At 39.0% G+C, this 72,089-nt stretch overlaps 2 protein-coding genes and 1 pseudogene across 2 annotated transcripts; 1 reads left to right on the plus strand and 2 right to left on the minus strand.

The window, feature by feature from the left end:
* Positions 1–2,291: 2,291 nt before the first annotated feature.
* Positions 2,292–23,737, plus strand: LOC136744921 (histone deacetylase 2). The gene is made up of 14 exons (XM_066698799.1): positions 2,292–2,435; positions 4,273–4,385; positions 4,913–5,030; positions 6,657–6,731; positions 8,169–8,307; positions 8,833–8,974; positions 9,564–9,656; positions 10,069–10,177; positions 12,625–12,765; positions 13,429–13,537; positions 13,657–13,787; positions 14,056–14,211; positions 20,695–20,752; positions 21,954–23,737. The coding sequence occupies exons 1-14, from the start codon at positions 2,381–2,383 to the stop codon at positions 21,982–21,984; spliced, it is 1,470 nt and encodes a 489-aa protein (XP_066554896.1). The 5' UTR covers positions 2,292–2,380; the 3' UTR covers positions 21,985–23,737.
* On the minus strand, positions 15,678–20,041 carry LOC136769340 (zinc finger BED domain-containing protein 4-like; annotated as a pseudogene).
* Positions 23,738–38,380: 14,643 nt separating the features above from the next.
* On the minus strand, positions 38,381–42,220 carry marcksa (myristoylated alanine-rich protein kinase C substrate a). The gene is made up of 2 exons (XM_066698811.1): positions 41,798–42,220; positions 38,381–40,360 (listed from the first exon to the last, which is right to left on the minus strand). The coding sequence occupies exons 1-2, from the start codon at positions 41,894–41,896 to the stop codon at positions 39,593–39,595; spliced, it is 867 nt and encodes a 288-aa protein (XP_066554908.1). The 5' UTR covers positions 41,897–42,220; the 3' UTR covers positions 38,381–39,592.
* Between the last annotated feature and the right edge of the window lie 29,869 nt (positions 42,221–72,089).

Genomic DNA, 72,089 nt, shown 5'->3' on the forward strand with positions numbered 1-72,089 from the left:
TGATCTCTGGAGTGATGAATCACGCTTCACCATCTGGCAGTCCTACGGAGGAATCTGGATTTGGCGGATTCCAGGAGAACGCTACCTGCACGAATGCATAGTGCCAACTGTAAAGTTTTGAGGAGGAATAATGGTCTCAGGGCTCGGCCCCTTAGTCCCACTGATGGGAAATCTTAACGCTACGGCCTACAATGACATTCTAGGTGAATTTGCACATCCAAATTTGTGTCAACAGTTTGGGGAAGTCCTTTCCTGTTTCAGCATGACAACCCGTGCACAAAGTGAGGTCCATACTGAAATAGTTTGTCAAACAACTTGACTGCCCTGCACAAAGCCCTCACCTCAACCCCATCCCACCTTTGGGATGAACGGAAAAGCCGACTGTGAGCCAGGCCTGATCGCCCAACATCAGTGCCTGACGTCACTAATCCTCTTGTGGCTGAAATCCCCTCAACAATGTTCCAACATCTAGTAGAAAGCCTTACCAGAAGAGTGGAGGCTGTTATTGCATCAAAGGGGGGACCAACTCCATATTAAGACCCATGATTTTGGAATCAGATGTTTGACGAGCAGGTGTCCACATACTTTTGGCAATGTAGTGTATGTACTTTGACCCCCTGTCCAGTATTTCTGAAAGATGTCCGGTTATTTTAAGTACTGTAATCTATTGAATATGTCATTAAAAATGTTATCATTGCACAATTTGCCCAAACCCCCTCCCCTGCATCGTCGTCTAATTGCCAGTATTGACATTTTGCAAACCACCCCCCACCAGGGGTATGTATTAGGAGGCATACACATTTTGATTTTGTTTAGATTAAGGTAACGAGACCAAAATTAGTTTTTTGGTAATATTTTATTTCCATTCTTTTTTTGCACATTTATTCTGCTTGGATGAAGCTTTCAGTTACACCACATCGCACTTGGATCCTCTGAAGACAGCTAACCCCCAGTATCCTGCCAATTATCTGTCACATTAAAACTTGGTGCACTTGATTTTTTGGTGTACTAAAATAATTGAAAACTGAATTTTGCTTGATTTGGCACAGAATAAGCCAAATATATTAATAGGATCTTAAAGGATACTGAACTGAATCTAACCATGATTTCAGTCCAATGTTTGTAATATGCACAAAGCATGTAAAATATAATGTTGTGACCATACCATGTGACATATACACACCATTTTCACTCTTGGTACATGTTTTCATAAGCCTTGACCAATGTATGAAGTTTTGTGAAATTGCAAAAACAAATATTGACACTTGATTTTCATTGGTCTTATAAGAAATATCAACCATAAATGCACTACAGTTCAGGAAACTACATGAATTACATTTCACATCATTATGGCTACTTAAAAACATACATATGTGTTAGATATGGAATTTAAATTGATCATGCTAGCAATACTGTCATGTGCATCAACATTAAAGAGGGAGGGTTACCAAGGTGATGTTTAACAAAGTTTTGCTTCAATCAGCCAAATGTTTTCAGGGAAAAATATATTTCGCTATTTTTGATAAAATGGAATATGGTTGTCAAACCAAATGACCAACCAAATGAATCAATTGAATAGCTTTTAATGTACACCATCATACAATGTCACCAACACTTATAGCTGTGCAATATGCAGGAGATTTGTATAATTTGTTAAAAATCAACATGAAAACAGCATTGTGGCCAAACCACTGGACCTTCAGTGGTTTGGCCACAATGCTGTTTTCATGTTGATTTTTAACAAATGATACAAATCTCCTGCATCATAGACATTTATCTATGTATAAAGTTTCATGACATTTTCAGTAACTTTTTTGATGCTGAATTGTAATTGGCACAGTCGTTCATCTCATATATAAGACAACTCACATTTGTTTAATAAGACACTTTCCAAGTTTAAGTTGAATTAATTAATAAAGTATATTCAATTTTATTATAAAAGATATTAGCTTCATTACTAGAGTTTACTAGAGACATTCAAACATGGCAAAACAATTGTGAATCATGTTCCCAATATCTGTCATGAATGCAGATACAAATGAATACCGTAGAGTTTCATACACACTGTGGACAGATGTCCACGAATTGTAATATAATAGTAACAGAAAGGACTGACATTACGGACTCAGTTATGAATTATTAAGCATGTGTCCGTTCGATTTGCTAATGACTTAATACACGTAAATACTACTTATATAATTTTAAATCAATATATGTATGCACGCCTGTATGTATGTATACATAACAATGATTTATTCTACGAACACCCCACCCCCTTTCCTTTTGTAGTCGCGCCGCCCCTCTGCCCGCTGCTCGCCTTTCTTTTTCCTTTCTGCGCGGAAGCCCGTCCTCGGTCGCTACAAACACAGAAACAGTAACAATGGCATACACTCACCAAGGCGGCACCAAGAAGAAAGTCTGCTACTATTACGACGGTATGAAATGCGCTGATAAATGATATGTATTGCGGTTTTACATTTGTTATTGCATAGTTGATGCGAAATTGACAAAGAGCTTAGAGACCGAGAAAGACAATGAGGATGTAGAGACGGACGAATGCGTTTAGACTGAGCCGAGCATAGTGTTGGGTACATTTGATTTGATCACTCATTGTTCAAAAACGCATTTAAGATCCATTCAAGCAAGCGTCCAGTTGTGGGCATCTTTGGTTGGTGTTCTCGTAATATAGAGAAGCAAAAAGCAGATAGCCTAGTTGGCTGTATTACTGAAGCTTCAGTGTTTGTTTTTTGTACAGTATCTTTTTTGAATAATTAGTTTGTACTATGATGATATATTTTATTTTTTTAAGTTTCACAATAACAGTGATGAATCGACTATAAAACTGAATATTTTTTTATTATTATTTATTGCCGCCAAGGCCCAGCTGTGATAGGGAAAACGAAACTACGAAATGCGCATGACCGTCTTCATGCGATTGCAAAACGCATCTCTCTCTCTCTCTCTCTCTCTCTCTCTCTCTCTCTCTCTCTCTCTCTCTCTCTCTCTCTCTCTCTCTCTCTCTCTCTCTCTCTCTCTATACACACAGATGAGATTGTAGAATATATTATATTAGGAATATAATCCTGTTTCAATTATAACAATTAATTTATGTAGTTGGAATAATACAAGGTGAAGCACAAGTAGGGTTGAGCTTGCTCGTATTATCATTTGAATATGGTTCAAAACAAAAAGTTTCGTTTTGTGTGTTTGTCAAGTACCATTACAAAACTACAAAAATGCACCGGGACATATTTCTGACTGTAGCCTACAGTCCGTACATTGTTGAAATTAAAATCACTAATTATTCACACTGCGTATTAACACAGCTTCTAAAGTGATAATGGAAGTAGAGCCTAACAAAAACTGACAGCTTTGCATACAATTCTGAATTGTCATTCACGGCTTTGATCCAATGTTTTGTATCAAATGTAATATTTCAAAATGTTTTTGACGCTTTTTTACCATTTACATATTTCAGATATTTTAAAGATTTTGTTGTTTTAAAGGAAAGACTCTTGTGAAGATTTGTTTGTGCTTGTTGCATGGCTTTTGTTTAATTAAGCAACTTTTTAAAAAGTATTTATACCAAACGTGTCTTAAGTGTGTTTTAAAATCATCTGTAGCTGTTCTGTCATGTTTATCTTACAAAAAAAGGACGTTAAACAGTCAGAAATTGAGGTTTTGAAGAGCCACCGTATGTAGGCAACTAATTGTAGCAGACTTGGCAAATTTAAATCAAATTGATTTAAATGTCTTGATTTTTTTTGTAATCACGTATCTTATATAATTATTTTAAAGAAAATATTTGAATACAGTAAACCATGCTAATAGTTAGCCTATAACCTACCTCAAATTCTGCAATGCCCTATGCATTTGTAAAACAGACATTAATCTGTTATTTCGTTAAATATTGTACCAAACAATGTATTACTTCCTACAAATTGCTCATATAAAGTATATGGGAAATAATTGCTGATGCCGTCTGAGCTATCACTAATTTCCTATGTAAACTGACTGATGAATAGATTATATAGTTGGACAATAGTCAGAAGATTCCACTTATTGATGGGTGGAAGTGGGGGCTTATACAAGTAAAGATGCATCTGAAACCTGTGTTGAAAAATAAATTAGTTATATGCAATGTGTCTAATGTGAAATGCTAATCATTAAGATATTTGGATATGAAATGCCCTATATTCAATACATGTGTTTGTGTGTATTTTAGTTTTAAAGATTACCTTGGGTCTGCTGACATGAATCTTCTGTTTTCAGGTGACATTGGAAATTACTACTATGGTCAGGGACATCCAATGAAACCTCATAGGATCCGCATGACACACAACCTGCTTTTGAATTATGGACTTTACAGGAAAATGGAAATATATGTAAGTTTTAAAGTACTACAATAAAACAGTAGTGTTCATTTAGTTAATACTTTTTTCTGTTATAGAGGTATTTTTGCATTTAGTTTAGCTTTTAAAAACCTGAGGAGATAAAATGTAGAATGAAAAATAAAATGTTATTCTTGAATTTGATAACGCACTAAACATCAGCGCAGATGCAACCATCATCTGGCATCTTGGTGTTATGCATTGTTCAAAACATGGTGCAGATATTTAATGGATGCACAGGTATTTTTTAAATATATTTGTTTGGGTTCTGATTAATTAAGAATCAATTAAGTAATGAAATAACACAGGCAAGATTACATGATTGGAAATAAAATTAGTTTCAAGAAGGGACCTATCTTAGTTTTCAATCAGTTATATTTTGTATATTAAAATTACATTTTATTTAATCATCATGCCCAACAGAATGGATCTGCAAAACGATTAGGTTTGAGGTCAAATTTTTGTTTCCGTGTTATTTTCTTTTATAATTTAACATATTTCTTTCTTGTGTCATTCTTCAGAGGCCTCATAAGGCAACTGCCGAGGAGATGACAAAATATCACAGTGACGATTACATCAAATTTCTCAGGTCCATCAGAACTGAAAACATGTCTGAATTCAGCAAACAAATGCAAAGATGTAAGCATTGAACATTTTTATTGTGTGCATGAGGACCATTTATCACTTTAATTGTTGATATTAAAGGTGAGCGCGATTCCTAAAATCACGGTTTTATGCATCTCTATATGTTGCTATAGAGCATGAGTAAGATACATACCCTCTTCCCGATCAATGCTATAATATAAGCAATGTTTTTTTTAAATAAATAATTAATGGCAAATGTCACACTTCCACATGTATATGCTCTCAGTTAGTTGTAAAACTATAGAATAGGTTTGTCTTCCCCCTGGCAACTATTATCAAGTTAGTTGAGTCTTAGCATTTCATGGTCTTATTCCTTGATAGTAATTATAGTTTCCATAGACAACATGAAGCGTTACGGTTGAACAGTGAAGACGGTGTTATTCTTTTCTACTTTCCAACAGCAGAGGAGATTAATCTGAAGGGGAGATTTGTTGTGCAATAAGCAATCCCACATTCAAAAATGGAAAACAAAAACTGCAATCTGCAGCAATCACTTTGTTCAGTGCATTACAACATTTACATCACTTGATCATGACACTCGTCTTCATGTTACAGTATGTGTGCATTTACCAGTTAGGTATTATATTTTTAATATTTAAAATTATTACATTTATAAGTGTTACTATGTACCTGGATACCTGTCATACAGTGCTGTGCATTAGCCAATTCATATAAAATCGCATACGCGAGTGGCAAGATCAAATGATGTAATGGTTGGAATGCACTGTGATCAAAATGATAGCTGCAGATTGCTGTTTTTATACTTTTCGAAATGTGGGATTGCTTATTGCACAAAACAATCTCCTTTTGCGCTATCCAGTAAATTAGGCACGATGCATGCGGACGAACTGAGAGCATGTACACATCAAAGTTTGACATTTGCCATTATTGTGTACATTTTAAATTTAAACAAATGCTTATGTGATCGCATCTATCTGGAAAAGTAGAATGCATTTTATTTATACACTATAACAACATAGATGCTTAAAACTGATTTTAGGAATTGTAATTATTACCCCTTTAATTAAGCATTATATACATTTATGTCTGAATTAATTACAATTTCTAATTACAGCAAGAAAGCATAATCATTATACATGTTAAACAAAATTGCCACAGGAAAACAAAGGCTTGGCAAAAAAAATTAAAAGGAAAAAAGTAATTTTATGTTTTGTGTTAAAAACATGGACACATATGATCATGATTTGATTCATTCATTACACATGATGTCAGTAGTGGAGCTCTGTCTGTAGAGGGTTTAAACAGCTCAGGGTTCAATTGAGTTGTGCCGGGCTTCGCTTTGTACCACCCATGTAACGCTCAGGTTCTCCATTGAGAGAGGGGTATTTAAGTACAGTACCATTTTGTATAATTTACCCTTTCCTGATGTTTACTTTCATGGGTTAGTTTATATAAATATATGGTTATTTAAATGTTTACACTTGGACAAGTAGGGCCTATTGAAATAGCATTTAATACATTATTAATAATACTAACAACATTTATTGATCATGTATGCAAAATTATTCAAATGAGTAACATTATAGTTGTACATTTCATATTATAAAAATGTGAATACAATAAAGAATTAAAAAAAAAAAAAGATATATTCTCTTCTAGTCAATGTTGGGGAAGACTGTCCTGTGTTCGATGGATTATTTGAGTTTTGTCAGTTGTCAACAGGAGGCTCTGCTGGTAAGTGTATTTTATTATTATTTATTTGAGGTATCCTTACCATTTTGTTTTTACAAGAAGCATTTTCAAAGCATTAGAAAGTACAGTGAATACAATCAGTGCAAAATGCAATAAGATACTTGTACAAATGAGCTAAAACCACAATTGACTTGGAGATGGAACTTAGTATATCGGTTCTATAAAAAAGTGCATAAAAAGCAAGAGTGCCGAGATGTTTACTGTGGTAGTACAGGTACAGTCTGCACAGGTGCGTCTTGGAGCAGATGCCAGAAGGTGGTCTGGGGCTGTGTGGTTCTGATCCTTCTGTGTAGATCATACCACCTCTTAGGGGTGAGGGTGAACAAAGCACAGGCTCTGAAGGAAGGGGAGTGGGGAAGGGGTACAGTGAGTCTTCTGGCTCAGGAAGACTGGAATGGTCTGGAGGAAGTGTAAGAAGAGATGCGAGTCTGGAGGAAGCTTACTGCAGTCTGATCCAGACAATGGTAGACGGTAACGGTAGACTGGATGCGAGTTGAGATTTGGAGACAGTGGATTAGCATGGGAGAGACCAGTCACGGAGAACATCAGACAAGCAGCAGAGTTCTAGTTGAGCTGCAGTGGACGGATAGTAGATGCAGTCAGTCTAGCCAGGTGGGAGCAGTTCAAGAAGAATGTGCTGGGAATAGGACAGATTGGGGTCAAGACTCCAAGACTCTTAGCAGAAAGGGAAGACAAGACAGTGTGGTGGATTCCAGTGAAACTGAAATAGATCAGAACAGGGCAAAGAAGAGAAGATCCAATTTGGAAAGGTTAAGTTTGAGATGATGGAAGTGCATCTGGGAGAAGATAGCAGAAGCACCGGTTAGAGATATGAGAGAGGAGGAGTGGGTCATAATATGAAAGGAAAGGAAGATCTACGCATCATCTGCATTGAAGTGGTATAAGAACCCATTAAGTGCGATGGGGAGGCCCATCATTATTATTTGTTTTGAAAGGTATATATTTATCATTCCTCAATGCCTCACTTCTGATCCTTAAACAGACAGTAGTTGATGGAGTGGGGAACAAAATCAAAAAGGAAAAATATAACCAAGGAAAATACATTTAAATTGCAAAGTTAAGTTATTGATTACTGCCCAGTTTGCCCTCTAAGTAAATTCAATTGGCTGTTAAGAAATATTGTCCACAGCAAAACTCAAGTCAAGAATTACAGATGCCTTGCTTTCTTAACACCAGAACTTGTACCGATGCAAACTCATACATGTATTTATATTAAAGGGATATTAAATGTATGTCTGGGATCCACCATAGGTATAGATTAGAGATCTAATCGATTTCATTCTGCAATATATATATCTCTATTTGTATTTTAGTTTTTATTATACCAATATTTATTTATTTGTATTATAGTATATAGTTGTATTAAGAGATCTTTAAACATGTCTTTGTAACTCTCAGCTGGAGCAGTGAAGCTAAACAGACAGCAGACTGACATTGCTATCAACTGGGCCGGGGGACTCCACCATGCCAAGAAGTCGGAGGCCTCTGGGTTTTGTTATGTCAATGATATTGTCCTAGCTATCCTCGAACTACTAAAGTAAGTTTATTTCCTTTTTGTCACTGAATCTGATATAATTATATTAATAACAATCTAAAAGTCAGACTACATAAGGCTAAGAGTTTTAATTTAAGTGGACAGAATGTGTAAATAATCCATTGGGGAAAATAGAAATCCAAAATGTTATAGTTTTTAAGATGCACTGTATTTAATTCTCTTTACTCATAAATACTTATCCTATGTTATATATCTATGTTATATAGCTGGACATTCATTGCATATATCAAATATAACTCAATCAACATTAATTTAGACAGGCTTTTAATTTATTTTTAGCTGTACAGCTGTTATTGACTGTTAATGCAATATAGTAGGAAATAGATGCCTGTTTTTATACTCTTTTCTGAATGTATGTATATTAAACAGCATTTAGTTTGTCTACTTGTGCCACAAGATACTTTAAAAAGGCTTTTTGGAAATGTATCTCTTATTTTGCATTTAATTTGCTGTAATTTAATAATGGTGATGAAATTATGAAGAAAATAATTCCCATGGTTTCCTCAGATACCACCAGAGAGTTTTGTATATTGATATCGATATTCATCATGGAGATGGTGTAGAAGAGGCATTCTATACAACAGACCGGGTCATGACTGTTTCCTTCCACAAATATGGAGAGTACTTTCCAGGCACTGGAGACCTTCGTGTAAGTGATATTTTGTTGTTTATATCCAAGATCAACATGGAAAAGAAAACTAATGGCAGACTTAATTCTGTATGTTATGAATGGGGCTTTGCCTTTTGCTTTTTTGCTTTTTAACTGTATTTTAATACTCCAGCCCCAAGAGGTCAGTATAGTTCCTCATTAAGCTGCATATTGAGCAATTGGTAACAATCAGCCCATTTGTATTACTTGAATAATCTTTTAGCCTATTAAAGGTATGCTGATTAGCATGTTGAAAAACAGAGCCAATATTATTGGGAGTGTGGAGGGGGGATAAAATGGAAGTTAAATGTGATCAAATTGAACTCTAGATGTTCATAGCTTTGGAGAGCTTATTAAAATTAATTAAATTGTGAAAGGAATCAAAAGATAATTCTTCCATTTATATTTGCAGAAATGTAAGTGTTGTGTTCTACAGCTAGTTTACAGAGCTTCAGGATTAAAACCTTGACATGATTTAGAAAAGCAGTCATACTATTGGGTCTTTTGTAATGGATAGATAACATTCAGTAGCTACTTACACCCTCTTTTATTCAGTAATTTTCAGTTTATTAGCATGATTTATTTTCAGGATATTGGTGCAGGAAAAGGCAAATATTATGCTGTCAACTATCCTCTCAGAGATGGGATAGATGATGACTCATATGAACAGATCTTTAAACCGGTAAGTACATCCCTACTTATTCTCCACTGAGAAAAACACAATCTGCACTATGTTTAATAACAAAATATACATGACCAGTGCAATGTTCATCAAACATTTACCTGTTAAAAGTATTGAGATAGTTGTAACATGATATGTAACGTGAATACACCAGAAGTATGATTCAGAGATATCGAAGATTTGAGAGGCTCTTTCAGATTATTCTATTTTTTAAATAGCTCAGTAACTTAGAATTAAGGATTGGAATTTCAAATGTCTTATTCTTATATATAGGATCCCATATTTTAGAGTTATTGAGTACCCAAAAACTAGTCCCTGGTCTTATGTTTACAAAAAGAAAAGGCAAAATAATATTTGTACTAGAAACGGTAATATCTGTGGTGGTATTGTATTTTTTTTTTCCCCTTCATAGGTGATGTCCAAGGTAATGGAGATGTACCAGCCTAGTGCTGTGGTGCTGCAGTGTGGGGCGGACTCTCTCTCTGGTGATCGGCTTGGCTGCTTTAATCTCACAATCAGGGGTAAGTCTAGATAATTGGTCTTACAGAGATGTTCTTACCATAATGTTCTGTATTTACTATGAGAAACTGTGTTGTTTATACCAAAGGATGTACAGTACAGATGCAAAGAACTCTAACTTATTTTTAATAACCAAACAAGTCAAGCAAGAAATACTCTCCTTTGATTTTAAGGCTGCACTTCATGCTTCCCTGCGCAAGGTGGCTATGTAGTCTGCTTAATTAAACTGTATTGATTAATCATTTAACAATTCCTTTAGTCTTTCTGTTAAAGGGCACTGACACATTGATTAAGTAGGAGCAGCTACAGACATTTATTTAAAGGGACATGCATCCATTTATTACTCTTACATCTTATTAAATATTATTTGTTAGAATATGTAAAGACGTTAAAATATTTTAATGTACTATGAGGAACACATAGTTTGTTAAAAAATACAGCACTGATTTTAATGAACAATTTATATAAAAGCCTGAATTCATAACGCCATTGCTGTAGCATATACACTCACCTAAAGGATTATTAGGAACACCTGTTCAATTTCTCATTAATGCAATTATCTAACCAACCAATCACATGGCAGTTGCTTCAATGCATTTAGGGGTGTGGTCCTGGTCAAGACAATCTCCTGAACTCCAAACTGAATGTCTGAATGGGAAAGAAAGGTGATTTAAGCAATTTTGAGCGTGGCATGGTTGTTGGTGCCAGACGGGCCGGTCTGAGTATTTCACAATCTGCTCAGTTACTGGGATTTTCACGCACAACCATTTCTAGGGTTTACAAAGAATGGTGTGAAAAGGGAAAAACATCCAGTATGCGGCAGTCCTGTGGGCGAAAATGCCTTGTTGATGCTAGAGGTCAGAGGAGAATGGGCCGACTGATTCAAGCTGATAGAAGAGCAACTTTGACTGAAATAACCACTCGTTACAACCGAGGTATGCAGCAAAGCATTTGTGAAGCCACAACACGTACAACCTTGAGGCGGATGGGCTACAACAGCAGAAGACCCCACCGGGTACCACTCATCTCCACTACAAATAGGAAAAAGAGGCTACAATTTGCACAAGCTCACCAAAATTGGACAGTTGAAGACTGGAAAAATGTTGCCTGGTCTGATGAGTCTCGATTTCTGTTGAGACATTCAGATGGTAGAGTCAGAATTTGGCGTAAACAGAATGAGAACATGGATCCATCATGCCTTGTTACCACTGTGCAGGCTGGTGGTGGTGGTGTAATGGTGTGGGGGATGTTTTCTTGGCACACTTTAAGCCCCTTAGTGCCAATTGGGCATCGTTTAAATGCCACGGCCTACCTGAGCATTGTTTCTGACCATGTCCATCCCTTTATGACCACCATGTACCCATCCTCTGATGGCTACTTCCAGCAGGATAATGCACCATGTCACAAAGGTCAAATCATTTCAAATTGGTTTCTTGAACATGACAATGAGTTCACTGTACTAAACTGGCCCCCACAGTCACCAGATCTCAACCCAATAGAGCATCTTTGGGATGTGGTGGAACGGGAGCTTTGTGCCCTGGATGTGCATCCCACAAATCTCCATCAACTGCAAGATGCTATCCTATCAATATGGGCCAACATTTCTAAAGAATGCTTTCAGCACCTTGTTGAATCAATGCCACGTAGAATTAAGGCAGTTCTGAAGGCGAAAGGGGGTCAAACACAGTATTAGTATGGTGTTCCTAATAATCCTTTAGGTGAGTGTATATTACAAAGATAACATAATAATCATGCATGAAATAAAATCATGAAATAAAACTTTGCACATCTGTAAGCAATTTCAAGAAGTTCTTTAACACTACAGTGTTTGAAATTTGCATTGAATTTTATTTTACATGAAGGCTGTATAAAAAGGGTTATATTTGCAATGATATTCTGTAGACTTGTTAGCCGACATCAGGGGTTTTTAGCCAGGGATCTGGTGGTGTGGGATTGCCATGGATCGCTGCAGGGGTCTAAGTACTGGTCTAAATCTTTACAATGTTTGCCTTGAGCAAATCATCAAATTGGGGTAGATATTCCCTATTCAGTTGACATTAGAAATATAGAGCTATAGAAATTGCTCCCACGTTTGTTACATATTTTTTCAGAAATGCACATAGTTTAGGACTACTGGATTTACTGGAAAAGGTAGTTTAATGGTAGTCAATCTTAGCCTTTCCTTTTCTGTGGAGTATTTTTGGTGATAGAACTCGCATAAAACGCAGCCCTACACATTACCTGTTCTGTTATTGTACTCATAATACCTGACTGCTGTACCATCTCACAGAGTCACAGTTTGATTGAATGCCAGTGTAACTGCACATTCAAATATGATTCTTATAAACCGTTGCCTTGGATAAAGTTGTCAACTAAATGGATATCTAATCAATACCATCATCTCAAAAGCAGTATATTAATATGGTTTATTAATATTATTTTTTACTAGGTCATGCGAAATGTGTGGAATTCATTAAGTCTTTTAATCTGCCTCTGCTGATGCTGGGAGGAGGGGGCTACACAATCCGTAATGTTGCCCGATGTTGGACGTACGAGACGGCAGTAGCTTTAGACTCGGATATTCCTGATGGTATGTACTTTAGTTATAGTTGATTTAAATTAATCACTTTTTCTGCCCTTTTATTAGACACAAGGCTTCAGCAACTTCAGACTACATATACTGTACTTAAATTCAACATTTACATTGTCTCTTTTGTAATATCTTCAAAACGTGCATACATTTGGTTGATTTGTGTCATACATAACTTTTGGAAAATATAATTGTGAAGATTGTGTGATGAATGGGAAAAGTGTGTATTTATTATGCAAATCTATACTTCCTCAGTTTGAAAAATCTAACTTGGAGAGGTGCTAGTGTACAGTTCACCCTAGATAATGACTCCCTGTTTGGTTATGAGAAACTATTAACAGCTCTTAATAGAGAGTGAGTGCATGTTTCACAAGGTTTGTAATAGAAGACAACAGTTTTACAAACATGTATCATTTACATTTATCTCCTTTTGTTATTGATACCTTGCAATGCAATATGACTGGCTCTTTTGTATATAACACCACTATAAAATAACATAAAAGTGAGTACATAAGATTGTTGAAGCAGATGTCCCACTCTTAAACACTTCAGGATTTTGAAATATTTTAATATTTTGTCCAAAAATGGTCTGTCATGGCAGTTATTTTTTTCGGTTCATAATTCATTATTGACTTGTCCTTTTAAATACATTTTGTGTTTTAGAATTGCCATACAATGATTACTTTGAATACTTCGGACCCGACTTCAAGTTGCACATCAGTCCATCCAATATGACAAACCAGAACACTCAAGAGTATATGGACAAAATCAAGTAAGGAGGATGGATTTATTCATTCTTCATTCATGTATTTTTTGATTGATTTTAATGAGAACAAATTACATCAATGGAAATCCAGATTAAGGGATTGTGTTGCTCTTGGCTCCTTGCAGACAGCGCTTGTTTGAAAACCTGCGAATGCTGCCGCATGCGCCCGGGGTGCAGATGCAGGCTATTCCCGAGGACAGTGTGCCGGACGACACAGGAGATGATGACACTGAAGACCCAGACAAGCGCTTATCAAGTAATTACTTACTGCCATTATCAATCATTATTTCCTTGTCAAATTACTAACTGAAAGCTTTCCATACCATCTATAAAGCCATTTATTAGCAGTTTTTTTTTTATGTGAAGTCCTATATTGTATTGAATAACATGATCTACAATAAGAAACTGATCAATCTTCAAGAATTGAGAGATTTTTGGATTTTATAAGGATCTATTAAATTGTTATGTTCATATAGTTTGTGTAGAGTCTGTAACACTAACCCTCTTTTTTTTTTTAATGACAGTTCGGGCATCTGACAAAAGGATCGCCTGTGATGAGGAGTTTTCTGACTCTGAAGATGAAGGAGAGGGTGGGAGGAGGAATGTCGCAAATCACAAGAAAAATGCTAAACGAGCCAGAGTGGAGGAAGAAAAGAAAGAAGCAGAGGAAAAGAAAGCAGGTGCGTGTTTTGTTCAGGTGGAATAAATTGGGATTTAATTTTTTATTTGTATCTGTTTTAAACTTTTATTTCCCCTTTGTGTGTTATCCATAAACAGTATATTGATTGTCTCCTGTAGAATTCAAAAAGGATTCAGGTAGGAAATATGGTCATTACTGGACACTTCGCTGAGAACCCAAGTGGTACCTGCTGTGCTGCATCTTCACATTTCTCCTTATGTGTGATGCTAAAAATAATGGCTAAAATATTTGTTTTAATGAATGGACCATAAATATTTAACCATTAAGCCTTTTATTTTTTATTTTTGTAAAATTAAGGTGTGAACCCCTTGCATCCCTGTCCTGTTTGCGACAGTTTTGTGTTAGAAAACAATTAATCACGTTACTATGTGCTTTGATTGCAATTCTTCCATCTACATTTTTATACAAACTAAACATTTATTCAAGTTACATATTTAACTACATTTTTTTTTTATACACAAGTTTCTCTTATTCCTTTAACTATTGTATTGCAGTGAGGGAGTGCAGACCAAAGCTGCTCTGTCACACATAATCATAAACCCCATTCACACTGAAACAATTTCTGGCAACGGGTCTGTGTGAATGGAGCAGGAAAACGATTGCCGGCAAATTGAGCATCAAGTCCTTGCGTGTCGACGCAGTGCGTAAGCTAACTGCCATAACCAATCAGAATAGCGATCACAACACGACAAGTTTAAGCCACCTTTGAACAAGAACTTGTGACCATAATGAGAAACGGACCGGGTTGTTAGAAATGGGGGAGGTTGAAAATAATATAATCGCAGCACTTCTGACCAACCAACAGGTTGCCGTATGTAATACTAGCTATTGTCACACATTATATACCAATAAGTCATACAAAATATCTCTATACAGGCAAACATGTTACCCCCTCACACTGGGTTAGTTTCAAATGAAATAGGTTCGGCTTGTTTGCTTGCTTTGAAACAATGTATCGGTGTGCTTGCCATTCACACTTGTCTTTTGTACAAACGTGCTCAGTGCGTAACTCGGGTTTTCTCAGGACTCCGATCATATTGCACTATTGCAAGTGAGCTTGGTTCTTTTTATATTAATAAAACACCGGATATTTACATGTTACATGATTAGTGCACATAAGAAATGGCAGCATAACACGTACAATAACATGCATATGACTACATTGTATTGTTTACTTTATATTTCCTATACACGTGTAAATTTGAATTTGTAAATTGCATTATGCTTCATTTTCAGAATCTGTGACAACAGTCTGAATAGTGACCGCACCCAAGTGTCTATTTAAACGCACTGTATGCAGTTATTGAACATAACAATAGGCTACTATATTTGTGAATATTATAATCAGCGTTTGCTGCCGAATGGTGATTGTTTTGCCGATATAAAAATATACAATAACACAGTAGTGTGACGTCTCCTAAATACCCATCTCAGAGTATTTTACTGCTACTGCCATATCTTTAAATGATCACACTTGTACAGAGACTTCCAGAGTGTCGGTTCGGGTCTGTTCTCCGGATCCACAGGCTTATAGTGTCTCGTCCCTATGGCCACAGCGCTCTTGCCGGCAATCTGTTTTTTGTGTGAATGGATCCTTTCCGGCAATTTTCCGGCATCCAAACCCAGTGTGAATGGGGGGGCAACAGGAAAAAAGCAGGCAAACGCAATTTGCCAGCATTTTAGTGTGAATGGGGCTATAATTGTGCTGTGATATTTTTTAAATGGTAAGATTTACTTTGTAATACATAGTTTTTACCATGGAGAGGCAATCGTAATGGGATTCTGTCTACAGACTCTCTCTCGAGTACTCACCCATGGATCATGTATGATCTTAATAGAATGGATATTTACAGAAACTCAACAGTATCCAACCAGCATGATGTGAGAACATTAGAGCCCGACCGATACTGTTTTTTTTATGTCCAATACCGATAATTGGGGAGCAACATTATCCGATAACCAATATATCTGCCGATATTTATTTACTTATTTTGTTAGCATACAAAACATTTTCTAGCATGGATTCCTCAATTTTTGCTCTCAAAGAGACAGATATGCACGGAAGGCAGGATTTTTACATTTGAACAATAAACGGAACTTTATTAACTTAACATTAATTATCATAAATAACCACAAAATCCAACATTGCAAAATTAGAACACTTTATATGAACAATTTCACACACAAATAGAAAAAGGTTCTCCTCAGTCTTCAATACTGCCAATTCAGCAATGGCAGGTTATAGTGCAGAAAGCACTTTTCTCCCCAAACAGAGGCCTGTCTGTCCTTATAAATCTTCCCAATAGTACAGAAAACCCTCTTACTTGGGACAGAGTCGGTAGAGACAGTCCCTTGAAGCGGCCACTGTTTTGGCTCCACCACTCAATCACAGGTTCTCTGTGGTAACGCTCCATCTCTTCATTTATGCCCTCTGATACCTCTGGATGAGTCTGTGAAGTTAGCATGCTGATGTAGAGAGTATCCAGGAGACTGTGGGACTGTTCCTCCACTCTAGGCCTTTTAGGGTCACCTTCCTCAGTGTTGGTTGCTGATGGTGTTCTGTCTGGCGGTGTTGTAGTTGCCTTTGTAACCTTCTCTGCCTCTTCCCTAATCCAGTTTTTGGCTTCATGTACAGTCTCGTTTGACAGGGGGTGCTCTTTGTAACGTGGGTCGAGTATGCATGCCAGCACCACCTCTTTTGAGTCCTTCATCTTGGAAAACCTTTTCTCCAAGCACTCCAGCATGGTCTTCCTTAAAGTCTGGATCCCTCTACTGGTGGCTCCCTGAGACTCCAGCAGACACTTTAGCACTAACACACAGGGTATAATGTGTGAGGCAGAGGAGTTCACTTTGCTCATTTCCAGTGTTACCTCCTCGATTGGGGTCAGGGTGTCCACAAGGTTTGAGGTTACATCCCACTCTTCTGCACTTACACATGTAAAATGCACATGGTCACTGGAGTACACAGTGAGAGCTCTTTCTGCTCCAGCATCCTCAGGAGCATGTGCAGTGTTGAGTTCCACCTGGTTGGCACAGCTTGCATAGTGGAGTGTTTAGGGACACCAACCTCCTTCTGAATGGCAGAGAGTCGTTGCTGTGTAACAACTGAATGCTTAAAGTGTGTGGCACATCTCCTGAGTTTTGCCAGTGTGTCTCTGAGAGCTGAGGCCATCATTAATGATTTGCAGAATGTGTGCACTGCAGCTCAAGTCGGACATCTCCACCAGTCTCATCCCTTTAACCATGTTGGCGCCACTGTCTCGCAGTGCCAAGAACACGCGTTCCTTTTCAATATACCATTCTTCGAGCATGTTCATGAACATCTGCCTGATGTACTCTCCTGTTTGGGACCCAGACATGGCCTTTACATTCAGGGTGACTTGAAGTCTCTTCCAATTCTGGTAAATAAATAGGTCTTCTGTTGAGCCTGACCAACAATCAGTTGTGAATGCAACGCTGCTTCCTGCATTTTCATAAGAGACAAGTTGCTTTACCTTTGCAACAACTTTGTTGTAAAGGTGGGCTATCATCTCTGTGCGGAAAAACTTTTCACTCCTCAAAGTGTACCTGGGCTCTGCCTTTGACATGAGCCTTTTAAATCCAGTACCCTCTACCATGGCATATGATTGGATGTCTGTAGTGATCATCTCCATAATCAACTTGTCCATCTCTTTTGATCTTGGGTCAGTTGGGGACCATTTTGCTGTCCTGTCAAATACTTGAAAAAGAGTGCGCTGTGTTGACTGAGTAGCTGTCTGTGCCCCTTTCTGTTCTTTTTGAGTTTTATCGTATTCTTTTTTTCACGCTCAGGTGTGTCCACAAATTACTCGTATTTTTTAGGCTAACTTTGTTTGATCCCTGGCTGACTTTCACTGTGCAGATATTACAAAATCTTTGGTAAAAGAGTCCTACACCTTGCTCTTGCTGCTAGCCTTGGCCATCTGTAAAAATAGAAAGGAGGGAGATTAATAAAATATTTTTTAGAGCTGTATGGAAGTCAACTATGAGGATTCAGTTTGTAAATTGTAAGTTACACACAGAGAGAAATAGACAGCGTTAATAGTCAGATATATTTACATAAGAAACACCACAGTTTTTTGTCTTTTCAAATAGATTGTCTGCTTGATCCTACACTATACTATACTAATAGGAAATAAATTACCTTGCACACAGCACCAAGAACAAAAAAATACTACTCTAACCCTTTCAGATGGTGAGAATTGTGTTTTAAGTAGGAATGTGCATGACAAATATTTTGACTCTAATTCCACAGCTTCAAATTATATTTGAATATATAATATTCAAAGTTGCCCCCCCATCCTATTTAAAATGCAACACACATTAATTGCAAAATAATGCAATCTGACGAATTTTGCAATTGCAAAAAGTTCTGAACTTTATTTTAAATACTTATCTAACACAACTTTGTTAAACATGAGTCTATGTAAAAATACCTTCCTGTTAGAAGACACATAGAAATGGCATAACCGCAGCAATAAGCAGGCCTGTCAATTCTCACGTATCTCGTACTTTTTCAAATTAACTATAAAGGTTGTGATAATTTGTTTATGAAGGAATATTTTGCAATTACAGCTGTAACTGACCGACCAAAATGTTTTTTTAATTAAATAAATAAATTCAATAATAGTTTAGCAATCTGAGCTGCTATGAAAATGGCTTTACATTAGTGACATTAGGTCTCATCCCTAGTTTTTAGAGGCTGGCTGACATAATTTCCTTTCAGACCTTATATATAAAAAAATGCCAGCCTACAGTAAAGTATTATACAATTAAAAAGCGAAGTCTCTTTATGATTATAATAGTGTTGTTCCTGGCTTTTGAAATGCAATGCCTAGCTGTACAACATGCGCATGGTATTGACCAATGGCAAGGACATTACTATGGCTAGAGATTTTTATTTTTTACCCAATCACAGACTGTGACTTTACGATTATCTAGCCAATCCAAAAGTGCCCTCTGTGAGCCCAGCTACTACTGATAAGAACCCAGGAGTCCGGTTACACGCATGCATGTATAGTATTTATTTCTTAGCAGATGCCCTTATCCAGGGTGATGTATAATACTTATAAGACAGTATTTGAGTGGAAAATGTGATGGCCAGTCAACAAACATCAGTCTTCAGCAAACATTTACCTTAATTTCTTTATTTTAGTTCCTAATGAAATGTGCTTCAAAGCCATAATATACAGTAATCTTCAGTCTTGACGAGAATAAACACTAACGAAAACCATGGATACTCAAAAGCATAGCTTTCAAAAATACTTTCTATTAGTTTAGAGGTTTAGTTTAGTTCTTGTGTGCACAAGAATCACTTTAGCTACCAGTGGAAAATTTAAAAGTTTAAAATAAACGGTGGTAAATACACAAAACAGCTACTGTAAAACCACATAAACATGCATTTATTTTTTGTCTGAAGTCTGACAACGGATTTTATGGTAATTTGGAAAATAAATAAGTCTCACTGTTTGATGGGTCGAATGGCCTCTCGTTTGTAAACTTTCTTAATGTACTATTAACAATTGGACACTTCTCATTTCATTAGAATTGGAAAGGGCTCGCATGTGGGGAATTTTTTTACATTTACTCAAAGGGTTACACTACCAGTTTGCCTTGCTATCTTTCATGACTTATAATTTTATTGACAGGGAATAGTAAATTATGGCGAATATTTTATTAACTTTTCAACATTGCAATTCAAGAACTTGTAAGCAACTTACCTTAAAGTCAGCAGTCTCTTCAGCACCCTGGATCCTCTGCTCTTCTGTTCTGCTTGAATCCACATGCTGCATGATAGGGTTGCAACAAACCCAAAAAGAGTTAGACTTATAACAACCAGTCAAAGAGCTAGCACGGCTGCGGCATCAGCACTTGATGAACAAAAATATATGATGTGTCCATGAATCTTTATTGGTGCATTATAGGTGGAATATGTGCCGATACCGATATTTCTGTAAAAGACGAGGCCGATAATAATGGTGCACCGATATATCGGTTGGGCCCTAGAGAATATAGAAACATCCTTTTAGGATCCTACATAATCCTGCTAGTTCTTGCAGTATATTGACAGAATCCTAAACATGCTCTTCCAGAATAGTTTAGAATATTTTAGGATCCTCTGCATGATCCTATAAGATCTTGTACAGGGTCAAACAAGATCCTGTAGGAGCCTGGGTAAGATCTGTGGAGCATCCTATAGAATCCTTCCTGCTGCATTGCATAGTTTTTTTTTTGGGGGGGGGCGCATGACAATTGTCTTTTATGGATCCTAGAAAACGGTTCAAGCTCTTGGTAAACCACTTCAGTCCCCCTGGGTCCCAGGCACTACGTGCACTCCAGTGCAGGTTTTGAGATTAAAACAAAAATACCATCTCCTTGTGCATCTAGTTAATCAATTATCTGGAAAACATAAAAGATTAGATTTTTTTTTCTTTTTTCTTTTCAGAAATAAAAGAGGAAGATAAATCTAAGGAAAGTGGCTCTGAAAAGACAGATGCTAAAGGGTAAGTTGATTTATAATACCATGTGTGCATTTACTCAGAACAATCATATTACTGTAGAACACAATGGCACAGACCTTTTTCCAGGTGAAGGTATGCTACTATTAGTATTATTATAAATCTTTGTTTTCAGACTTTCTTTATTATGCTATACTCACCTGTGATAATAATTGCTGCAATACATTCTGGTGTCCTACGCGACTTTTGGAAATGGGTAACAAAGGATGTGGTCTAGTCAGTACATTTATACTCACGGGGGAAAGCCAGGGATTTGTCTTTAACGTCATACACAAGGTTATTGAAATCCATATATCTGGTGACAGTGGAATAAAAAAAACATAATGAAACTAAAATGTTTAGACATGGCATCAGTAGTAGTCATAATAGAAGAAGAGTGTTACCTACTCTAAGAAGCATAGAAGCAGATTAGTGATCATGGTCACCTTGTTAGAATTAGAGAGTGTATCCAGGATACTTCAGACGAAAAAAATAATTATAATGTTAGAGGCAAATGTAATTGGCAAGCACAATACCACGAAGCACACCTCCAAACTAAATGGTTAAGGATGTAGTGGATTTAAATGGTAAACAATGAATTTGGTAAATCATCTTTTAAAAATGTACAATTTTAAACTTACCAAATAACGGTGGATGTCAAACTTCAGCATGTAAGCTCTCCTGAGTCCAAATGTGTTGTGTCTTAATATCCTGGATAGCGGAAAAACTGAATCGCCAGATTTGTCTTCCCCACGCCAAAGAATATTATCAATTATATAAATTTAAATCAATTATTTTTTTACCTCTGACAACAGAGGAGATTTATCTGCAGGGGAAGTTGCAAGTAAGCAATCGCACATTCAAAAAAAAAAATAATTAAAAAGATATCTGCAGTGTCACTTTGATTGCCTATGCTGGTATCTTTCTTATTCCAGTACAATCTGCACAAAGTGATTTAATTTTTATTTTGCAATAATAAGGGTTGTTAGATAAATGCCGCTGTCCCAACACTTCAGGTGACCTATAGTGATACATTTATTTTTAGATTCAGAGATTTTCAACATTGTGGTGTAACTGAAATCTACTGGTGTGGTAAATGTATTAATATCCATCGTTATGAATTGAAGGTTTTCTCAATTTTTAAATGAGTGTTAAAATGTGTGTCCATGACTGTATAAGTAACAGTTTTTTCTTAATGTGGCCATAGAATCAAGACTGAGCAGCCTGGCAGTGCCTGAACTGAATGTAGACACGGATACAACATGGATAGAAGCACTGAAAACATTAAAGGCTGAATGAGTTGCAAGAAACTGGAATTCTATTTGGACTCCACAACATGAACCATATTTATTTTGATCTGTGTTTTAGGTGTGAGTTTATCACAAAAAATCTTATGATCAAGCTTTTTTGTATTGGTATCATTGTCTTGTATAGAATTAATTCGTATTTTCTTTTCGTACCCTTAAACAGAAACATTTGTAATGCAAAGGGACATTTTTTACATTTTATAACCATTTGTAAGTAAATATTTTAGAAAAATTATAATGTATGCATGGTTTTAAGAGAACAAAAACCTGCAAAGACATTTTACATTTGTGTATTAAAATCTTTTTTTATACACAAATTGTCATTTATTTATTATACATACATATAACAAACAATAACTTTGAAAACAAGGAAAACTGTTCAAAATGTTCAACAACGGCTGGACCTACAACAACTCTGGAAAATGTATTTTTTGTTATTCCGCAGTGTTTTAAGTGTCCACAAGGTGGTTCTGTAGATTAATTGTAGATTAACAGCTCAAAGCATATTAAGCAGTTAAAATGTCCTGACAACACACTAATGATTCCACTAACTAAATTCTGTAAGACTTTGCTTATATACTATATGGTAATTTATTTAACAGAATTCTCTCTGCAGTAGCATTCTACTATATATGACAACATTGTTTTAAACCTAACTATTAATTGAAGTTGATTCACTGGCACACTTTGTGAAACTACTGGAGGAGAGGAATCAAACTAAAAAGGTGGGCAAAAATCCTTGTCTTAATTATAAAGCCTGGTTTTCACACAGAAAAGTGATACTTGAGGCTAGGTTGGTAATTTTAATTAAATATGTACATTTTTGTAACTTACAAAACATAATAAATGATAAAAGTACTAGTGTAGTATACATTTAAACAGATTCTTATAATGTCCTTGCTCATCAGTTTAAGTGATTCCTTATGAATTTCAGTCCATATATACAAAATGTATTTGTGTTAAGGATATTCTTTCTCAGATAAACTAAAAAAAAAACAATACAGTGATCTGCAAATTTAAATCCATTTTATAAAATATTATCTAAATCACTCTCTCATTGTATTACACCTACCTGATTTAAAGTAATTTTAAATTACCAGCAAAGTAATACTCTGTATGGTAAGTGGTTTCAACGAAAGTAATAAACTGTGTGGTACATTGTTATTAATTAGGCCATGAACTGATGCTGACTTAACCTACGGGAGAGATGTCTATGCTATTGCTGGAATAAAAATTAAATAAGCACAATTTCAGCCAAGTGAAGGATTATATCAGTTGTCCAATTGTCTGCTGCCATACCTTTCTTGCTATAGGGGAATTTTGGAGAAAAAATTGTTTGTTATATTTGTTATATATTTGTTATGATTGTACAATACAATAAAACAACTTTGTCTTTTTGAATGCACAATATTGCAATATTACTGCAGTGGCATTTGGAAAATCACATGTATGACAAATCATTTGTCAGTTTGCACTTGCCATTCTTTAGAACAGAAGACTACAATGTTTGTATATTACCAAAAACAATAATCGTACATAAATATGCATAAACTTTTTATCACAGAATTCGATTAATCTGTCTCAGAAGTATTCAAATATTAATGTCCCTATTAATATTTGAATAATTGTGCCCATCCTTATGTATTTCCATGAAGAATAAAGAAAAATAAAGGAAAAGGAAATATTTTGAGGGTGTTGGGGAGGGTCCTTGTTGTGTCCTATGTCCCCTGTTCCACCCTGTGTTAACCCTTGTCTGTCCCACCCTGGCTTTCAAGGTAGGCCTTTCTCCTCTGTCAGCATCTTGGGTTCAGCCTTTAGCTTTTATAAGAGCTGTGTCAGAGCAGTTATAATAAATAATAAATAAATAATAAAATAGCAATTCCTGTTTTCTCCAGGATATATGTAACAGTCTTAACAGTGTTCAGTTCTTGAAAATGAAATACATCATGAAAGACCTCTATTTCTATATATATTTTCTATTAAGGACATTTTTATTAATCTGCCTTCCTATATTAAAAGTCATGTAGAATTAAAAGGAACACTGTTCTTTGTTATTTGCTTCTTTTTGGCAAAAGTATCATTCTTCCATTGTCTGGGTGAAAATACACCAATGAGACATGAATCACACTGTGCCATGAAGATAGATTCTGCTCTGTGGTAAACTCTACACAGCACATTCTTGTGTCTCATTATTGCCTTCATTTGTGTCTCATCCCAGTTGTCAATCCCCTACAGACTTTTCACCTCATCAATTCATTTTTTCAGGTTTGAAAGTATCATTTACAGGTAAATCAGAAGGGAAAAGGCTGGCATCTGGAAATGTCCTTTCTATCACTATATTCAGAAGAGCACAACACAACAGCCACAAACACACAACAGCCATGAAACATAGCCATAGTAAGGAAACTGATTATTATAATTTTTGTCTGCAACATATGTTACAATACAAAATTAATTCACACAGAATTAACTTACAAGTGTGTTGTGGCTCAGCAGTTAATCTTCTGTTTGGGATGATTTGTGCAACAGTTTGAGGATGGTTGTACTTCACAGGTGGTGGAGTTGATAGTTTTGGTGCTGTAGTTTTGTTTTTTAATTTATGAACAACTGTAGTTGGCTGGACTCTATCCTCATCACTGCTGCTGAGCATGGAACAAAATCCTCAAACAATTCTCCCTATTTCAACCTGGATGTAAATGTCATTCACCTGACTGTGGACATTTACAATTACTGCGTAAAGGAAGCACAAAGAAGCACTAATGGAGGACTTGTAATGTTTTCCTGAATTGTATCAGAAATAATGGCCATGATCATGTCACCTTAAATCCTGACACCCTTCATTTAAAAAAGTATTGCATCATTGCCTGAATATGATTGTATTATTTACAGTGAAATACAGTGTGACATTAATACTGTACATTACTGTAAATTGGCCTGGATTTCCTGGACATTCATTGTTTGGTAAGGAGGCAAGGATTTAGCAGCAATGTGAACATTTCTTCATTGTGTATCATCATCATTATTATTATTATTATTATTATTATTATTATTATTATTATTGCCAGATGCCCTTATCCAGGGTGACTTTCAAAATATAAGTGCAATACAGAGTTCAAACATACAGTTCGGTTACATAATACAGTGAAATTCAAAGCATAATACATTTTACAAGTTCCAATATTCACAAGTGAATACAATATGAGGACTTTCATCCTGGTAAAAGCAGAGTGCAGACAAGATGTTAGGTCACAATCAAAGGCAAAGGGAAAGGGAGCATAGGGGAAATCAAAATAATTCAAGTACTAGTAACGCAAAACAAGAAATATGACAAAACGTTGTAAAGTGCTATCTCACAGGAGAGTAAAGGACTAAATTACAAGTACTGTCTGAAAAGATGTGTCTTGAGTAAGCCCAGGAAGGAGGTCAGAGACTCTGCTGTTTTGACTTCGGTGGGAAGGTCGTTTCACCACTTAGGGTCCAGGGATGAGAAGGAGCGGCTCTGGAGGAAGGGGAGCGGAGAGGAGGCAGAGTTAGTATTCTGGCCCCGGAAGACCGCAGCGGTCTGGAGGGGATGTATGGGGAGATGAGGGTCTAAAGGTAGCTTGGTGCAGCTTGAACTGATTGCGTGCCGGTATTGGGAGCCAGTGGAGATAGAAATAGAAATCCAGTCGTTTTCTGCAAATGTATAGCTGATGGGTAATTTAACTGAATTAATTACTGAGTTTGCTGACCGGCATTTAAGGACTTTTAGCATGATTAGAGTGTATTTGTCCAGTTTAAAATTTTTGGATCTATCATTGATAGCACGATGGCCATTGTCGGAATTTGTGTACTGGTTTAAGTTTCTTTAATTTTTCAGCTTGGGTATAGTTCTGGGATTTAGATGGTTTTGTAAGCACCACTGCCAATGTAAGCATGTAGACCTGCATGTATTATGAGGTATCAAACATGGTGTTTTGACCAGAGGACTGGGAAGTTAAATTACAAAATAGTTGGTGCCAAAGGCAGTATTAAGGCTCAGTGACACTCATTTCTAATGTGGAAGATTGTAGGTGTGATTCCTGGCCAACCCAAGTTATGAATATGTTGCATTGAAATGGGAAAATGCTATATAGAGGCTGAACTGGTGCACAGCCCTTGCAGCAAAGGAGAGAAGTCAGAAATGTTTATATGACACTCTGGCCAGTGTATCTATACAGCACTAAGATTTCAGTAACTCTTACCAGATTACACATTTTGTTCCAGGAACAAAAGTAAACACATTTGTACAGAAACATTTACAGCATTACACTATAGTAACTCCTGTGTTACTGTAATATGGTTTTATAGTGACTACTGAATATTTGGTTTGTTATCTTGTTTTAAATATTTTTTTCCAGTTCCAAACTTTAAAGTGCATTTTTCTCAAGGTTGCTATGTCTTCTAGTAGTAGTGTTAGTATTAGATTTGCTGCAAAAATGTCAGCAGGGCCAGTGGTGACATTTCTTCTTGGTGAGGGTGGCAGATTTACCCACTCCATTACTGATGTTTCCACATGAATCAAAATTCCAGCAAACATCTGTGCTGAATTACTGCCCTCTAAATCTGAAAACTGATTGGCTGTTGAGACTCAATTGTTTTCTAATTCAGCATAGATGGACACTGGAACTGGCATCAAAATGCATATCTATCTTCAGCAAAAGCTGTTCTCTCCCAATGAAGCTGTCACTCAGCCTACATGGTACAAAGAAACAATAGTTCCCAAAATGCAGTATGGGATATCATCACACAACCAGGAAGTACTTGAAACCTAGGCAAAGTTGACAATAGGCCCTTGGCCCTCCCTGCCATAGCCCAAGCTTTCTGCACCTGGGCTGTAATTCCTCGTTCACAGCGCAGGAGAAATCTTTTCTATGCAAGAATCTGCTTTCGTGTTCCATTGAGCTTGTAGTAGCAATACATATTTTAAGTCTTACAAACACCACTTCTCCCGCTTGACTGAATATCGTCAACAGCCCCTTTCAAGATGTTTTGTGAGGATTTGTCTGTCCTATTTCTCTTTAGTTGCAGGGTTCCAGTTTCTGAAGACACACTGGTTGTGTTATGGATGGCGGTGAGTATTCCAGGGCTCTGGATTCTCTGTTTTTTCCTTTCCCCTTCCTTGCAAGCACCAGAGTAAAATACTTGTGAGTTTTTTCACCTTTGCAGGAAGCTTGATTTTTGTCAGCCAACATTAAACTCCTGTCCACAGCTGTGAAGCAGCGTCCCATCTATATAAGGCAACTGGTAGGGCTTGGTATAGGTAGGGTGGTCAAACAATCATTCTCAGCATTCATCAGAGCAATGGTGAAGCGCTAATCATGAAACTTTAATTATGCATACTTTTAGAAACTATTATATCTATATAATTGAATATGTAATAATTAAGCAATGGTAATATAATCTTTTAAATTGTAAATCGGCTGGGGTGTTTTATTGACACAGAAAATGGTACATTCATTCTGTTGACATTAAAGGTGGACTAGCACAGTCCTTAACATTATTTGGTTCAAATAAACTCATGTGTTAATATGAGTGTATAAGTAAAGTATGTGTGATTTTTATTTTCTATTCTATCATTTTAGTGACTTTTAAAACTTAATAGTATAACTCTCATCACATTTATGGCATCATAAATACCCCAAAGTAGAGTTCTTCTGTGTTTCAACACTTACTGGATAGTAGAAAAGACTACATCTAAGAGCATGGGATTTGTCTTCCCTGCAGCAGCTCGGGTTATAATAACTGAAGAACTGCATGTCTTTCCCTGTGTGTCTGTGTAAACAAGGTCACTGTCTCACTGTGCTACAATGATACCTAGAAGAACAGGGTCTGTTAAGAACCAGTTTTCACTCCTGAACATCTTCCATGCAGCTGCTAATATTAAATTCCTTTTGATTGACCATGCCTCTCTCTCTCTCCATTATTTGGACTCTTCAATGACATTTGGTGGCAGTATGACGGTATGGCTACCTGTTCACTGCGACACTTTAAGAAGGGACGCAATTTTAAAGTAGCCTTTAAACAGAAATACATCTACATTTTAATCAGGAATCATTTACACCATTGCCAAATTAAGTCCCATTGCACAGCAATAACTACATCTTGTTTGTCATTATTAATATGATAAAGACAGTTTATCTCCCTTGTTAACAAATTATAATTATAAATACTGCATGTAATATTGATAATTATGCATGATCTACCCACTGAAAACATAATGGATGAACCTCTGCACTGTACTTTGTTGTTAATTTTAGTTTACATTATCTATGCTGTATATTGCTGTACATTGTATTTTGCATTTATTGTAATTTACTGTATTAAATATATCTTTTGAGAAGTGTATTTTGTGACAACTATCATTTGTCCTGGGTTGGAGTGTCTGATAAAGAAAAGAAAGAAAGAGAAAGAAAGCCAAAACTTGGTTACGTCATTTCTGATCATTTCTCAAATCTGATCAAATTAATTTGCTGCAGTTAAAAAATTGGTTGCCATCATCCAATCAAAAATAGTTTTGGCCCTGCATGTACATTTTGCTTAGTTTCTGAATTAAAAAATGTGATACAGCCATCAAACATGACAAAGTACAATATATCAAGTGCAAGTACTTCAATTCAATGGAGCTCATTACTGATACTGCTTGGTCACGGACATTTCTTTTTACCTCACATTTTTACTATTAAACCTTTAAACTCTGAATACATCTAATTTATCAAAAAGGCAAATACTGTTGATATTCCACGTTTACTAATATTATAATGAAATAATTTATGTACTTAGGAATCAACCTGGGGATCCTCAGCTCCTCAGGTACTCACTTCTTATCTGATGACAATATTCTCTGCACTGTTAGATTCTTGAAATAAAATCTCTTCTACGTATTTTGCTTACAATATTGCTAATAGAGCTGCTCCAGACTTCTTTTGTGCCTTTTTATTAAATAATTGTATCTTTCAAAAACAATCCATGTTATAAAATCTATTAGATTATTCTCTTACACACTTGCTCTGAGTTCCTTGATGTTTAAAAGGTTATAACGTTTAAAGGGCTACAACAACATGTTTAGTCTCAATAAATTGCACAAAGTAAGCATCACTGATCTTGTCAATTTATAATGTTCCTGCACAAGAATACTACACAAGAAAACTCAAGTGTTGGATTGTATAGTTAAAAAAATATTTGCTGAAATTAGTTATGGTATTGATCTGAAACTCAGGGCACAAATCTTCCATTAAGTCTCAGGTCTGGAGTTAAAGTTCATTGGATGATTGAATTAGGACAATAGATTGGTTTATATGCTGACACAACCTTGGGCAGGAAGACCGGGTTCATCCTGAGAGTGACTCTGTTATTGCTTCCCAAGTAGATCAGACAGGCTTTATCCACAGACAAGGCATGAATTTCACAAATTCTCTTTGCCGACGTTATCGATACAAGAAAGGCTACCTTGAGCGAGAGGAAGCGGAGCTCTGTTTTGGAGATGGGCTCAAAGGGAGCACTGCTCAGTCCTTTCAGCACTAATCCCAAGTCCCAGGCTGGAATTGTGTACCGGTGGTCTCAAGCATCTCACACCTTTCAGACACTGGATCACCAGGAAATGGGCTCCTGGTGAGACATTGTCAGTTTTATGATGGCATGCTGAGATAAACTTTCAGTGTGGATGCAGATTTCCCATCTTCAAGCAGCTGTTGCAGGAAGAACAGGATTGTCAATATAGAGCATGACACTGGATCCAGTTCTGGAAAGCTGACCACTTGTAAGTACACTCACCTAAAGGATTATTAGGAACACCTGTTCAATTTCTCATTAATGCAATTATCTAACCAACCAATCACATGGCAGTTGCTTCAATGCATTTGGGGGTGTGGTCCTGGTCAAGACAATCTCCTGAACTCCAAACTGAATGTCTGAATGGGAAAGAAAGGTGATTTAAGCAATTTTGAGCGTGGCATGGTTGTTGGTGCCAGACGGGCCGGTCTGAGTATTTCACAATCTGCTCAGTTACTGGGATTTTCACGCACAACCATTTCTAGGGTTTACAAAGAATGGTGTGAAAAGGGAAAAACATCCAGTATGCGGCAGTCCTGTGGGCGAAAATGCCTTGTTGATGCTAGAGGTCAGAGGAGAATGGGCCGACTGATTCAAGCTGATAGAAGAGCAACTTTGACTGAAATAACCACTCGTTACAACCGAGGTATGCAGCAAAGCATTTGTGAAGCCACAACACGTACAACCTTGAGGCGGATGGGCTACAACAGCAGAAGACCCCACCGGGTACCACTCATCTCCACTACAAATAGGAAAAAGAGGCTACAATTTGCACAAGCTCACCAAAATTGGACAGTTGAAGACTGGAAAAATGTTGCCTGGTCTGATGAGCCTCGATTTCTGTTGAGACATTCAGATGGTAGAGTCAGAATTTGGTGTAAACAGAATAAGAACATGGATCCATCATGCCTTGTTACCACTGTGCAGGCTGGTGGTGGTGGTGTAATGGTGTGGGGGATGTTTTCTTGGCACACTTTAGGCCCCTTAGTGCCAATTGGGCATCGTTTAAAAGCCACGGCCTACCTGAGCATTGTTTCTGACCATGTCCATCCCTTTATGACCACCATGTACCCATCCTCTGATGGCTACTTCCAGCAGGATAATGCACCATGTCACAAAGGTCGAATCATTTCAAATTGGTTTCTTGAACATGACAATGAGTTCACTGTACTAAACTGGCCCCCACAGTCACCAGATCTCAACCCAATAGAGCATCTTTGGGATGTGGTGGAACGGGAGCTTCGTGCCCTGGATGTGCATCCCACAAATCTCCATCAACTGCAAGATGCTATCCTATCAATATGGGCCAACATTTCTAAAGAATGCTTTCAGCACCTTGTTGAATCAATGCCACGTAGAATTAAGGCAGTTCTGAAGGCGAAAGGGGGTCAAACACAGTATTAGTATGGTGTTCCTAATAATCCTTTAGGTGAGTGTATATTGGGCCCTGGTGGAGGGGGCCCTGGCCAACTGCAGCATTTCCACGATATTAAAAGGCAGCCCCAGAGACATCAGGCAGTCCTTTCAGGGGCCAAACCCACAACTGCAGCTGTGCTGGGTTGGGGTACCACAACAGTCCCTTTGCTTGGCTCAGCAAGTCCTGTTGAAGCGGAAGCTGCAATGGATCCTCGCTGATCATCTGCACCAGCGTCGCGAACCACAATTGTCTCGGCCACCAGGGGGCAATCAGGAGAACTTGAGCTCCTTCCTGGTGAATCCTCTCCAGTGTCAGTGGAAGAAGTGTCAGTGGGGGGAAGGCATGCAGCAGTTCCTGCGGCCATGGGTGAGCAAAGGTGTCCACTCCCAGGAGGCCGCCTCCCATCTCCAGGGAGAATCACAGAGGACAGTGGGTCATCACCTGTGTAATGAAGAGGTCGACTCGAGCTCGTCCCAGCCTTTTCCAGATCTGCTCCACCACCTGAGGATTCAGTCTCCACTCTGAGCTGTCCGGACCTCCCCTGGAGAGAACGTTCGCCATTGTATTGGACACATCCGGCAGGTATGGCCCGTATGCCCGTATGGAGCGGAGATTGTCTTGCGCCCACAGGAGAAGTCTGCACACCACACAATGTAGTCTGGGGGAGTGTAGGCCTCCTTGGTGGTTGATGAAGGCCACCACTGATGTGTTGTCCATCCAAACCAGGACATGTCTGTCTGCCAGACCATGGCGAAAGTGGTGCTGCGCCAGTCGGACTGCTTGCAGCTCCTGTACATTAATGTGTGTGGCTGACCAGAGGGCACTCCTTTGACTCCCATCCCATTCCAGACAGCGCCCCAGCCTATTCCTGAGGCGTCTGTGGTGATGACTTCCCGTCTGTGTGTACATCCGAGGGGGCAGCCGAGGCACAGATTGTTACGATTTCTCCACCAGGACAGTGCCTGCCAGCACATTGAGGTCACTATCAGTGGGTGGTGTTTGTGTCTTGCTGGGTGTAGCTCGTGGGTGTTTACCCAGTGTTGTAATGGGTGCATGTGCATAAGGCTTAAGGGAAGAATATTCAAGGTGGCTGCCATCAGCCCCAACAGTTTTTGGAAGCTGGAGAGTCGATGCCCTTCTGAATGACGCCAGGGATTTCTCCAACAACTCGATTCCGTCTCCGGACAGGTAGGCAAGCATTTTCTGAGAGTGCAGCTTCGTTCTCAAGAAGCCGACCATCTGTGCAGGTTCGAGGGAGCTATTCTCTATGTGAACTGCGAGACCCAGTGCAGTCACGTGAAGTATGACCTTTGCTGTATGTTCCTCCGCCTGAAGCCTGGAGTCTGCGCACACCAGCCAGTCATTCAGGTAGTTCAGGATCCTTATCCCCTTTGTCCTGAGGGGGGCCAAGGCTGTGTCCATGCACTTTGAGAATGTGCGGGGAGCCAGTGAAAGGCCAAACTGCACCTCACTGAACTCGTACACCTGGTCCTGGAAGGCGAAGCACAGGTATTTCCTGTGTGCTTGGAGGATGTGGACGTGGAAATAAGCTTCCCTGAGGTCTATTGACATGAACCAGTCAACCGGCAGGACAGACTGGAGGATATGCTGCACAGTCAACATGCGGAAGGGTCTTTTCTTCAGAAACATGTTGAGGCCCCTCAGATTGAGAATGGGCCTGAAGCCTTGATCCTTCTTTGGCACCAGGAAGTACCCCAAGTAGAAGCCTGCTCAAGAGTCTTCATTGGTTGTATCTCTCATTTCTCCCAAATCATAGCGATCTCATGAGAGAGAGCTTGAGCCCTTTCCGGACATCTGACAGTAGTGGTCAGCCTGAAGGGACGGGGAGGGCAGAGTGGAATTGGATGGCATATCCTTGGGTCATCGTTGTTCACGTCCTGGGTGCAGGCTTGCCAGTGGTTGAGTACAGTCGGTTTGTTTGGGGGTGGTGGGGTCGGTGATGGTGGTCGTGCCCCTTCAGGGACGATCCTGCGGCTTCACAGGGGGCTGTTGGGGGTCTCCCTTGCTCTTAGGCTTCCAGCCGGAGGGCCTGTTCTTCCCTCTTGCCTGCGGCTGGTTTCTGCAGTGCTGCTCAGGCTGCGGGCCACTGGTCTGTTGTGGCCTAGGTTGAGGCTTTCCCTGCCTCTGCCATGGCCTGTTGGGTTGTTGGGAGCCCCAGAGGCGCTGCTGTGGCTGCCATCTAGCCTATTGGAGATTAGCGTATTTGGACGCTGTCTCCTTCACCTACGCCGATCGTTCAATGGAGAGGTTTACCGTCTCCTCGAATGTCTAACCCGGGGTGATGGGACCATCGAGGAGGACAGACTTCTCCTTGTCCTGGAGTTTAGCCTGCGTCAACCACAGATGGCCTCTGGCTGCTACCATGGCTGCGAGGGACCTCCGCATGACCTTCACCCTTTCTTGTAGCAAGTCCATCATATAGGCATTTACCAGCTCCATCTCCTCCAAATCTGCCATAGACTGGTGCTCCCTCAGGCGTCCCGTCAGGTGACCCATATACAGGATCAGAATGACCTGTGCGTTATTAGCCAGGACCGCTGAAGTCTCCGCAGAATAAGCCTTCTTCAGCATGGCGTCCATGGTCCTGCATTGCTTATTAGGGCAAAGTGGGTCTTTGCCTAATAGTGAATTTGCCTGCACCAGCCTGGACACTGAGTCCCCTATTGGTGGGAAAGATCCCTGTCCCTTCTTTTCTGCCCCCACCATTGTGTACATGGCAGGAGCAGTCGCAGGAGCAAATGCCGGCTGGCTCCACGTGGATTGCACAATGTGTACATAATCTTTAAAGAGGGGAAGGGTCTCTGCAGGTTTTAGCGGTTCTCCCTCACAAATTGATTTTTCAGAACCTCTTCCTGGGGGCACCATGGGACATCCACTGCCATAGCCGCACATCTCATCAAGGCCTCATTTCCCCAAACTGCCTGAGCAGTGTTGCAATCCCTCCTGCGGCATGGAGGAGTCCGTGGAGTGGAGCGGGACCATTGTTTATGTCGAGGTTGTCGACGTTGAGGACCGAGAGGTCAACATGGGTGTCTAGAGGTCCAGATAGGGTCGATGCAATGACGTCAAGGTTGAGAGGTCAGTAGAGTGGCCATTTTCTACGTGTCAAGCGGTTTAAAGTCTGCCGACAGAGGACAAGACAATCTGTAGAAGATGGAGTGGACTCCATCCTCTTTCCTCTCCTTATGCCACTCGAATCTGTAAAAGAAGAATGGATGGTACAGGAGGTAAAATTGTGCAACAGATCTCAGTGGAGTGACCTAGGCCGTCTCTGAGCGAGACTCCCACCGCACACTTACCTCTGAAGAGAAGCAATAATAATTAAAAGGCCGTAGTCTGGGCTCTAAAGAGGCAAAAAAAATCTCAAAACATTGCTGTGTTAGCTGGGGATGGTTGCAGTACTACTGTATTACTAGCTACAGTTTTCAGTTGAGGTTGGCTGCAGCTCCAGTTGATTACATTCTGTACTGTATGTCTGACTCTCCACATTGTCACCATGGTAACCGTTGCATTTGTACTGTTAAAAACTTCACTCCTTCGTATTAATAAACACCATTTATCCTCCAGATTCCATACCATTCCATACCATATCCAGAGATACCCTATCTTGTCCGTCACTCTCCATTTATACGCTGAAGGAAGAGGGGAATTTACAAGGGAGAAAAAAGAAAAAAACAGCAAGAGCATAGTGCTACACAGTTTTACTTTTCTTTAGTCTAATGACCACCCTCCTTGGTTTTACAACTCTCTCTGTATTCATAGCACCACAGACACAGAGCAGTATCCAGTCCTTTTTAATAAAGGCATTGCATATCATTCATAATCCTGTATATGAAACTGAGTTGAGAACTTGGTGACCTTCTTCCCACCCCCCATGTAGGTTAAATGCTGCACTTAACAGATCATTGACACTTTAATGTTATACTAGTTCATATACGACAATATACCAAAAGAAAATACACTACATGGCCAAAAATATGTGAACATCCCTTCTAATTAGTGGATTTGGCTATTTCAGCTACACCCATTGCTGATAGGTGTATAAAATCAAGCACACAACCATGCAATCTCCATAGACAAACATTGGCAGTAGAATGGGCCATTCTGAACAACTCAGTGACTTTCAATGGGGCACCGTCATGCCACCTTTCCAACAAATCAGATTGTAAAATCTCTGCCCTGCTAGAGCTGCCCCGGTCAACTGTAAGTGCTGTTATTGTGAAGTGGAAACGTCTAGGAGCAACAACAGCTTAGCCACGAAGTGGTCGGCCACACAAACTCATAGAACATGACTGCAGAGTGCTGAAGTGCGTAGTGCGTAAAAATGTTCTGACCTCGCTTGCAACAGTTACTACCAAATTCCAAACTGCCTCTGGATGCAACGTCAGCACAAGAATTGTCCATCAGGAGCTTCATGAAATGGGTTGCCATGGCAGAGCAGCTGCACACAAGATAACTGGAGTGGTGTTAAGCTCACTGCCATTGGACTCTGGAACAGTAGAAATGTGTTCTCTGGAGTGATGAATCACTCTTCACCATCTGGCAGTCTGATGGACAAATTTGGGTTTGGGGGATGCCAGGAGAACGCTACCTGCCTGAATGCATAGTGCCAACTGTAAAGTTTTGTGGAGGGGGAATAATGTTTTTTCATGGTTCGGGCTGGGCCCCTTAGTTCCACTGCTTAACACTACAACACTACAGCATAACATTACATTCTATATGATTGTGCTATACCAGCTTTGTCGCAATGGATCGGAGAAGGCCCTTTCCTGTTTCAGCATGGCAATGCTCCCATGCACAAAGCGAGGTACATACAGAGGTGGTTTGTTGAGATGGGTTTGGAAGAACTTAACTGGCCTGCACAGAGCCCTGACCTCAACCCCATCGAACACATTTTGGATGAATTGGAATGCTGACTGCAGCCAGGCCTGATCTCCCAACATCAGTGCACAACCTCACTAACGCTCTTGTGACTGAATGGGAGAAGATCCCCGCAGCAATGTTCCAATATCTAGTGGAAAGCCTTCCCAGAAGAGTGGAAGCTGTAACAGCAGCATAGGGAGGAGCATTTCCACATTAAATCCTATGATTTTGAAATGAGATGTTCGACGAACAGGTGTCCACATACTTTGGCCATGTAATGTACTAATTGAATGCATTTATAGTTCTAAAAAAGCAACAACAACATGGATATCTCAAATAAAGCGGATCACTCCTACCAATTTTGTTTTGCAATATTTGAAGACTAACTAAAAATTACTTAAGAAAACAAACAGCAAATGTTAACATCCTATTTCTTGCTGCAGATGTTGTTTTTCATTGTTCAGTATCATTGCAAATATTATTAAATTAATTTGAGTGAATAAAAGCTAATTTATGGCTGCATAGGACAGAGTAGCAGATTACTTTGACTACTGCAAAGAGCTGTGGCCTCAGGTTAATGCCAATTGATTTAAGAGCCAAAACTAAAAGATTTACATAAGTAACAGAAATGTACAAGATAGTTTAAATGGTCTCCTCTTATTGTGACTTATGTTCTTATCTATTCAGGTAAGATATTTTGTCTTTTGGGATCCAGAAACATTTGCTGATGCTCATTTAGGTGTTCCTTAGAATTGTAAATAGCTGGACAATGATCTTAATCATCTACAAATGTGAGAGGAAACACCTAGAATACCAGCATTATCTCCAAAGCTGCTCATCCGGTTTCATTACAGGTTGTGCTTTTCACTAGCTGTAGCTGTAGCTGAAGTGTCTACTGAGGCTACTATTGGCAGGAAACTAACATGCCTCATAAGCAACTAGACTGGCTGATGCCATCCCTGCAGGGCTCTCACACCAGGGCAGCAAGAAACTGATTGGAGAGACAGGCTTAATTGCAATTGGTGGTCTATACTGGGGAAAAACATGAATGGTTTAGACTCTAAATTAGCTGTTACACCAATTAAAAAAAAAGACACCTAATTACATTCATAGTTATTTATTATTTTCACTATTTGAAGCCATTCCTGTGAAAAACATGTTCTGCAACTAATCTTTATAGATATAAAATAATGTGGCATATAAGTATTTTTCTATAACTTATTACCTGAATAGCATTGTTTGGTTCCATTGACTTATATGTAGTTCCTTTTTTAACTTTAGTCAAGCGTCCTCTGCCTAGTTCATACATCTCTCTCCCACAATCCATGCCGAGCCTGAAGCATCTAAGTAACAATAATTTTGTGAGACATACCTTTTCGAAAAGCACTTGCAACTAAAATTGTATTTCTTCACCAAATTGAATATTTTCCTTACGGACAGATTTAGGTCAGCATATTCCAACTACATAAATAAAACGAGGCTCACTTGGACATTATTTATTACATTTCCTGCTGCTAACGATGATAAACTTGAATACAATAAGGGTTCTATAAGGCTATTGATTACCATACTAAACCAAATGCATGTTCTCTAGTTTAGTTTAAAGGAAATTGTACAATGGTTTAAAGCAAATGCTTCAAATGATAAACAAATTGTGCTACAGGCAGAAAATGTTACTTCCCAGAAAAACCGGATAAGAACTTTTTGAATCACAAAGGCCGTGTAAACAAAACTAGTTCCTACAACAATGGACAGAAATAGCTGTGCCACTATGACCTACACATTTTGAATTATTCAAATCTTTGATTGTCACTACATGTTCAGAAGAATAATCCCTGAAATTAAAAAAACTTCAGATGTTCAGTGGAAACTTAGAAAGCTCTCTGAAACCTGAGAGCTTTCCTCAAATAAACCAAAATTTTAATTTTGCATTGTTCACCCTGCATCTTGTGGAAATCCTCCATCAAGATGAATGCATTCACATAACGTGATTTGTATTAAAAGCCTGGAGTCTTCTGTACATATTTTCCAATGGGTTTGTCAGCATACCAATTAAACCACAAAGGCCACCATTTAACAGTCATGTTGTTAGGGTTAAATAAAAGATATAGAATCTTTAAAACCCATCTATGGATTAAGTGTGCTGAATGTTAGTCACCAAGTACTCAAAGCATAGTTCAAGGATTGTTTCAGGTTTTACTTAAATTAGTATACAAACCTCTTCAAACCACTATACTTCAGGGTTATATACACAATTACCTAGCAATTGAGAGAATCACCTTCTATCTAGATATTTCACACCAATTCACCCAAGCTGTATGGTGAAAGTCTAAGTCAGACTACATTACTACCAGTAGCCAGAGAGGTGCTTACCAACCTCTATCCCAAAACAAAATTAACATATGGGTTGGCAGTATAGCTAGTGCCACAAGAAAGGAATTAGACAAGAAGACAAAACGCTATCGTCAAATTTTATTCACATTTATTTTTGCTTTTAGTGTGCTCACAGAAAATTAGAACACCTTAAGCAGAGGAGTTTAATAGCAATTTTGTAAGCAAAGTTACATTCCATCTCTAAGTCAAATTGGTCAAAGCTTCTCCAGTATTTACAAAAAAAAAAAAAAGACAAGATGCTACACAAACATTGCATCTGAGATTCCTCAATTGTCAAAGACCACTGAAAAAGCATTGTCTGTTGTAATCAAAACATACCACAGTATATAAACAGTAACCATTCCACTTATCACAGCTTTGAGTTTAAAATTGCTTAAAAGGTCTTCCAGGATGACTTGTTTTTTTTTATTAATTATTTTACAAAAATGAGCAGGGTGGAAAAGAGCTGCAAACTTCATGTGCTTCTTGATATCAAGATTTCATTTATACAATAATCACAGTTAAAAACACCCTGCTGGTAATACATAATTACACTTTATTAAGGTCATAAAACCAGCAATAAACAAAGGCTATACAACTTGTTTCTACTTAATCACCGACTGGTACAGCTAATGAGATAAGTGAAAAGCTCCTATGATTTCAATGATTTGCTAAATCTATTTCATCTGGATTTTTTCTCCTTGTTGAAAAAAAAAAAAAAAGTTGTAAACCTTATGGTACACTTCTCACAGACTCATTTTATTTTTGAAGACTACCCTTTACATCATATGCTGTGGCACATTTCTGGGCACAACTAGGTGCCACTTGCTTATCCTTATCATTTCATTTACATTTTTCACCCTTAACCACCCACCCATCTCCTTCATACCATGGGCATGTCCATATTCGACAAGTTTACATTTTCTATAAAAATGTAAAATGCACACAAAAAAAAAAAAAAAAAAAAAAAAACATTTAATACTGATGCAAAAAAAGTACAAGGCAGAGTGTGGCTGCATTTAGTTTTCTTTTTTCTATAAGCCGCCCACCTCACTGCCTGTTGGAATGGTAGTAACAAATGAAGACTTTTTTTTTTTTCCTTGGTGTGGTAGGGGGAGCTTTAAAATATCCCTGGTTGTACACAAGTTCTCGAAAACCAGTACCTGGCACCATTCCAACAAACAGGGAAAAGTTCTTAGATTTTTTTTTTTTTTTTTTTTTTGCTGGAGGGGGGGGGGGCTAGGGGGGTTGGGAGATGGGGTTGGGAACTGGTTGGGGGTGGTGGGGGTGGTAGCCTTACTCTGCGGATTCGGCAACTTCTGCAACTGGAGCCTCCGAACTAGATGCAGAAGTTTCTTGTGTTACAGCGGCAGGTTCTTCTGCTTTTGGAGTTTCCCGTTCAGTGGTTTTGGCTTCAGCAGCGACCGGCTCGGCTGGCTTTTCTTCTGCTGCCTTTTCCTCTTTTGGCTTGGACTCCTCAGCAGCGGGGGCAGTGGTGGCTTTTGTCTCCTCTGCCGATGGCTTTTCTGGCACGGTCTCCTCAGATTTGGCCTCTTGTGAAGAGCTCACCTCTTCCTTTGTTTCCTCTGTGCTGCTGGCAGCAGGTGTGGCCTCCTCCTGGGCTGGCTTGTCCTCCTCTGTGCCTGTAGCTGCTGGCGTTACAGCTGCATCATCTTTGGCCTCTTCTGTGGACCCTGCCGTTGCCCCTTCATTCTCTGCCCCCTCCCCGGTTTCCTTTTTATTTTTCTTGAAGGAGAAGCCACTAAGTTTAAAAGACTTCTTGAAGGAGAAACGCTTCTTTTTCTTTTTGGGGGTTTCACTGCTAGTGGAGGGTGTGGCCCCATCCTCAGCCTTTGTGGAGCCCTCCCCCTCAGCAGGGGAAGCTGCCTCAGCATTTTCCTTGTCCCCCTCTGTGCTCTCTTTCTCGGCAGACACGGTCTCCGCCTTAATTTCCTCTTTTGGACTTTCCTCCGCAGGGGCACTTCCGTTGGCCTGAACCTCTTCCTTACAAGCTTCTGCAGCAGCTGGAGAGGCATCGCCATTTACTTTCACATGACCATTTTCCTAAACAGAGAAGTAAAATGCTTAAGTGTCAATGCATGGAATAATGGATTACAGACATTGTATTAAATACCACACTCTAACACAAGGGGCAGCACCAGACCACAAGGCGACTAAACTGGCTCTTAATACATTTTCACATTCTTACAATGCCTTCATGTCCTGTCTAGGTAGCAAGCTAATCTTAAAATTGTAAACCATCAGATATTAAGTCTTACATATAAACGGTTCAGTACTGAAGTTTATATAGATTTATATAACAGAGCATCTATAATTTTTCTTAAGACGTTCAAATTTGGGGTAAAATGGAGAGCGCGCAAGGGGAAATAAATGCAGTTTTATGACACCTAGATCTACCACCAGGGGGCGATTATTAACACTACAGCCTTCAGCAGGCAGTACCGCCAAATCACAGCAGATGCTCATTAAAACACCACATCACGCAGACTACGGCTAAATCGAAGACCACGGTTATCACCATTTAGTCAATTTAGCAACACTTATTTATTTCTTAAAATTAAAACCTTAGCAAGTTCAAGCGCTTAACATTTCCAAGTTTATTGGCAAAAACGTGTTTTTTGATCGATTATAGCTTTCCACTGCTGTGTTACTAAGCATCTTAACCAGAGCATCTGGAACAAAAGGCGTGGTAGCAAGCCATTGTTGCCGCCGCATAGCACTCCGTCTATACTGCACATACTACTTCACACATTAACTATAGTTACGTATGCATTACTATAAGTCGCCATTCATAACATTTATAGATTACCCAATTTTCGTATAAAAATATATAGCACAGGTGGTAGAAAACGCAATATTAACGGCGTCAGCTGGGAATTTGCCCTAGACAAAGGCATACTAAAATGCGTCCTAATACGTTATCAATCGATCACAAATTAAATGCAATATATAAGTTTACACTAATTTCTAAAATTAAGCATACAAGCTCTCTCAACCGAAAGCGGACTGCTCGGCGTCCAGGCGCTGCATGCCTCAACTGTGGCTCCAGTCCTCGTTTCAAACAAAGCACCGTTTCGGGAGGCGTTCATAGATCCCATCACACGATGCCAGTACAGATGAAGAATTGTACAGGGACGGAAAGCAAGCCTAAAACACTTCTGCTTTCAAGAACACAAACCAAAAGTGAAACATTTGAGTATAGAAAGAATAGCCAAACTCTAAATAAGTATCCAGATACTAGTCCACCACAAAGGATATTGGATAGATCATTGCATTTTCCCCCGCACATAGACTAAATGCCGAAAATCACTTTTCTTTAAAACACATACGTTTCAATAGATCAGTTTGGATGGTTCTCTTTTTCCCTGAACACCAGCATGTCTGGATAAGGTCCCCGTTAAACGCGCACAGTGCGCACCATTGCGCAAAACACTAAATATACACCTAATTATCTCAAATCAATTTTAAAATGTAACTTACCTGTCCATTTGTTTTAGAAGGTGAGGCAGCAGCAGCTTCTCCTGGTTTTTCAGCGGCGGTTTCGCCCTTTGCAGCGGTCTTGGAAAATTGCGCTCCCATGCTTTCGCTCCAACAAAGAAACACTACCGATCCAAAAAACGAACAAAGACCACAAGCCTCTTTCGAAAATGCAAGATCTACACGAAGATCCCCGCTTGGAAAAGTTTATTCTAGAGGTATTCAAAGTCCAGTCGCAGCGGAAAAAAATGCGCAAATAGCAAAAAAAAAAAGAGCCTGCCAAGTTAAGAGAAGTAATAAAAAAAAATCCCAGATTTGTGACTGTGTAGCTGTAGACAGGGTGGAAAATGGAGAAATTTCCCTTGTTGCTAATAAGATGCGGAGTCCAACGCCCAAGTGCACAGATGAATGGGCATTCCGAGCGATGACGACATGCATACTGAGATCCAGCCAATAAGAAAGCGGACAGGGGAAGGGGGCGCGGCTTCCAAAGCAAACGAACAATGGAGCCAAGCTGAATGTTACAAACCTGAAAAAAATCTACTTGTCCCAGTTACATTTGTCTTTAATTAAATGTGTATATATCAAACTACGTTTTGTAGTGTGTAATTTCCATGTTACAGATGCATTTCTTGTAATTTTCCAACCATTCATCAATCTTCATCATGATCCCATAATGTCTCATGACAATTTTGGTTTTAACAATGTAATTGAAAAAAACGAGCTGGATATTGAAATCAGCTACATTTAATACATCTAATGAAATGCACTGTTCTATCGTGAATGGTTACCGGGAAATACGTGCATACTAAACAACGACGTGTTTAAGGTTATTTTAAAAAGGAATAATACAAAATTAACAATTGTGTAGTACAATTTTATAGATAGGATTTAAACCGAAGTGGGGGGCGGGGCTATCTCACCATTATTAATATGTTTTTAAATCACCCATGTTGATTAGGGTATTAATAAGATTTCTTTATTGTGCTTCTAAAATGTATCTATTAAACTACTGTCACCAAAATTGGAAACCTGTTTTATTCATTGTTTGCTTACTTTTTCCATACAGTAGGGATAAGTCGTTTGAGCAGCTTTAAAAGTAAGATATTAATGAATTTAAAATGACGTTACAAAGATGGAAAATAAACATCAGATAATTGTTTCTGGCTCGGATGGTAAATCTTATGTAGGCTATACGTAATCAATAGATTGAGCGAATAACGTGTAAGTAACCTGCTATTCCTACCAAAGGAAACGATGGAGGGAGGGGCAACAGCGTTAAAGCATAGCTATATAAAATGGTATACTGTGTAAAAAGTTTCATTCAAGGCGAATGACCGGCGGATTTGTATGTATGTTATCAAGCATGCATAGTCTCCAGGAAATACACGATACATTATAATTCATTATATTGTTTTAAAAAGATCAAAGGACACTTCAGCTTCTCTCTTGGAATGTTTTCAGATGAGAGCGATTGTCATTTAGAATGGCTTCTCAGTCGAAGAATCCTCGCGTTCTCTTTGTGTTCTACTATCGATGGGAATCTAGTTTCCATGGTGATTTCACTCGTAGAAGTGAAGCCAAAGCTGGATCAAGAGAAAGAGGAGGAGGAGGACGGGCAGCGCTTAAAGCCGCTTCACTCACACCGACAGAGCGCAAAAAGCGCTAAGAGAAGGCAAGAGAAAACAAAGGATTGACGAGAATGTGAAGGGAGATAACAGGATGGGGAAACAGATGAGTCTACAGGGAAAAGAAGCAGCTTTTGGAAAGTGCGTGTACGTGTATCTTTTGGACTGCGAGTGAGCGATTTGGAGAGTAGGGTGCCGCAGCGCAAGGAAAAAGGAAATCAGCGGAGTCGAGAGAAAAGGGATATGATTCCGGATGGAAATAGGGGAAAGTACAGGAAACTTGTAAACTACCCTCAAGACGCTCGATGCAGTAAATTTAGCTAAAACTAACAGGAGAAAGCATTACAATTGTGAAGTAGAGTATTCAACAATAAAACTGCATTATAGATTTGTGAGATGTTTTTGTTGATTGTCTATTTTTGTTATGGATTGAAAAACACAATATAAAAGCAAGTTCAATGTTCATAATTCATCGGTCCCGAGTTATTTACGTTTCCTTTTTTGTTTTCTGTTACATTACTTTCACTTTATTTTTTAAGATATAAAAGTACCAGACATCTGTTGACGTATGTTATATTGTATTTAAGAGAGCAGGGTTATTTAATGTTTTTACCCTAGAGCTCAATCGATTTGGCAAATGCCCAATTACATGTGTAGGGCCCTGAGTTTTGCATGACTTTTTAAACTGTATTTCAGTTATGCAAAACATACTACTTCCAGAAAGGGCGTTATAATATTTGTATTAGAACTTTGTTAGATTTTATTGTATTACTTATGTAACCTCTGAATTTATTTATTTAAAAAAAGCATATTGCTTGTTAATATTTTAAGTACTTCGTAAACAGTTGCCACAAATTTGTTGAATATACTCCTCCTAAAACAGCCCAGGACATTGATAATGAACAAAAATATTATTTAATTTGAATAGGAGAATTATAAAACGGTTTTCAGTATAGAATTTAGTCTACAGAGAAGCAAAGATAACCTGTATACAACCCGACCTACTTTTAAATTAAACCCTTTCCCCACCACTCTCTAACCCATAACAAAACAAAAAAATATATATAAATAATTAAACATACCCTGCCAATTGCAAAATTAAAGACCCTGATCTTTGGACCCTAAAGTCCAAATCTGCTTAAAATATTGTATTCAGAGCCAATTTTTGTATTCTTTACTATAACTTGAACAATATCCACACAGAAACATGGACTTCGTGACTATTACTATATGTACACGTCTAAACAGTTATAGTTAGCAAAAGTGTCTCCTTCCCCACTGTTTATGTCAATTAGAAATGAAAGGTCAATGTACACTTAAAATGACTGCATTTTTTTTTTTATATGGTGGGTTGCTTATCTGTTGCTTGTGATTGGTTGAGTGAATCCAATATGGTAGAGCATATAAAAATCAGCCAGCAGTAGGACAATAATTCTCAATTACTCAAACTCCGGTAAGGTTCACACTCCTTTTCCAATTCCGGACTAAAGTTTTCCACTTGAGTTTCATGCAATTGTCCATCACCCTCAGTGTAGCTAGATACACCAATGCATATTTCAGTTGTCATTAAGCCTTTTCAGCTTGAGCGAATCCTTTGTATTATAAAGTTCAGTGCTGATATCTGAAAAAAATAAAAAGATAATAATAATCTGCCTTTGTAGTAAAGTTCATGTCACAGGTTAAACATTGAACCACGCCAATTGTTGGAGATGCCTCTTCGCCACCCTTACTTCAGTGCAGCCACATCACATACATCAGTAAGTTTATACAGAACCACAGAAGAACAATTCAACAGGGCAGGGCTACTTTCAATATAGAGATGGGGAATAAACCAAAATCGCCTTTAACATAACCCAGGGCGAATGAAGTGGTTTTTTTTTTTTTTTTTAAAAAGCAAAAGAACATGCCCTAAACTAATAGTGAAAACCGCAAAAATACCATGCTCTAATTCTAGAACTATGACGAAGCCCCTTTTAGAAAAGCACGCAGCTCACAACAGCACCAAAAACAAGCAGCCTCTGGTGTCCATCTCCCCGAGCCTCTCCCGGGCTTTAGAGCACCTCTCTCCTGGGACACACCGCCTAGAAAAGCAACGAAAAAAACAGTTAGGCTACCATATAATTACACGCTCCTCTCCTGCGCCAGTCCTCAAAGGAGAGGGGCAACAGGGACCAGCACAAGCAGGGGCTGAATTCAATGCAACGAAATACAGTTCCTTGGGAAGCACGCTTTCCTTTCCCTTTTTACTTCAGTCGGTCAGCTTACTAATATTGAAATGAAACCGGCTACTTTGCTTATCGGTCCGAAGCTGCACTCCCAGCCTCTCCCAGCCATTGTCTGCACACTACTTCAGTCGCAGTCTCTATGAGTGGCGACTCTTCCGACCCCCTGCCCAGCACAAACTCCATCCTTTGTTTACCCCATTGGTAAGACTCACCCCCCCTGTGCCTTATTTTAACAACGAGCCTGCGATTAGAGGTGGAGCAGGTGTGCGGCTCTCAGTGCAAAGCAGCGGCTGACATCCAGTTGAGCTCATGTGCGTCTCTGGTCCATTCAAAAGTGACAAACGTGCAATAATCGAATAATAATTAAGTGCAAACAGCAATCTATAATCAGTGAAACAAATAATTAAAGACAATAAAATATTACTTTTATATCATAAGAAATTATTTATGTATTTATTTATGTGCTGACCACGGCGAAAATAACTGAAATGCATATGTGATAATAAGTGAAAAGATAAGATTAAAATTTAAACACAAACGATAATATCAGTGACACAAACACAAAATATAACTTGGACTCAGGCAAAAAGCAATTACATTTTCAAGTAGCTCACGACGTTTTGAAGACTAGGGTTCGCATTACGGGGGGATTGGGGGGGGGGTTGAACCCCCCTAATTAAGACTTGGACCCCCCCGAAAGAGGCAAACATAGAAGGGTGGGGGGGTCGCAACATGAATATATCGTAACGTAAAATGTTATTTTTTACAGTTCACAGTTTGTGACCGTCACAACCCCCCCCCTCACAGTGTTTGAACGTCACAAACCCCGCCGCCCCCGCTCTCACAATTTTTGCTGACCCCTCTTTGTCATTGTATAATTCACACTCTTTTGAAGACTATAAGGATATTTAACAGTTTGCATCTGGAAGCCCTCACAATTTTCTGATTTCAGTATTTCTCATTTCTTTTTTAATGTATCTGTACCACTATTGAAGATAAGAGATCCATGATTGAATATGTATCAGTAACTATATACATCATTATTTTTCCTTATGTGCTAATGTGCGTAATTTGTTGTAATAAAATGACTAATACTAGAGATGATTAAGCAACCGCAATGGGATGATTGTTACTGATCGGGAAATTAGTGTATTTAAACGGGACTATATCATGAAGACTGAAATGCAGGTTACCAAACCAGGTCCTGACAAATACAAGAACCTAGTCATGGGAGTCATAAGAGACATTTTGGCATGTAGGTGTAAGTTGAGTTTGATCAGGTGAGGCCACTGTACTGGAGCTAGTGCCTAGTTCATGGTACCAGCAAGTAGTTGTTTCCCCAGTAGGTGCTATCATCCAGCTGTAAACCTACTCTGCAGGGCAGAGCTATATGCTATCTGCTACATGGGCAGGAAAGTCAAGCACTGCATGTGCTGCCATACTTAAGGGATCAAACATCAATTACTGCTGCCTGCTAAACATTACATTATTTGTATTCCAAGTTTGCAATGAATTGCAGAAGTTAGAGATACCCAATATGCTAGTACAGCTTCACTAAGGCTTGGAAGAATGGCAGGAGTGACAGTTCTCGTAGTGGGTGAGGCTCTCGCTGTGGACTGCAGTTGTCTCCACCGAGAACAGCTCTCCTTAGCTTCTCATTACCATGGAAACACGAAGGAAGCTCTACACTGTAATGGATTACTCTGCTGAACTGCTGCAGCGGCAATACAGGGCCTGCGACCTCGCTGTCATCCTCTTGTTTTAGCTCTAGCTTGGCTGGGCTATTTGGTGTAAATTATTGAATAAACTGCAGTATATGTATGCAATGGTTAAAAAACAAAACAAAATGCAAAATTCACCACCTGGTTTAAGAGTAACATGGAGTTTCGTATTCACAGCCTGACATTCACTAGATGTAGTGCCTTGTTTTTGAGGGCTGTGTTCTTAAGCTAGCTCATACGTTCAGCACTGAGTGGAGAGCTGTTGAAGTGAAGGAATTGAATGCTAGTAGAACTGCACTGTATTATGAAAACAAATTGGAACTGCAAAGACCGCAGTTGACAGGAGCAGTAGCAATAGCAATGACTCAGTTAGTGGAGAAGTTCAACATTGCTGCCGCTAATATTTATACTTGAGAAGCTTTAATTTTGAGCCGGTTTTATTGGTTTATTTAATTAGTGTATACAGGCTTATCTTGTTTTAATTTTACCTGGGATACCTCTGCCTATTTGATCTGTCTGTCTCACACTGGTCTATGTTGTGTCTGAAGCATCCAAGTAACATTAAAGGGGATATCGACTCCTAAAACACAAACACAAAATGCCTTTTATTTTGCTGCTCTGATTGAATAATCACTATATAGCAGTCGACCCAAACCATATTTCTAACGCCACAATACTATTCTGATATTTCAGGTCAGTGTTTTAATTGGGGGTTGAGGTTTCTGTTAGATGTTTATTTATGTATATGCAACAGAACTAAATAAACACATAGCTGACACTTATTTATTTATTTAATTAGATAGGAATGAAAGGGAAATTTTTTAATTTGCAATGGCAACATAGGGTGATAATGACATTTAGCCCCTTAACTATAACTATGCTACCCCAAGTATTTTAATAAGGACATGGAGCCTCAAAACCACCCTAAAAACTCCCCGAGCAGGCCCAGACCAAGATCCCAAATCCCCCAATCATGGATGCAGTGAGTACAATTCTCTTTTTATTATTATTTTCTGCAAAGGGAATATAGTAAGGAGGCAGGGCAAGAAATCTCCACACAGTCCATCCTCCATGAGCAGCTGTACAGGAGAGACAGTTAGATGGGAATGTGCACTTGAGCCCCCCCCCTTTCAGGTTTACTTTCTCTACACTCCAGAAGAAGCAGAGGATGGAGCTAAGGAAATGCCACTTCTTTAAGGGAGAAAGCACAATAATGTTCTTTAACAATTACTGTGTCTCTACTTTTTTATTTTTCCCCTTTTCACACGATTCTAATTTAACAAGCCACGTACAGTACAACCCTTTGCCTAACTTAGTCAAGTAACATTTAGTCAGCTTTCAATGTCCCTTCCTTTATTCCAACAAGGGTCCAGCCTGAAGCCTTCATGCTTCAAGCTCTGTCAATCCGGTCCACTCTGCTGAATACATATAGCCAAGCCCATACAGCTACAGTGCTTCTCCCCTCTGGTGGTGCTGCTGCTGCTGCTCAGGAATAATAATACATGAATAATAATAAAATAAGGTAAAGAATAATAATAGTGCAAGTAAACTGAACTGAGCTTTGGCACCTCCTGTCAATAGGCTAATATTCTACACATCCCCTACCACAGAACAAACCTCAGAACTTTAGGGATACATTTGAACACCTATTTAAACCTTAAAAAAACTCTGCAGAATGTTTATGGATAATAGTTTGTCCAGTCACAGAACCACATTACCACCTAGTGGACAGGGGAAATTAAATTCTGGACATTCTGCCCACAATGCTTGGTTTGTCAATATTAGACTTTTACATTTAAAACGATAAAGCACGTTATTCATGAAATAACTTAACTTACATATTACATTTGGGAAGTTATTATGATTCACTAGGTATATTCCAAAAGTGGACAATCTCCAAAAGATGGTAATGCAATTTATATGCAGGCACAACCAATTACTGAGGTGGAAAAGTGTGGAAAAGTGAACAAAAGTGTCTCTGACTAAATCCAGAGAATTTAGTGGCAAAAAAGTAAAGAGGCTGTCCCTAAATCCCAATAGGCAATAACATTGTTTTCTATTTAAAAAGGGTTATGGTTTTAAATGGCAGGGTGATGTTCTGTGTTCAATTCCAAACTGCTTTTGATTCAATGTGAGTTATATTATTTTAAATTGTTTAACGATAACCAAGAGTGACTCAACTTTCTCATTTGGCTTTGAAATGCAAACACACATATGAACACATTGAAATAAATAAATGGAAACTGGTGAAAGAACTTTCCAAATGTGGAATTACTAAGGTTTTCAGTAGTGCAGTTTTCTTTTACATGGAACTTTTGATCAACAATTGGACACACCTCAGCTGAGCTGGGCAGTGCCCTGACACTCCCACTCTCTATTCCCCCTCAATGAGTTGCAGGGATTTAAAAGGAGCAGCCTGCTACTTTGGGAGACAGATAGAGCAAGAGACAGAGATGCACGGCAGGTGATGGAGAAGTACAGTTATATGGACACAGCAGGGGGATATGAGACTGTGAATCAAGCATTGAAAGCCAGGAGGGCGCTTCATGCTGAAAGCTAATACAGCTGCAAGGACTGGCAGTTTGAAGCTAAATATTGAATTATTTTCTGTCCAAAGCCCTGCCCCCTGCATGTGTGTTGTTGAGTACTGATGAATGAAAGAGATTAGAAGCTGAATGAAGAATTAGTGCCAACAACGAGCTGAATTGGATGACGTTTAGTTTAATTTTGTGTTAATTTTGCCACTTACCTGTGGCATCCTGGTCTGCACCCCCCTGAAGTCTTCAGGGTCCAGTACTGGGGTCCGAGAGTCTGGTACAGATACCTGTGGGGAGAATTACAGTGCAGCACGTTGCAGAAAGGATGTACATCTTGTGGGAGATGACTGGTGTACATGGGAATTTAAATGCAGCTGTAATTTCCACTGTTGTTCTGCACTTCACACCTGCTGCTCTTTTTCTCAGTGAGGTTTTGTCTTCATATCACAAGGTGACATATCACTATTTTTTAATCATTTGTACTGCTGTGTTTACATTCTTTTTTTAAGGTCTTTCAGATTAGCACTGTTTCATATCTTTCTCCTTTATTTTGTTAATTTGAGCACTTGTTGGCTGTTGGTCACGTTGATAATACATGTGCAGAATGCATACCAGCTAACAAGCTGTAAATTGTGCACCAGGTTTGAATAGGGAGATGGTGTGTTTTTAATCATTATAATTAGGTTAAGAGAGAGAGAGGCACTGGGAGTTGTGATGCACAGGTGAATGAGTAAATGAAACCCGTGGACAGGGAATGAGTACCTAGCAACTGGAGTGAATGAAACCCTGGCAAATCAGAGGAAACTGCTTCCAAAGAGAACCTATATACAGAAAAAAAGCAGAGGCAGTAGAGAGAACATTAGAATTGCACAATAAAGGAGGAACTGGAGAAGGGATTCAAAATCGGATTCAGCTTGCAGTGAATTACTGAAGGGGAAGAGTGTACAACGAAACCAATCTGAGAAATGAAAGCAAAGAAAACATAGTAGGAAGTGAATTGGGACATTGAATTGAATGTGCTGCTTGAACAGTTAAAAAAAAAAAGACTGAAATGAAATGCCTAAGGGGAAGAGGATAGCTCATTTAAGAAAACTGACCTGCAGTTGTTGAACTACCACTGTATTTTCTTCTGCTGAACACTTGGACACTTTCTTTCTCTCTTGCTTGCTCTTTTTCATATTTCTTGCTTGATCTGTGGCCCTCTACATGTAAAATTGTAATGTACATTTTATCATTTTAAGTCCCTTTGTGTGTATGTAAAATAACTTACCATTGTATGTCTTTCCTGTCCAGTTCTTCTGAAGTGGCACTAGATTAAAATAATCTAAAAAGTGAATGGTAAATGTTGTTTAGTATTTGAGGTGTATATTTGAAGTAAGTATATTTCCCCTCATAAAATGTAATGAGACCTGGTGCCCGTGGTTCTTCACCAGGTGGCGTAGTCTGGCTATAAGTAGTGACATTCATTCATCATCTGACCTGGAGGATCATGTACGGCCACCTGGGGGGAAACAAACAGACTGCTCTCAGGATGGTACCCTAAAGGATAAGGAATACTGGATTGATACTTACCATGTTTATTTTTTAGGGACTTTTATTTCACTCAGGTCTTATTAAGTGCAATTTTAGCAGTAGTATTGTGATTGCAAACTCCCTCTTGTGGAAACTTTCCAGGCTCCCCGTGCTATCCTGTTTTTAAAAAACAAAACAATCTTTTGATGAGAAAAGCCTAATAGATTTGCAATATTAACTGTCTGGACTCAATTGTGTGTGCTTCAAGCACCTCTGCTGCAAACTAATGTGTGAGGTGAAAGCCCAAAGGTGAAGGTCTCCAACCTCATTAAATAGTGGATTGCTGTAGTCTTTGTATTTGTTGCTGGGTTTGGGGTCACTATCACCCATGACATTATTATTACACATGTGTATTAAATGAAAGAGCAAGACTTACCTGCAGATATAGCAATATGTGTCCAACAAGTGTAGCTCTCCATAATTTTACAAAAAAACTGGCTTGAATCGTTTTCACACTAGACATGTAAACATTAAGTCCAGTAGGTTTGAATCAGAAACAAAACATTTCCCTTTAGAATGTTGCATTTGAAGATGATCAGACCTGATAACAAATATTAACCCAACCCCCCCCCCCCCCCCCACAGGGCTTTTTCACATTTTGTTATGTTAAAATTTGGAATGAAAATTGATTTAATTGGGATTCTTTCCATTTGATTAACACCACATACACAACACATTGAAGGTGCAATATATTCAAAATATTTCTTTATAGTGAAACAAAAGTTAATTAAACATAAAAAAACTAAAATGTGTTAGTCACATAAGTATTCCCCCTCAATACTTGATAGAACCACCTTTGGCAGCAATTACAGCTGTGAGTCTATTTCGGTAAGTCTCAGTCTATGGTTGTGTTAATAAAAGACACAACAACATGCTCAGCATGCGACTGCTCTTTAATTTTCTATCCCAAAACTCTAATAGCAACAACCCAAGACTATAAACAGTCACACTGTTTTAACCATACAGCAGTGCTTTGAACTTTGGAAACTGGCCTTGCACATAACACCTATATCCTCACTCGACCTCTGTTCGCAGACAGATTGTCCCATGCCACTTATCAAGGGAAACCACATCCAGTGCAGATGAAACAGACAAAACCTCAAGAGGGAGAGAATAATGTGTCTGAGGAACAGCACAATGCAGTCATGACTCAATCTAATATTGTTCTCATTCATACGTACAAAAATAACAATTTGCACATCCCTGCCTCAACATTCGCTTTTGCTTTTCTCTCCCTGATCCTTGACATCAATGAAGTGGCTCCCAGTTCGCAGTCCGCATGGGGACATAGGTGAAAGGTCCCACAGGTATGGTGTCTGTTACCCAACTATCTGTATCACTGAACCTTTGACTGTTTCTGTTTTCCAGATCTCTCGGTTATTGATTGGAGTGTGGCTGTGACGAATAGGAAAGCAAAAAAAAAAAAGAAATCTGTAAAACATAACCCTGCCGAGTTACTGATATATGTCTAACAAAATACAGAAAAAAGAATATGCACCATTCTCTCACAACTCACATTGGCAAAACTGAGGGTGCTGCATACAGAGGGCTCAGATTTATTACTCAGTACTCCTTTTTACCCAATAGGAACACAATAGTCTGTCCAAGTTTTTCAGGGAGCACAATCCAGAACAGAAAAGTGCTGAAGCCACCGACTCTTATTGTGAATCTATCCCTCCTGCTGGTCCAGTACAAATTCTTGGCTTCTCTCGCAGGCAGATAAACGCAAACAGTCTCGGGGAGCATACAGCAAGTCTCAAGGAGATAACACAGCATGCACCTGGCTAAGATACATCAATTCTCATTCATACATTCTCCAGCCATGGATTACCACATGGCTTATCTCGCTGCTTGCTTTGCCTCTGTCCCTGCAAGTTCCTCTGCCAGAGTCACAAGAGTCACCAGGAACTTTCTCTGTTCTCTATTTCATGCTGCTGCTTCATAAACTCAACAAATGCTGAGCACTGAGACTTGGGAGAAATCAGCATATATCTCATTATCTAATACAATTGACACAGAAAGGCAATACAATGTTTTTTTGTTTTGTTTGTTTCAATACGATAGTTTTACAACTTAGTTTTATAGATGCATGAAGGCTGATCAGAACAGATCTGTAAAGCACTTGGCCCTGTGCAATCCCCATGAAACCCCGCCCAGGTTCTTGATCTCTGCCCCAGTCTCCTTTCTTCCCATGTCAATTCTCCAGCCCCCTGCACACAGAACACAGTCAAGTACCAGATGCTTCTAATGAGCACAATCCCTGATGGAGATGCTCAGTGATGCTCAATACAGCAGCAGGTAGAGCACAGTTAGTGGCAATGTACACAATCAAAAACAAAACAAACAGTAATTAACAAATACAGTGGATCATAATAAAAAAATAACAAAAATATAGTGAATTTAAATGAACAAATTAATAACAGTGGCACAAATGAAGTGCAAATATATATGGGTATACCCCGTATAGCACTTAGGACACATTCCAGCAAAGAGAGTGCTAAATGAATCACAGCATAACGGGGTCATTTTAACACTGATTTAATGCTTTGACAATGAATGATAAATGAGGGCTACAATATAGGTAAACAAAGTATTTATTTATTCAACACATATTAAATAACATTAAATAAGAGAATGAGACATAATACCATGATTTTAATACAAGCCATTTAAACATTAAGACTGCTTACAAACTGCTCTAAAAGTTTCACTTGTTCTTGCTCCCTCGCTTGTTCGTTTTCTCACATCCTCTCGTCCCTAAAGGGAAAGTGAAAGTCTTCTTAAAGTAGCCACATCATGACCCCTAAACAACCCATCATCCCTCTAAGCAACCACCCCCCCTCCCCATAATTGTCATCATCATCATCATCATCTGCACTTCATTATTTATATTAAAGGTAAATAGAAGTATTTTTGTTCACTAGTGCCATACTTTTGTTCATACAGGTACATATTTTTCATGTTTATTAATGCATATGATACAGCTACACTAACTAATTAGTGTAAATCACGACCGTGGAACCTAACCCCATTTTTCCCATAGGCTTTTAGTGTTGCCAACCGCTGGGTTTTCAGGAACCTAATCCCCGCGTTTGGCGTGGTATTACTGTACTATCTATCAAAAAGAAACTAATTTAGAATATCCATGATTACAACAATCAAGTGATAGAGCTGATTGCTTCCCAGATAAACCAAAGAGCCGAGTTCCTGTATCGATAAAGTAGGTGTGAATATTACACATACATCTGTTATATTAATGTGCATATTGTATTACTTCATTAGGGTTTGTATAACCCTAAACTGACCCATTTAAAGTAAAAAAGTTGGAGCTCCTCTATGTACTTTTTTATTGGCGAGGTGTTCAGTCCAGACCAACCCCTCTGTTTTGACAATGGGCTGTCACTGTCTGCACATATAAAAAGTAAAATAAATAAATAAGCAAACTGTCATGGTAATTTTCCTTTGGGAGCAATTTTTTAGACAAGAGACTGACTAACTTTTGGCAGAAGACACACATTTCTCTTCTGACTGGCAACCTCCCAGTATGTCCCACTCCTTTATTCCCCTATTTCACCTGCTGGGGCTCTCTATAGCTGTTGGCACCCTCCCATGAACCGGAACCCGCGCTTGACCTGAGAGTGGATTAGGGAGCCCTGTGCGAGCCCAAGGAGGGTGACCTGGGAGGCTCTGTGGAGCTGGGAAATATCCTTAAATTCAAGATAGCCTCTTAATTTCTCTGTTCATTGAACATGTAATTTGCCATGGATTGCACTATTCCTCCTTATCTGCAGTCTGATATGTGCATCCTCTGCTATTTTTCAGCTGGATTTGATCAATTCCGGGTTTCTCCTAGTGATGTGTGAATGACCCTTCTGTGAACCAGGCCTTTCACTTGCTTGCCAGACACGTTGGGGAGGGTTTGGTTAAAGCAATGGATAGAGGGAGAGGTATACACGGTGGAGGCCAACACTGGATGAACTCGGTCAATGTCCTGCATGATTCAGCTGCTACTGAAGCTTATTAAGCTGCCCAGCTGGAAGAAAGAGGGAAGGAAATAACTCTCTGGCAGCCATTCAACTGGCACCATACTAACCTTGGAGAAATGCCATTGGATGGTGGGAGCAACTGCTTGAGTATCAATGCCAGAATGTTGACAAGCACCTGTTGTTTTACTAATATCAGTGGTCATTTAGGAAATTAAGTTCTCCTCACATGCCCAAAATGAATAACACAGCAAAGTAGGCTGGGTACATTTTTATCAGTAATAGATTCAAGCTGAAGTATGTCTTTAAGGAAGGGGTAGGGAGGTTCCGTTTTATTTATGTCAATCTGTCTTAGAGAAACCCAGTCCTGTTTCTGTTGCGTTGCGTTGCGTTGTGTTGCGTTGCTGTGCCCTCGCCCTCGCCCTCGCCCTCTCCCTCGCCCTTGCCCTCTCCCTCTCCCTCTCCCTCTCCATCTCCCTCAGGTGCATCTGTTCTCCCTGCTGCACAGAATGCCTCCTGCTCAGTGTCTGGCATATTTATATAAAAAAAGCTATTTAGGGAGAGGAACAGGTGAAATGGTTGCAAAGAGATGCAAGTGGCCGACACCCTAGTCAGCACAGATGTGTCCAGTTGGTAATTTTGAGTAGAAACACGTGCATCAACCAATAAATCTATCAAGCAAACAAATAAACAAAAAATACAATAAATCAAGGATAACAATACTTAAGAGAAAGGAAAAGTATAAATATATGAAGAAAATAAAACAATATTTAAATAGTGCAAAGGTGAAATTATAAACAATAATTAGTGTAATTACCTCATCATCTACTATGACACTGCTGTGAATCTAGGAAAAAGGATTAAGAGAACAATTGTCAGATTGAGACTTTTTGATGGAGTTGAGCTCCCAGAGATGCTATTTAGTAGTATTTTTTATACTTTTAAAGTAGTGCTGCTGCATATGCAACTTTGCACAGAAAAAAATAGACACTAGCACTTTATTTCAGGAATTTTTTTTTTGTAGCTGAAGAAAGGACATGAGTCTTTTTCTTTTTTGGAATTTTTGATTTCCGTTTCATTGCTCCAGCCTTCTGTGAGCACATTGGATTACGCAATCCAGCCTTTGGGGAGACCTGTGTGGAAGAAAAATACATTTATTAACAGTGATATTTAATTCAGTGCTTAATGGAAGAATAACACATAACTGCTCCTGGATGATCCCCAGTACCCAGTTGTTCAGAAGTAATCTAATTTCGGCTATTGGATTGGATCAAATCTTGAAAATGGGTTGTTCAAAAGAAAGAAAGGAAACCAGTTTTGGTTTTGATCTGGATCAAACCTTCAGTAAAACTTTTTAGTAGGATTGGGATACCTTTGATCCAAAAAATAACGATTATCCTGATCCCAGCAGAAGTGTGGATTTCAGTAACAAAAATTGGTCAAATAATACAACATTTGTATCATGTAGTAAATATACATTTATTTATATTTTGCACTTTATTTGTTTAACAGTTATAAAGTAGACATTAGGCTACCTATTAAGCCCTACCTACCTATTTTACCTATTGAGGTGATTACACAAATGTGGTTCTTGACATTATTGGTGAAAACTCGCAAGCTCTGCATGGGATTCAAGGTGTTGTACAGTGAGCCCACTATTGTAGAGGAAAGCGAGCCAGTTCCTCCTAATGCAGAGGAAACATTTATTCTGGATCTCAGCCCTGTTATTGAGGAAGAAGGTGGATCCTCACTGGTAAAGCCAGTAGTTATTGCCACAGGAGCTCAGAAAACAGGCTGGAAGCATTCTTTGCCAAACAAAGATGATGATGCCTATAAGTCACTTCTTAAACGAGAAACCGAAAGAACAGAATTGCAGATTTATCTGGCAGAGGAACAAATCACTTTTACCCAACTACAGCAAACCAAAGCCAGACTTGATATCCGCCTTCTAAAAGCAGGGCTTCACAAAGCTGGTCTCTCCACAAATGAAGAAGAACTCTGAACGTTCTTTATTTTGTTAAGTATTGGACATTTAGCATTTTTATGATTTAAAACACGTGTTTAAAATATCCAAAATGTATTTGTGAATAATGTATATTTGTTTGTTTTTATTTATTTGTTGTGGGTCAGATAAAGGGTCTGACTGTTTAAAAGAAATTGAAAATGGAAGGGGATGTTTGTAAAGTGACCCCAGCTGGCTATTCTACCTGTTGTTCTTTACATAGCTAGTAGCCTACATTGTGATATGTAGTCCCATTTAGAGCACTGGTAATCTGGATTTGGAAATCTTGAAAAGTTTGTATCTGGATCAGGGTGATCCAATCCAATGTTGCTTAGAAAAACTGGCACAAAAGTAAGATGGATTACCTGATCCTGGATAGCAAAACATGGGATTTCCTAATCCAGATCATTCTGATCCAGATTAAACTTTTATAACAACTGGGCCCTGGCTATACAGCTGTGCTCCTGGTGTCTGTTTTGCTATGAGGCCATATGGGGAGAAGAAGCTGCCAAATTAAGTGTATATGGTTTTATTTTCTGTATCTTAGAGTGGGGGTGCCTGGTAGAGGGAAATATGCATAGAGAAGAGAAGTGTCATAGACAGGTCCAAAAGCCTGGGCAGGCTAAAGTACTAAAGTACAGTAGCAGTGCCCTTTCCTGGTTCTTTGCCAATGAGACCTCTTTGGCAAGATTTATAGCTATTGCTTTAAAAATCTTCAGAGGCAGCTACCTATGGAGATGGTTTTACGCATACTATTTAACCTTGCACGATGATCAGAATCGCATTGGCTTTGAAATGACTTGTATGATGTAATGTGCCCAAACTGTTATTATTAATGTGATAATTGTATAACTAGAGGTTTGTGTATGATTATCTACCCACAGCAACTTATTAGTGGATTGCTACAGGTCCAAAAGCCTGGGCAAGCTAAAGTACGAAAGTAGCAGCAACCCCTCTTGGTTCTTCATTGATGAGACTACTGTGTATTAACCTTTACAGATATCCGCACCCAACTTGCTTATGGCTGAGTAGTAGGACTTAATGTTAGTTATAGAAGAGTCAAACAGATAATAAAAGAAACATGCCTCCAAATGCTCCTCTAGATTCCACTAATTGTATTGCAAATACTATTGGGTCAATAGAAGGAAAAGCAAACAGCAGTGTTGGTGTATTGTGTAGGGATATTTAATTAATAAGAATTGATACACAGTGTTGAATTTTTAACTCTTTTCCCTTTCCAGGTCTCTGACTTTCCTAGCTGGATATTGCTAGCAGGCAATAAAATCCATTAAGATGTTCTCTGCTATCTTTATAGTCGACAGTTTAAATGAGGAAGTAAAGCCTGATATATATCCATAAACTTCACAGATAGAATCTTTGCCAATTCAGAGCTAGCCTGAGGCAGTTTTTCAAATAATTGAAAGTTTTGTTCCTGTGTCTGGGAAGTGTCAATCTCCCCCGTACATCCACTGACAGATACCTTTTGAGCAGCCAATTGCTAGGTGGTTAGCCAATCTCATATGGGACCCACCAATAAGGAACATACCACAAGCATCCTGACTACAGCCCTTGACTGATAGTAGGTCACTCAGCGCTCGTAATGACTTTCTTTAAAAACTAGCTAACAACTTTGAATCGCTGTTACACAAGCTACATCAAGGCTGCCTGAGACTTTGTCAAAATCCTAATATAGGTCTCCTTGAAATACAACCGGAGCTTGCGGTTTGTACTGCTAGAACGAATTATGAATCCAGCTAGCAGCTCAGTCTCAGCTGCGGTAATAAGTATTCATAGTCATCAAACTTTGAATGCCGTAATCAAGTTTTCATTCTCACCTGAAAACCAACATAGTGCCTAGTTTGAACCTTTCAACTGACAAGCTGAAATTGAATATTCTCCCTAGTCATTAAAAGTCATAATGCTATGCTCAATGTATTCTGTCTTGCCCTGCATTTTATGATCAGCACCTGAGGACAATTTTCTCTCTTTTTCTTTCAGCAATAGCCCCCTCTGTAGGGCTGACGAGGCACCTTGTCCCCAACCCTGGAAGCCCGACAATGCACATCCCACCCCTGAAGGCTGACGAGGCACCCCACTACGGAGGCCTAACAGTGCACCCACACCCCAAGGATTGACGAGTCATTGCCACCCAAGGGCTGTTGGTGATCCCCCCCCAAGAGGGCTGGCAAGGGGCCCCCGCCAGAAGGAAGACCACAGCCAGCAGCACAATTTAAGAACTTTCTGATCTCCTCACTGCTGTAACAACTATATTGCCTGGAGGGGAGGCAACCTTAAGTCGTGGACCCCCAGAGATTTTTCTCATATAACAATGTGCCATTCATAAGAGTTTTTGGTTTTCTTTTGTCCATTCCTAATGGTTTATTTTATTTTATAAATTGTTTTTATTCTGTTTATTTTCATCTATTTATTTTGTGGTTGTCTGTTTATCAAGGATACATCCCATACCATGCTGTTTTGAACAAAAAAATAAAATGTCACTGCATTTGCATTTTACGTATCAAATGGCACATCTTAAGTATGTAACTAATTTTAAATACTCGGGATTTTGGGTTTATTCTAAATTAACCTGGATTGGATTGTCTATTGATAAATCGGTAAACAAAGTAATTACTAAATTGGGATTACTTCAGAGATCCCAAAGTACTATGGGTATTTACTTCGGTCCTCTGACTTTCTTATTTCTAGAATCTTGTTATCTTCAGAGTCGAAAATTGTTTGCTCACAATCAGGGAATAGTAAAGCCTTACATGCCTGTGTGCTTTGACAAACTGGGCTTAAGTGACAGCTCAAGTTAGGAAATGCTACAAATCCCATCCACTTTATGAAAATATAATTCCAAGCGCCAGATTAAAATGTATTACAAATTACAGAGGAAATTATAAAGCCCAAAAGGAGGAAAGTGAACATTGGATAGTAGGATAGTAGGAGTATGGATAGTAATAGTAGTACTTATAGGGTAGTACGATACAACAAACAAACCAGATGTGATATTCAAAACACTTTCTTTACAATATTATTAAAACTATAAAATGTTTTCAATTAAACATATGTGCATTTTACAGATATAATTAATAATTTTTCATGATAATACATCAAATATAAAAATGGGATTTAAGCAAATCAAAACATAGCGATTGTTCTGTTAAATCTAGAACAGAAATTAAGACCTACATTTCTAATCCATTTGTAAATTTAGCATTTGATCTAGGCCTATACCTACACATATATCATACATAACAGTTGCTTCCTAGCCAGGCTGCTTTTTTTAACCTTGTGCTTAATTACTGGAAGACGACTCTGGTTTGAAACAAAGCTGGGGGAAGCTTGTTGCCTGGTAACCATCATTCAGCCCCAGGAATGTTCACGAGGATACAGGATCTAAATCAAAACTCTGTTCAATCAATAGCCATTATACATCAAATAATAACGAGCAAATATGAGCAAAAATGAGCTGACTTAGACCAGCCATTAATCCTGACTCAAATGTGGTGCCCCTATCCAAGTGGATTTTTTCCAGACACCCAAAAGGCTGAATCACTGCCTTCCACAAAAGTTTGATCCTTAGCCGGTACTGCCCATGCGAACTGAGAAAACTGGTCTATCATAACTAAATTGTGCGGATATTGGTCCCAGTGTCTACCCAGGGACAGGAAGTCTACAGCCATGATCTCTAGCGGATAGGAGCTAACGAATAGGACCAACGGATCCCCCACCCTCTGCTGCACTTTAGGGTAAGTTCACTGGGCGCACTCAGCCTTCCACCATTTTGGATCCTCGGCATATATCACGCTAGAAGTTTTCCGAAGGATGTCCTGGTATTGCTCACATGACCTTGTGGTGCTGCACCTACAGCCATTATCCTTTACTCCATGACAAAAGCTGTAGAAATGCCAGTGCTACAGTAGTGTTTACCTTTATTTTCAAACTTGGGTTGATTTGCTCCATGTATTATGTTTTAATTAACTTAACATAAAGCTGGGATTTGCATTGGAATGTTCATTTTACACAGCAACAGCACAAGAAACAGCTTTCTACTGTGAAGAAGCAGAAAACTGTACTGGATGGCTGGAATTATATATATATACACTCACCTAAAGGATTATTAGGAACACCTGTTCAATTTCTCATTAATGCAATTATCTAACCAACCAATCACATGGCAGTTGCTTCAATGCATTTAGGGGTGTGGTCCTGGTCAAGACAATCTCCTGAACTCCAAACTGAATGTCTGAATGGGAAAGAAAGGTGATTTAAGCAATTTTGAGTGTGGCATGGTTGTTGGTGCCAGACGGGCCGGTCTGAGTATTTCACAATCTGCTCAGTTACTGGGATTTTCACGCACAACCATTTCTAGGGTTTACAAAGAATGGTGTGAAAAGGGAAAAACATCCAGTATGCGGCAGTCCTGTGGGCGAAAATGCCTTGTTGATGCTAGAGGTCAGAGGAGAATGGGCCGACTGATTCAAGCTGATAGAAGAGCAACTTTGACTGAAATAACCACTCGTTACAACCGAGGTATGCAGCAAAACATTTGTGAAGCCACAACACGTACAACCTTGAGGCGGATGGGCTACAACAGCAGAAGACCCCACCGGGTACCACTCATCTCCACTACAAATAGGAAAAAGAGGCTACAATTTGCACAAGCTCATCAAAATTGGACAGTTGAAGACTGGAAAAATGTTGCCTGGTCTGATGAGTCTCGATTTCTGTTGAGACATTCAGATGGTAGAGTCAGAATTTGGCGTAAACAGAATGAGAACATGGATCCATCATGCCTTGTTACCACTGTGCAGGCTGGTGGTGGTGGTGTAATGGTGTGGGGGATGTTTTCTTGGCACACTTTAGGCCCCTTAGTGCCAATTGGGCATCGTTTAAATGCCACGGCCTACCTGAGCATTGTTTCTGACCATGTCCATCCCTTTATGACCACCATGTACCCATCCTCTGATGGCTACTTCCAGCAGGATAATGCACCATGTCACAAAGGTCGAATCATTTCAAATTGGTTTCTTGAACATGACAATGAGTTCACTGTACTAAACTGGCCCCCACAGTCACCAGATCTCAACCCAATAGAGCATCTTTGGGATGTGGTGGAACGGGAGCTTCGTGCCCTGGATGTGCATCCCACAAATCTCCATCAACTGCAAGATGCGATCCTATCAATATGGGCCAACATTTCTAAAGAATGCTTTCAGCACCTTGTTGAATCAATGCCACGTAGAATTAAGGCAGTTCTGAAGGCGAAAGGGGGTCAAACACAGTATTAGTATGGTGTTCCTAATAATCCTTTAGGTGAGTGTATATATATAATTAAAAGTATAAAATGTACAGTCATTATGACAGATTTGCCCTGTCAATGCACAGCTATTGGGGGGGTTGATTGCCTCCCCATCAGTGCTATCAGCTGCATACAATTCTGTTGCTCACCACAACTGAAATGAGTGCTGCTGTAGCGCTGAGACTCGGTACTCTCACCACAGCTGTGTCTCACCTGGTTTAACCTCCTCCTTCTTTCAGACAGACATCGCAACCCTGACCTTGCTTGCAACGCCTGATGAATCATCCCTCATACCCACCTACTCATTTATTTATTTTGTCTTTCTTGAGTCAGATTGTTGTCTTAGTTTGTTACTTTTTAACCCTCCCGGGCTCTAAGTCTCTTCCATGAGGTGAATCTTTCCGCCATTATCCTTATGAAGTTTGCAGTAAAACCCCCGACGGCTTTCCCTTACCTTGTCTGTGTGTTGCTTCCAGTTACAATATAAATGTGCTGGTGGTTACAAGTTTCACCTCAGAGCACTGTACAGCAAACAAGAATAGCATATATTATTTATATGTATAGGCCTTTATATTTGTTTTCTTTGCTTACAATGCTCAGAGGAAGACAAATTGGTCATACAGGAGTTAAAGTCTGTTTTTCTTTCTGGCTCACTTTTGTAATATCTGTATTTGTCTGTATTGTAGTGTGTATCTGCATTTGTGATGGCAGAAGTTGAGAGAAGAATGTGTTTGAAAAGTCCTGTAATTTGCCTTGGATAAAGTCATTAGCCAAATTACAACAACAAAAACATAATAATAATAATAATAATAATAATAATAATAATAATAATAATAATAATAATTATTATTATTATTATTATTATTGTTATTAAAAAAATCTAAGTGTTATAAAAGTGTTATTTATATTTAATATGAGGACTGTTGAAATTTGTATTTAATTAATTTTACATATTACTCATAATTCTGTAACAAGTAATAAAGTTAGATGGTATACATGACTGCAGTTAGGAGCTGTATTGTGCATAATAAACGTCTTATTATGATGATGATTTATACATTTGTATATAAATATGTGTCACGGGCGACAACATTTTAACCTTCCAAAGACCGACTACACCACTCAAGTTATTAATTGAGGAGGGGAACCTCAAATCCTTACCCAATTGTCTAACACCCTTAGTATAAAGAAAGCAGAAGAAAGGAAAACTCTGTCATAGGGGGTAATGAGGGCTAATTGTTGTTATTTAATTGACAGTTGAGTTTATTTTTTGTATTTTCACTTTTCGTAGGTGTCTGCGCATTTTAATTAATATATTTTGGGATTTTGTTGCTTTAATGATTGGGGTTTTCGTATTATGGATGTCCAGTGGTGATGATTGACATATTTTCTGAAAAACACTGATTCCCTCCCTGGAGCTCCTGTGTTGCAAAAGGGTGTTCCCTGATTCCCCTCTCCTGGAGGTTTGTTTCTCAAGAGTCGGAGGACCGCTGGCAGAACTACATAGTGGGATACAATGTGGGGATATATTATTATTTTATTATTATTTTTGTCATTTAGCTGACGCTCTTATCCAGGGCGACTTACATTTGTACCCATTTATACAGCTGAGCATTTTACTGGAGCAATCTAAGTGAAATACCTTGCTCAAGGGTACAACAGCACCCAGGATTTGAACCCACAACCTGCTGCCGTACGTATAGTCGTAAGATAGCGGACACGAGACTTACCTGAACATCAGCTGGGATCGCGCTGGGTTAAAGGAGTGCAACGATAAGAAATGTTTTACGGTTTTAGGCATTTATTTTGTATCTTTCTTGTAGTTCGAATTTGACAGTTTTATTGCCCAGTGGATTAAAGTTAGTTTTATATTTAGTTAATGTTGCAGCTGGTGTTTTATGTGTAGACTTCAGGACCTACAGTGAGGGAAAAAAGTACTTGATCCCCTGCTGATTTTGTACGTTTGCCCACTGACAAAGAAATGATCAGTCTATAATTTTAATGGTAGGTGTATTTTAACAGTGAGAGACACAATAACAACAAAAAAATCCAGAAAAACGCATTTCAAAAAAGTTATAAATTGATTTGCATGTTAATGAGTGAAATAAGTATTTGATCCCCTATCAATCCTTTATACAGGTAACGAGCTGAGATTAGGAGCACTCTCTTAAAGAAACTCTCCTAATCTCACCTCGTTACCTGTATAAAAGACACCTGTCCACAGAAGCAATCAATCAATCAGATTCCAAACTCTCCACCATGGCCAAGACCAAAGAGCTGTCCAAGGATGTCAGGGACAAGATTGTAGACCTACACAAGGCTGGAATGGGCTACAAGACCATCGCCAAGCAGCTTGGTGAGAAGGTGACAACAGTCAGTGCGATTATTCGCAAATGGAAGAAACACAAAATAACTGTCAGTCTCCCTCGGTCTGGGGCTCCATGCAAGATCTCACCTCGTGGAGTTTCAATGATCATGAGAACGGTGAGGAATCAGCCCAGAACTGCACGGGAGGATCTTGTTAATGATCTCAAGGCAGCTGGGACCATAGTCACCAAGAAAACAATTGGTAACACACTACGCCGTGAAGGACTGAAATAGTGCAGCACCCGCAAGGTCCCCCTGCTCAAGAAAGCACATGTACAGGCCCGTCTGAAGTTTGCCAATGAACATCTGAATGATTCAGAGGAGAACTGGGTGAAAGTATTGTGGTCAGATGAGACCAAAATCGAGCTCTTTGGCATCAACACAACTCGCCGTGTTTGGAGGAGGAGGAATGACCCCAAGAACACCATCCCCACCGTCAAACATGGAGGTGGAAACATTATGCATTCCAGCATGACAATGACCCAAAACACACAGCCAAGGCAACAAAGGAGTGGCTCAAGAAGAAGCACATTAAGGTCCTGGAGTGGCCTAGCCAGTCTCCACACCTTAATCCCATAGAAAATCTGTGGAGGGAGCTGAAGGTTCGAGTTGCCAAATGTCAGCCTCGAAACCTTAATGACTTGGAGAGGATCTGCAAAGAGGAGTGGGACAAAATCCCTCCTGAGATGTGTGCAAACCTGGTGGCCAACTACAAGAAACGTCTGACCTCTGTGATTGCCAACAAGGGTTTTGCCACCAAGTACTAAGTCGAAGGGGTCAAATACTTATTTCCCTCATTAACATGCAAATCAATTTATAACTTTTTTTAAATGCGTTTTTCTGGATTTTGTTGTTGTTATTCTGTCTCTCACTGTTAAAATACACCTACCATTAAAATTATAGACTGATCATTTCTTTATCAGTGGGCAAACATACAAAATCAGCAGGGGATCAAATACTTTTTTCCCTCATTGTATTCACTTTCATTTTTTTGTATGTGATTTTATGATAACTGCAAAAGGAAAGAGACCTGAAAGGGAGAAATGGGTTAAAGTAAGAAACTTGTACCTACTTGTGTGCATTGTGTGAGCCCCTGTGTCTTGATTGAAGCTCCTCTCTGCATCAAAACAAAAAAAGGGTTGCGTAATCTCAATATCATCAAAACCTGTGTTTGCTCCAGAGAGACTAAAATCAACAAATGTACATTTAAGGCAGAACTCTTCTGAAAGTGAGGGCTAGCAGGCAGGCCTGTAGCCCTATTTCAGCCTGAGATTCAGCAAGGAACTGGGGAAACCCCTGCCAACCTAGGTACAAAGCATCCACTGCTACAGGGCCTGTCCTCTCACATGGTTGCTATCTCAGGTTCGTCAGCTTCAAAAGGGCCTTAGGTTTTTAAATTGTGCTTTACTTTAACTTAATTGTATTGAATATTTTCAGAACAAGGTTATAAATTCTCATGACTAAATAAATAATTAAAAAGCCTTTGACAAACTAAGATAGATGCTCCCAAACAGGAAAACATTAAAATATGCAATAAAAAATACATCAGATGACAAAGATTGGCTGTCTGTGGAAATATTTGTAGGTATTTAAGGAAATAAATGAAATAGTGGAGATTAAATTTGTAAAGAATTGTAGTAGTTTCTGAACACTTGCGATGTGATTTTCCTATCACAGTGCACCCAGATTACATACTAATTAGTTCACCTTATAATTGACTGTTTAACTGCACTTAACTGTAGAGAAAAATATTTTTATCTTCACCATTGTATTTTATGTGGAAAGAATTTAAGTAATAAAACATGGACAAACTGAAGCTTTTAAAAATTGGAAACAATCCCATATTTTTTCACGTTTGAAAAATACTACACAAATTGCTCCCAGAAAATCTATTAAACATCCATGGAAACAAAGCCTCTGAAGTCTCACATTTGTTATTGCACAATAGATTAATACAGTGCTGGAAATTGAGACTGAGAGTAGCAGTCTTATTTATCATCAGAGTTTACGTTTTAGGGCTTTAAGAGTTTCTCTTTTGCTCATTTAGCATCTGCTTCTATTTTGCTGGTCAAGCACCTCTTAATTCCATAAAATATGCTGTCTGGTGAAAAGCTTATAGCTTGAGTCTGTGTCTGCTTAATCTGCACAAGGACACAGTAGTATATTTTTATTATTGTATTAATCCCAAAAAAGAGCAAAATTTCAGCAAGTTTTCTACAAAAGCAAATTTGAAAGTGATTTTCAAACAACCTCCTTCTAAATACCCATCTCCTGTCTGAAGAGGAACATTGATATTTATTTAAACCAGACAGCTGACAACTTAATAAGCTAAAACCGAATACAATATCACCTCACATATATATATACACACACGTTTGTTTCAGCATTCTACACATTATGAGCATTTTTACATATTTGAAAGTTTCTCATAATGGAAGTGCATTCAAAATCTTTGAATATATGGCCTGCAAAATGATGAACATTAGAACATAAGAAAGTTTATAAATGAGAGGAGGCCATCGACCCATCATGCTCGTTTGGTGTTCATTAATAACTAAGTGATCCAAGGATCCTATCCAGTCTATTTTTAAATGTTCCCACGTTTTCAGCTTCTACCACATCGCTGGGGAGTTTGTTCAGATTGTGACGATTCTCTGTGTGAAAAGTGTCTCCTGTTCTCTGTCTTGAATGCCTTGAAGCCCAATTTCCATTTGTGTCCCCGGGTGTGTGTGCCCCTGAAGATTTGGAAAAGCTCCTCTGGTTTGATGTGGCCAATGCCTTTCATGATTTTGAAGACTTGGATCAAGTCCCCACGACATCTCCTATGTTCCAGGGTGAAAAGGTTCAGGTCCCTCAGTCTCTCAGTAGGACATTCCCTTCAAACCTGGAATAAGTCTGGTTACTCTCCTCTGAACTGCCTCTAGAGCAGCAATTTCTTTCTTACATAAAATAATATTGCATATTTTACTTTAACAAAGCCACATAATTTTGTGAGTTAAGGAAAGATGTATTGCAATATAACTATACAATTATTAAATTATACAATCACAGCCTCAATTAAGATATGTCGATAGTGATAGATAATGAGAAAGTTTTGGCTTTACTCACTTGACTGAGGTGAACCAGTGCATAATGAGCAGGACCATCAAGCAGAGGCGGTGACTGGGGAGAAGGCAGAATGCAATATGTCAACATCTAGGGGAGTGATTAATGATGGAATATCCAAGGGTTGACCTATGGTAGTGATGAGGTTGGATTCCATCCAGTCCATGATAGACCTGCGTGAGTGACAAAAGTGAGAGCAGTTGGGCGGATGTTTGTCTCGCTACTTTTCGTTTTGCTTGGAGGATTCACTACTGGGTGATTCTTTGATTCGAGTCATTGAAAAGGCAGTTTGGTGAGTTTAGAGCCAAGCTATGGTATTGGGCTCTTTGGGAAGATCAGGAATGGTGCTGAAGAGGATTTCAAGGTTGTACAATGATGGATAAGTCAGGGGTGGTTGAACCTGGCTCGTGGAAGGCTGAGCCTGCAGGATTGATTGTTCTTCATGGAATACTTAATCTACTGGATCAGGTGAGATTCACATGTCAGTGGCTTGGATAGAGGTCATCAGGTGGCAGGTGTCCAGATGGAAGCAGAGCGAGGAGCAGGGAAGAGAGCTGGAGTACCAACTGAGGTATGTGAATAATGAGAATCCATATGATGAGTCTACTTGCATGCTACAGGGCATGAGCTCTAGGTCGATGTGAAATGAGGAACGCTAGGGGTATGCCAGAGGAACCACATATTGATAGTTTATCGAGCAGAGGTGGATGCCTGGAGTTACTCCCAAAATATTATTAATTTCAATTTATAATGTAGTCCCTTGTACATTATTAGCCTGATCCAGTAGCTTATGCATATTTTTGGAATTAACTAAGCCAATTACCCTGATACATTCTGTTTTGTTTAAATGTGTCTGCCTTTTAAAAAACATTTAAAAAAAAGGATTAAGTGGAGATGGCATCATTTTCTACTGGTGGGTTGTAGCCTTATGAGTTTTTACCTTTTTTGTTTTGTGGGTAGGGGGGTATTTCCTTCTTAATACTAAAATTCACATTAAACAATACATTCGAAGGTGGTTGCTGTGAGCTCAGCATTTTCCAAACCTTAAAACTATTCACTGGTGGTAATGAAAAAGAAATAGACAGCCAGTATAAAATGATGAGTCAGAAGAGGCCATTTGTTTTCTCATTCTGTAACAGTTCATTCATACTTACAACAGTTTAAAATGCTGCCTATTTAGTAGCATTGGAGTGGGAGTTCCATTTGAAAGTAATTGATCAAACTGTTGACATTTGACAAGCATTCAACCATGTTCATAACCTACTGCTCTACTCAGACAGATACAAAGGAATTAAATATTGTGGGAGTTTGTGGAGGTTGACAATTCTTTAATAAATAGTACAATCAAGGCACAGTGCAGGGGGGGGCTTCAAATATGAAATAAATGGTACAAGATGTTTATGTTTTGTTTTACTTGCAATGTAATGAGCAGGAAGTGATGATCTATCATTTTCATTTACAACTTTATTGCTGAACAACAGCCTTTTAATGGAGCACTTGAAATACAGTCTCTATCTACCCCTATACACCCCTATATATCTCTTTGCCCCCAGTCCAACCGGCTCCAACAGTCACGGTGTTCCCCCTGTTCCTGAGTGGGGTTAACCCTCAACCCTGGAAACTACAACAATAATTCCCCTCAATAATAAAGATCCACAATAAACTGCCCCACCCCCGACACACAGACCTGACAGACACACAACACACTGCAATCCGTCCACATAACAGTCCTAGATTGCTAGAGTATTTTGTACTGATTATATTTATTGGACTTTGTAATGCTTTGAAATGGTTTCTTATGAAAATGATAAGTCACCTTTGGGAAAGGATGTCTGCTAAAAATAATTATAATAATCATAACAAAAACACAGAAAACGAAAGACTGACTATAACTATAAAACTATAAAAAGCCATAAAACTATACAACTATAAAAACATAAAGGAACAGAAAGTTACAGATGTCGACAAGATTTTAAATTTTGATAGAGGCATTGTCCCTTGGAAAATAGCACATTAGCACTATGTACATTTCTTTAATCAAACATATAATTGATGCATTCCTACAGCAGGTCAACTGAGAAGGGACTATCTACTCCAAATTGCTGATTTGCACAAGAGGGAAACTGCAACTAGTAAAGATGTCTGAAAGCATAGTTACTAACGAGTCTACAAATGCACAGTTTAGCACATTTTGTTTGTTCTCCAAGGATGATCGAATACCTCTGAACTGAAAGTAATATTAGCTGTTGCAGTTAATGTGCACTGTATGAAATTTTCATTGGTAGCACAGGGTGTTATTAAATGTTTAAACACATTTGGAGTTATTTTTAATTATGTGACTGGATTTGTATCCGATAATGCCAGTTACAGTGGGGTAAAAAAGTATTTGATCCCCTGCTGATTTTGTACGTTTGCCCACTGACAAAGAAATGATCAGTCTATAATTTTAATGGTAGGTGTATTTTAACAGTGAGAGAGAGAATAGCAGCAAAAAATCCAGAAAAATGCATTTCAAATAAGTTATAAATTGATTTGCATGTTAATGAGGGAAATAAGTATTTGATCCCCTATCAATCGGCAAGATTTCTGGCCCCCAGGTGTCTTTTATACAGGTAACGAGCTGAGATTAGGAGCACTCTCTTAAAGGGAGTGCTCCTGATCTCAGCTCGTTAGCTGTATAAAAGACACCTGTCCACAGAAGCAATCAATCAATCAGATTCCAAACTCTCCACCATGGCCAAGACCAAAGAGCTGTCCAAGGATGTCAGGGACAAGATTGTAGACCTACACAAGGCTGGAATGGGCTACAAGACCATCGCCAAGCAGCTTGATGAGAAGGTGACAACAGTCGGTGCGATTATTCGCAAATTGAAGAAACACAAAATAACTGTCAGTCTCCCTCGGTCTGGGGCTCCATGCAAGATCTCACCTCGTGGAGTTTCAATGATCATGAGAACGGTGAGGAATCAGCCCAGAACTACATGGGAGGATCTTGTTAATGATCTCAATGCAGCTGGGACCATAGTCACCAAGAAAACAATTGGTAACACACTACGCCGTGAAGGACTGAAATAGTGCAGCACCCGCAAGGTCCCCCTGCTCAAGAAAGCAAATGTACAGGCCCGTCTGAAGTTTGCCAATGAACATCTGAATGATTCAGAGGAGAACTGGGTGAAAGTGTTGTGGTCAGATGAGACCAAAATTGAGCTCTTTGGCATCAACTCAACTCGCCGTGTTTGGAGGAGGAGGAATGACCCCAAAAACACCATCCCCACCGTCAAACATGGAGGTGGAAACATTATGCTTTGGGGGTGTTTTTCTGCTAAGGGGACAGGACAACTGCACCGCATCAAAGGGATGATGGACGGGGCCATGTACCGTCAAATCTTGGGTGAGAACCTCCTTCCCTCAGCCAGGGCATTGAAAATGGGTCGTGGATGGGTATTCCAGCATGACAATGACCCAAAACACACAGCCAAGGCAACAAAGGAGTGGCTCAAGAAGAAGCACATTAAGGTCCTGGAGTGGCCTAGCCAGTCTCCACACCTTAATCCCATAGAAAATCTGTGGAGGGAGCTGAAGGTTCAAGTTGCCAAATGTCAGCCTCGAAACCTTAATGACTTGGAGAGGATCTGCAAAGAGGAGTGGGACAAAATCCCTCCTGAGATGTGTGCAAACCTGGTGGCCAACTGTGATTGCCAACAAGGGTTTTGCCACCAAGTACTAAGTCGAAGGGGTCAAATACTTATTTCCCTCATTAACATGCAAATCAATTCATAACTTTTTTGAAATGCATTTTTCTGGATTTTTTTGCTGTTATTCTGTATCTCACTGTTAAAATACACCTACC

The sequence above is a fragment of the Amia ocellicauda genome, chromosome 1 (genome assembly GCF_036373705.1).
Source record: "Amia ocellicauda isolate fAmiCal2 chromosome 1, fAmiCal2.hap1, whole genome shotgun sequence".
NCBI lineage: Eukaryota > Metazoa > Chordata > Actinopteri > Amiiformes > Amiidae > Amia > Amia ocellicauda.

Coding starts and splice junctions, on each gene's coding strand:
- LOC136744921 (XM_066698799.1), top strand. CDS start 2,381: ATGGCATACACTCACCAAGGCGGCACCAAGAAGAAAGTCTGCTACTAT. Junction 9,657..10,068: donor ATGAACAGATCTTTAAACCG/GTAAGTACATCC, acceptor TCCCCTTCATAG/GTGATGTCCAAGGTAATGGA. Junction 12,766..13,428: donor AGACTCGGATATTCCTGATG/GTATGTACTTTA, acceptor TTTGTGTTTTAG/AATTGCCATACAATGATTAC.
- marcksa (XM_066698811.1), bottom strand. CDS start 41,896: ATGGGAGCGCAATTTTCCAAGACCGCTGCAAAGGGCGAAACCGCCGCT. Junction 40,361..41,797: donor CTTCTAAAACAAATGGACAG/GTAAGTTACATT, acceptor TTCTCTGTTTAG/GAAAATGGTCATGTGAAAGT.